Raw genomic sequence first — 60948 nt, 5'->3', positions numbered from 1 at the left:
AAATGTATTTTTCTAGCTGGTATTCTAGCTAGCTGGCTATTTACAGAAAATTAAACTTAGCTGTTATTACAAAAACTATCCTTCAGACAAATGGCTCCAGTTAGCTGTCTTAAATGCATTTGAGGGAAATAGCTCAAGTCCAGTCCTGGAGATTTTACCGTCCTTCAGAGTTCTAACCCTAATCTAGCCCACCTGACTCCAATATACAGATGCTACTGAAGCACTCGATTAACTAGAGCTTCCAGAGTAACCAGATCGGGGTACTGTTCACATTACACAACTCGCTGTCTTGTAATCGCATGCTGAAGTGCTTTGCACAATACATGGCATCGGCCATACGGGATAACACACTACAACATGTTTCACCATCCGACGAGTTTGCCTAACCTCCAAACTACGTTTTGTGACGAAAGACGCGAGAAATGACACGGAGAATGATGCGATACTATGCACATTTACGGCATTTAGCAGCACAAGATGGATTTTCTCTGTAAAGTAATATCGTTACATTTTTGGCATTCTCTCTCTCTCTCTCTCTCTCTCTCTCTCTCTCTCTCTCTCTCTCTCTCTCTCTCTCTCTCTCTCAGCTCCTCCGTCGGCCTCCTATATTTCGCATATATGTGAACGATGTACAACGACTACCCCAGGTCCCCCCCCCCAATTCCGTTGTCATTTCATGTAGCTCTACATCGCAGTCACTACCAGTCGTAAACTGGTCGCAACACTTTTCGCACTACATTATTTGGACTCGCCAAGAGGTCTTAGATATTTTTCAGGACTCTGCGTTCGGTCAGCGAGTCTCTCGGGTCGTGAACAATTCACACATAATAGGATAGGAGAAGGGTCGAGGGACGTTCGTACTGAGAAATCATTCTTCCGAAAACTACAAAGCTACGGCTTCTGCCAAGAACAAATCATAATAAAAAGAAGCTGATTAACACCGACTAATAATTTGATCTGATTATCGGCAAATAAACTCGACGAGTCCTGTTTTCCACCCACATACAGACAGCTAACAAGCTTATTGAATAAAACACATTTTGTTTTCTTAACAGGGCTTTGCATATAGAAAATAAAATGCTATTTTAAAAAATCTAGTTTTGGTTATGCACTTTGTAGTTAAAGAAGTTTTACTAGAAGATGCTGCGGTTAACTTTTGTGCGGAGTCATCACTGGTCTGACGAGCGAGAATCTCGCGTCTACTTTTCATATCGTGAGCTATTTTTTACTGCAGCCTGAAAAAATATAGCTGACCTTAACAAATCCGTGTATAGATATTGTTAATTGGTTTTCATGTTATTGATATTAGTGCTCTATAGTTATTGGTGCTTGACATCCGTTCTTTAAAATTTCACGAAATGTGCACAATAAGGCTTGGACGGTTCAAAATCACCGTTGATTAACATAAAAGCAATTTCACTACAGCAGGACACCGAGTAATGTATAGACTTTGGTCTAATGTGATAAAAATGGGAATGTGCTCAAGCACTGTACCAGGTGGAATAGGAAGCACTTTGGCGATTCTGAATTTATAACAACTGAAATAGGGTCTCTGCAATGGATGCAGACCTATAGAAAACGTTTAGGGTGATACCGGATAAAAATGTAACTCAAAGTATCTGTAGTAACAGTTACATCAGCTGACCGACAAGGGTTAAAACCATTCGGTCACCACGTGGATGCTACACTCCTGGAGTGAGGGAGGAGGATGTGACGCTTTCTCTGTCGGATAATTGCCTGTCTGCATAAGATGAAACAGTAGCAAAGAGTAACCAAAAGATTTCACAGTGCAATATTAAACTAGAAGAACAAAGTCAACAGGGGGGGGATTAAAATCGGATGCTTGCTAGTTCGGGTAGTGTTGTGTTAGCCTAGTTGAACTCTTACGTTAGCTAGCTAGCGCTATCTATATTTACTCGCCGACCCTCACCAGACGGCTTCGGTCCAGAGAAACGTGTAAGGACACTGCTCATCCTGAGAGGTTTGAAGTTTGCTATCACACTCACATTGTGGAATATGACATTAAGCGGTCTTGTAGCAAGTAATAACAGACCACGTAGCATGATGGACCGAACTGTACCTAACCATAGTCAATCGCGTATAGTTGGCTATGCTAGCTAGCTAGCTAAGAAAAAAACGGAAACCATTCTTCCCATTTTAGTGTGTGTGTGAAGCACATCTCTCATGCGTGGTTAGCTAGCTAATTACATTAACTTGCAGATGATAGCTACCAAACAAAAGCAGAACATACAATTTGATGCATAAATTTAGGGACTGAAATTTGACGCGAGCTGAACATTTAGGCTGTGGTCGTTCCCAGGCGATCATTTGTGTGGACGTTTATCTTTCAACCTCATGCGTCCGAGGTGCTTTGTTTTCCTCACCAGAATTAGGAAGCCAACTACGCTAGCTACCCTACCATTCTCAGTAATTTAAAAATGTTCAGATTCAGATTTACATTGGGGCTTTTGTGGGGTATTGTGCTTTTCATATTTTGGGAGGATGTATGACCTGAAATCGTAGATCGGGCTTAACCTGATACGCATGTCGTCGTTTGTCAATTTCCAGCACAGCCAAGGTACCCGGGTAAGCTGGCTGAGTTTCCCAGTATTTACCAAATGTAAGTCACGGGGCTAATAGATGCAGGACGGGTCTGCGTTAATAACATAGCTGTTTGTCTCCGTTCCATTTTTAAATGTTGCGGGAGTCGAAGGCTAAAAGTGTTTGAGAGATCATTCCGTTGGCTTGTCTGTGTTCTGTAGCTATATGAAGGGAACTGTAGGATGATATGTGTAGAAATAGATTAACAGTGGGTCATGGCATAAACATTCATTATTCTGTTAGGGAGCCAAAGGGCTTTCGTTTGGAATCTGGATCTCGATCAAAACAGCTGCATTTAATTGTTGCTGTGCTTTGTTTTAAATTAGCATGGCAGATTACCTGATAAGCGGCGGGACGGGTTATGTTCCGGAGGACGGAATGTCGGCCCAGCAGCTGTTTTCGGTTGGAGATGGGCTCACCTACAAGTAAGTGCCGTTTGCATTTAAAGGATGTCCAGTTTTGGTTGCGCTTCGGCGTGCGTAATGGGGTACAACGTTACGTTTTCAGCACATCAGACCTGCCGTCTGTCCAAGACGGACTCACAGCGGAAGAGCTGTGCTCTAAAGGGGACGGTATGACTTACAAGTGAGTAAAATGGCACTTCATTTGACTGAGTCGCCTTCCTAAATGGGATCAGAGGAATCAAATGATTCTCCCCTTAAGAATGGCGATCCCCTCAATTTAGCTTGAAATTTGAGATCTTTAACGAAGAAGCAATTTTTGTATTGGCTTATTCCTTTTAATCATAATTCACATTTACGGCATTTATCTAATATAAAAGCTACAACTGGACAAGTGTACATTTGCCAGTCTCATTTCCATGAAGTCATGCCATGGACAAAGCTATTTGCAAATGGGTGAAGCCTTTTTGCTTTTCCAAGATTTTCCATTTTCCAGTCTTTGACCATTCTGATAATTGTATATTCTAGCTATTTTATACTGTTCTAGCTTTGCTGAATATATTTTTCTCACAGCTTTCACTGACTTCTAAAATGCTGTTGTCCCAAATGCCTGGTAATGAACAGTCATTTTAGCACTGTGAAATGTGGTTTTGTCACTATTGATGGGAATAGTTATAATACATTATTGGTTGTCACTCTGTTGTACATTAGTTTCATACCTTTTTTCTATCTCACCACCTACAGAACCTTTCACATAGTTATTTTACTGTAATCTTTATGATTTTCCTTTAATAACTATGAAATGTACAAGTATGCTATTACTGAAAGCAAAACTAATATCTCTATGATAGGTCCACAGATCTTGAACATAAACTTAGTAAACTTGCCTTGAAATTGGTTTATTTTGGATGGGCTGTGCATCAGATTATTATATAACACACATCTGAGTTTCTTTTGGTAGTGGCCTTAACCAGGAGAACAAGACTGAAGTTTGAAGGCAGCCCTATGCTTGAGTTCCCCATTGTGTGTTTTTAAAAATAACCCTTTATTTAATCCTTTAAGACCTGCTGATAGAACTAGTGCATTTTACAATGCATCCAAGTTTGAGTTTGTCTGGATTTGTCTGGAGTCTGGATTTGAAGGAACTGTAACTTATCAGGCAGCAGTCTCCAGTTCTTCTAAGTATAACATTATTATTGATGATCTGTGGTGTCTGTGGTCATATAGAAGTACTGCATTGCAGAAAAACACTGAGCAGTCAGTCAGTGAGTGATAGGCCTTTTAACAGTGTTGGCAGTGTAAGAACAGATGAATGAATAACAAAATGCCCAAGCTGATGCGTTTGGCTTGGTTCTTGATGAAGTGCATGCGCAGAAGCAGGGTGGGCCTCACGACTCCTTAAGCTTGGTCATGTGAGAGTAATGAAGAAGAGAATGGGCTAGGTAGCTGCTGTTCCTCAACTTTTCATCTGAGCTCTTCAGTTCTTTTATACATAAACACATGTTCACACACTTGTACAGTGTCACACTTATACTTGACCAGGTGCTTATTGATTTGAGTTCACAAACAAACGACTGTAGTTGTCACCTCACAGCTAAAAGATCATACTGCCTTGTTTTGTCTGTGTTTATCAGCTGGGCATTAGTGGATGATGAGTAACCATGCTTATTGTTTCATACGGGTGCAGTTTATGCAGCTATATAGCAGGGCTCGAAGTCAGCATAAGTTAGCGTCACATTTTAACGGGATGAGAGGGGAAGCAAAGCTATTCTAGTTTTTCATTTTCTAGTTGGTTCCATTTTTAACTTTTCAGATTTCCTGTGATGTATTTTATTGTGATGCTTTTGTTAATCAGTAGTTTTTGTTCTTTTGTGAATAGTTAGCAAATGTTCTGCAAGGTGTGATAGGTTTTTGCCATTGGAGTGTGTATGCATGTAGTTTAGTTTTGTGCTTGGAATTCTGCATGAAGTGCTACATCTGTCTTTGTTTAGGTGTTTTTGCTACATATCTTTTTATTTTATGTCATCTTTTTTATTTTAATTTTTATTAATGTGCTGAAAGATTTTAGATTAAAAAAAAAAAATTATACTCAGTGCTACCTGAACATTTGTCAACTGCAAGATTCACCCTAGCTAATGTAAACATATTTTCTGGGGTTTTTTTTTTCTTTTTTTTTTTTTTTTGGCTGATGAAAAGGATTTGGGAGTGTGAGGGTGCAAAAACAGCAAATGAGTGACTGGCTGAGGATTTTGTCATGCTCCACTCTAATCATACAGGGTCCTTTGGGAGTCTGTGCTTAGTTTCTGCTTACTTTGATAGATGACAGATCCCCGTGGGTTCATTCTCTGGAAATATTCTTTGTTGAAGCATTGCTGTAACACTAAACACAGAGTTGTGATGACTGCCTTTGTGTGGGTCTTGTGCTTATTTATTTACTTACCTATTTATTTATTTAAAAGTTCTGTTGCCCGACTTGTAATTTATTGTAACCAGCTGCTAGTTTCCATATGCTATATCTTCTGTTTAAACCAGTGTGTCAGGGTGAAGGCCAGCACATGCTTCCTTCATGATATGCAGGCAACTGCTACATCTTTTTAAGCTGTTGCTCATGCACATCCTGGCTTTAGGACATTTTGTTAAACAGCAGTGGTTTCACGTGTGTGTGTGTGTGTGTGTGTGTGTGTGTGTGTGTGTGTGTGTGTGTGTGTGTGTGTGTGTGTGTGTGTGTGTGGTCCTTTCTCCTGGACCTGCTGCCACGACTGAGATGGTGTCTGTTTTGGCACTCTGTATTTTCTTCCATTCAGGCCCGAGGACATCACTTTGAGCTGCCGTTCGCTAAAATTAGCAAGAGTGTATGTTGTCGTGGCATGTCTGAGGGATCCAGAGGTGCTCTTAAAAGCAGACAGTGTTAAATGGCCTTTTCTTGACATCCATAGCATGTGTCGCAGTTTGAGTGTGTGGTCAGCATGCGTGGGCAAAGACATGCCCGTCCCTTTTTCTCTGTGGGAATACAGGCTTTCAGTTCAAGCCTCAGGTGGCCAACCACTAGTTAAGGAGGAGAGACTGGTGGGCGGGCAAGGGCCCCGTCACCCGCGCCAGACAGAAGCACGCCTCTGCTCCTTTTCAGTCCTTACTGTCGTCTTGCACTCATCCGCCAAACCACGCTTAGCTGGCTGTCTGTGGACAGAGCACACTCAGTTTTCCCTCCCTTCCTCCTCGCCGTCGGTCCGTATTGTTTACATAACCTGCTCACCATGGTCTGCTGCGTTTTTATACTGCGCATTCCTGCAGATTTCAGCAGGCTGCGGAGGGTTGGTCTTGTGTGTCTGTGCCCAAAGCCACGTCTGACCTAAGCAGATTCAGGGGCCTTATTTATAAAACTTTTAATTCCAGAATGAAAGTTTGTGTGCACATATGACCGGAAAAGGTATACACCCAAAAGAATTCAGATCACAATCATCTTGAAAATGTGTGCAGGTGAATGACCTTCATGTCCTGCCCTGTTACTGCCCATAAACATACAATTCAGATTACCCAAGAAATACTTAATATGGAGTGCCCCGTTCATTATTGTGTGGTAGTAGCGACGGTGTCAGCGCGAAAGGCCTAAAAGGGTATTTTGCAGAATGTGAGGTTTATGTACTTGCTGGAGATTCATTCAAGAAACAGTGTTTGGTAGCCTCAATGTTGACACAGTCAGCAAACCCAAGTTTGAGCGGCAGCATGTAGCTTCAGCAGTCAGTAGTGTTCTACAAATGTACTGAAGCAGACTTGGAAAAAGGTGATGCAAAAAAGTGAACATTTGCAAAGACAAGAGTGTAATTATGACAGGTGAGGGGAAACCCTGCACTCCAACACATGCTTTCTAGTTAGCATAGTAGTCTCCCACTTGATGCATCCAGACAATGTCATCTGCCTTTTAGAAGCCCGCTGACGCACTTCATGCTGAGGGCGCACGTCATTGTTGTCTCCTATGCACTATGTAGGTTATAAACTGTTTGAAGGCATAGTGACTGTCACCTGCAGGGGTTATTGCAATATGTCTGCAGGTTCCTCTAATTCCATTTGGGAGACTAATTGTTGCCATAAATAGAACTTTTGATGATGGCCTGTTCATCCACCATATAAAGAAATCCTAAGTGCTGATATCAGTTTAATTATGACAAGCGGAACTGCTGGTATCTCCCAGTCCTAGCCGCTAATACTTGGAAACAACCAGCTGCCAGGAATGTGAAGGTCATTAAGACCCAAGTGGACAGGTATTGGCTGGTTTCACATGCTGTCTCTTTAAACCCAGGTCCAAGTCCAAACATTATTCCAAGAGAATGGCTATTGGATATCTAAATCGGCTCATTAGTTGTCAAGAAATTATTTTTAAAAATCTGTCACGCTCATGCCTTATGCAGTTGTTTGTAGTCTTTTAAAGCCAAAATATCCATTGTGCCATAGAAAATGCAGCATCCATTCTAGCCTTTTTAATTTTTTTTTAAATAAATATGTGAATTTGAAATTTTCTGTAATTATCCTGTAATTTCTGTAATTCTGTAATATTTCTGTAATTATCCATAACTACTAACAAATTTGAAGGCTATAGATAGTAATCTGCTGCAATAAATATGAGTACATGGAAACAAGCTAATTGGCTGTTCTACACAAATCAAGAAACTCATCGGACAAAAATACTTTTTAGGCTCAAATGTTTTTCGTGAGTAAATGGCCTATATGCAGTAATTATGGAGCTGCATATTTATTATTTAATCTGGGCTGTTATGTGAGAGGACAGTAACTTGTACACTTTGCTGTAATCCCTTACATTTTACCCAAACATGTCTTGTCACTCTATAAATGTTGGGTATGGCTCCATGTGCCAGTCAAAGTTTCCGTAAAAATATGCCCAATGTCCCGCCAAATATTTTACTTTGTAGACACACAGTTCAGACCTGTTTTAAGTGAAGCCCCAGGATATGGCTGTTCACATATGGCCTCATTCCTGTTCTGGTTGTCTTATGCTTTTCTTGAGAGCCACGCTTGATTCAGTTGGCTCAGTCACACAATAAGACCCTGGGTTGCTACTTGCCCATCTGCGTGTGCTTCCCAGGCAAATGCATTTCGTTGGATTTCAGGATGAGGGCAGGATATCACAGCAGTTGCATCATGTGGGTTCTTTTTATGGTGTGTATTATTGTGTCCTTGGTTGACCCATCATATTTTATTATCTTATGTATGATATTCAAGAACTTTGATAGATGGCATGCCAGTGGGTTCATTCTCTGGAAATGTTTTGTGTTGACGCATCGCTGTAACACTAAACACGGGGTTGCGATGACTTGCCTATTTCACATTAATTGTGACATTTGTAATATTGCTGTATTTGCCATATAACCTAGAACTCTGAGAGTGCTTCTGTGATTCAGCTTGGGACTGGTGAGTCGTTCTTGTATGAAATGGATATTCCAGTTCAAGGGTGACCAGTCCTGTCAAATGCTGGTAAATTTTGATGCTGTGCTCACCATTCCTAGCAAGTGAAGAATGAACATAATTGGTGCATGCCATTTTATGCAGTTTGATGTACTATTACTTTAGCTAACTTCTTCCTGTATGGAACCGTGTGTACTGAGAACGTGTACAAATGCCTCAACACAGGCGCGAAACGGAAAGGACACACGCGCCTCCATTTCCTTCCCACTTTTTCAACGCAACTTTTGAATCAGCTGCTGGTTATGAAGATGCACAAGTACAGCATTTTATTAGTGGTCCCACCCTGGGAGAGGAAAGGGTTAAAAAATGCAAGCTTTTTAGGTTTGTAACTTATGTGAATGGGATTTATTTCAATTTTTCTTACTCTGTCTTTGTGTCTTTTCCAGTGACTTCCTGATTTTGCCTGGCTTCATTGACTTCACCTCGGATGAAGTGGTGAGTCGTCGTCCCTCTCCTCCTCTAAACTGCTTGCTTCCTTTTTTTTATGGCTGTTCCTAATTAAACAGCCGTCTGTGTTTTGTCCATGTGCATAATTAGCTCAGTGTGCACTTCCTGTGGTTTCGAAAGCTGTTTGTCTATGGACCTACAGTCATGGCTGTTTTGAGACAGGTTTTTGTTTTTTTTTTGTCAGATGTTTAGATGGTATAGTGTAGAACAATTATAAGCATTTCATACGTTTTTTGTTTTTTTTTTTAAACTATTTATTGATGTACATCCAGTTTAAGCAAAGACTTTAATATTTAGAGTGTTCACCCTTCTTTTTAAAGACTTTTGCAGTTTGCCTTGGCATGCTGGATATCAGTCAAGATTTTGACTGAGCCCATTCTTGCCTAAACAGTTCTTGGAGTTGATCTCAGTTTCTGTGTTTGTATGTCCACCCTCTTTTTGAGGATGGACCACAGGTTCTCAATGGGATTGAGATCTGTACTACCGAACCTTCACGCATGTGCGTGCGTACTCACACTCACTCACACACCAGGGTTTTTCATGGCTCACAATAAAGCAGAGGTTGTGGCATCCTGATCATGGGCACACGCATATGTGTACCATCGCCATCATGGGCGCACACATATGTGTACCATCCCGATCATGGGCACACGCATGTATGTGTACTGTCCCTTCAGCTGTTTCAAGCAAACACTTACAACGCAAGCCTATTTTAGTTCTGCTAATTATATAATTGAAATAAATGACCATTGTTAAAGCATATTTGTTCAAAAAAGTGCCCTGTTCAACATTAAATACAACATAAAAATAATGCATTAATTTACACAGTTAAACAACAAATTGAAATATAAAATATTGTTTTTGTTTGCAGTTCACAGGGTCCCTAGCGCAGCATAATTGAACATAAATATAGCCTAGCATTTACTGTCTTGTTGAGTAAATGAAGCAAAGACATGTTGTAGAGGAAGCAGTTTACTGATTTTATATTTAGTCAATGCCTCCATTAGCCTACCTCAGTACACCATCCTGGTCCATCTTCAAAGCAGTTTGAGGCCTTGCGAATGAGTGCAATGCTGGATATAGAGACAAATCTATACACACACACACACAGAGTACAATTAAATGCTTCTTTGCATATCCCAGCTTCTTTGTGAGCTGGGATCAACCTGGGATCCTGCGCCCCTGGAGCTGAGAGGGTTAAGGGCCTTGCTCAAGGGACCAACAGTGGCTATATGGCAGAGCCAGGATTTGAATCCACAATTTGATGAGGTGGCTGCATCATTCTATGCAGGAAAAAAGCCTGCACACACTAACTTTATTTATTTTTCAATAGAAGCTGTGTTTGTAGTTCTGAGTGTTAGTCCCTCATTTAGCCAGACAGCTAGTGACAGGGGGTACCCTGCATTTGTACTCATACTGTCTATTTATCCCAGTGTTCTGTACTTCCATTTTTGTGATTTAGTCAGCAGCTCAGCCAATATGAAAATGGTGTCCTCTTGTCTTTGAAAAGGTTCAGTTGAAAGTTTCCACCATTTGGTCAGTAACTTTACCTGGCTTCTATCAAGTTTCATTATCCAATTTGAATTTGTGCAAATATTTTCTCTTTGCTGCCTTCCTGTCAGAAGGGTCATTGCACATCTGTCAATCTGCTTCTTTAGCAAACTACTAATCCTGTGGCCATCAACCACAAGTTCAGTTTTTTGTTTTTTTTTAGAATCATGGAGGTTTATTAAAACCAAATTTTGTATAGTTACCAAAGATTGGAACAGCATAAATGCAACCATTTTAAATTGCATTTATGCTGATGATAATGCTGCTGATCTTCACTTTCTGCTATCTGGAAATCTATCTGGAAATAGTAGGGTATAATCAGTTTTATACTATTATCTATTATTCACCAGATGTTCTGGAAAAACATTGTCAGACTGTAACTGTACTGGGCATTTGCCTTTTTTGCAAAAAATAGATTTTATTGAGGGTTTTAAATGCTTTTAATTTGAAAATTTAAATTGATTGCCATGTCCTTTTATTTTAACTGATGCAACATTGGCAAACAGTCTTGCTGGACCGCCGTCATTGTGTTCGTCATCCTGGTGTTATCCATACATCATTTGAGAGAAGTACGTCATTGGAAATCTCTGAAGGAGGCATAGATTGAGTGCTCTCTATGGTGGCTGCTTTTGAGCACAATATATTAGTCCAAATATTAGTCCACTTTGTGCTTAGCAACTGTTTATGACCAATAACTAACAATGGTTGTAATAAGGTTTGATTTGGTGCAGTGTCTGAAATGCAGCTGATCTTTCCTGTTTGTTTTATACCCGTTGGCATTGCAAGTCCTCCTCGGTCATGAGGATTGTCCATTGTCATGAGCATACCACATTACAAGCCAGCATGCTGGAATGTTAACATGAACAACGCGACTAGCTAACATTAGTCATAATAATTCCTGGTTGTGGCATCTGATGCTGGTTGGTGATCATCTATCGGAGTACTCCGTGATGTCATAACTGTCAAAACATGGTGGCGGCCATATATTAATTAGCTAATTAGGCTTATGACGGGCTTACCATTGAAAGTTGAATAGTGTGCACTATGAGAGAGATTTTGAACAAGGGAGAACCCCCCCCCCCCCTGCTTTGAACTCTTGCTGTTCTCCATTGGGGTGGAGATTGCTGTTTTGAGAACTCTGGATGAACATGCTGCAAGCAGGTAGTTACGGGAGGAATGTTGAAAATTGTTTTTTTGAGTTATCAGAGTGATGGGAACATTTCTCATGCCTACAACACTGCCTCTCTGAAGGTCAGCAACCGATGCTTTTTTTTTTTCATTGGAAGCAGACTGTTATTGTGAACTAAAATTGAGAGTGTAAAATTGAGACTCTTCTGCTGAAAAAAACTAAACAGGTGTCTGATCATCTAAGGTTGAAGATTTGCTGAGGAATATTTCCTGAGCATCTCGGCATCTGTCTGCCATCTGCTGCTGTCATGTATGCCAAAACAACATGGTCTATTATTTATTTCATGGCTGTACTTATGTCCATACAGTGTAGTCAGCAAGCTCACCCACTCATTTTCTCTCTTGTGTAAAGATATTCTCAAAGGAGGTGGCGTTATGATTGCTATCAAGTTTTATCAAGTTTTGCCCTTGATCAGCATACTTCCAGCTTGCTTAGAGAGAACGTGGTGTTAACATTCAGTACTGCCCTCTTGTGGTTGCTTAAACACCCTTAAGAAAATATGCCTATAGCAGGTGTTTTGCACTTGGAATACAGATCCTTTGTTGTGGTGGGCGATAGGAAATATTTTATCATTTTCTTTAAATTTAGGTTGGTTAAAGTGTTATTACAGTGTAAATACACTTTTTATGTAAATGCTGACTGAAAATGCTGAGATCCTTTTGACATAAATATAAATTTCATTTCATCCAGAAGCCAATGTATTGGGCCTGGACTAATATTTTTGTTCCTGTGATTTATATACCATAGGGTAATTCATGAAGCCTAAAGCTCATTACACTTACTTTGTAGGATCTGACTTCAGCCCTTACCAAAAAAATCACACTGAAGACACCACTGATCTCCTCTCCTATGGATACTGTTACAGAGTCCTCAATGGCCATCGCTATGGCAGTAAGTTCCACCTTCTTCTTAAAGGACTTCACGTTATTGGATTGAACATCTGTCAATTTACAACAACTCCTGTATTTGTTATCTAGCTTATGGGTGGGATCGGCATCATTCACCATAACTGCACCCCAGAGTTTCAAGCCAATGAGGTTCGCAAAGTGAAGGTAATGTGACTGACTTAACTGTTGTGTTGTCAAGTAAGTAAGCAAAGTAGCTTTGGTACGTGTAACACATTTGCTGGGTTGGGCAATATTTCATATTTTCCAACTTCCTGATATTTATGTAAGGCCAACATTATTTTTTTTTGCTGCTGCTGTTCAGTAACTCGGTGCAAATGTTGTTGATCATCTGTATGAATGTAGTATTGTCCCAAATTGTGCTGCATTTGATCTTGATAAAGCTGGGTGTGAATGGGTCAGCATGTTGATTTGATTGCAGTGTGCATTTGTCTGTTTATTCATCTTTTAAGCTACATGCCTGCCTTTCTGTGAAGTGGTTCTAGCATGTCCTTTGATGTAAGCGGGTGCGTGCATGTGCAGAGGTTCGAGCAGGGCTTCATCACAGACCCCCTTGTGATGAGCCCACAACACACAGTCGGAGACGTGTTTGAGGCCAAGGTGCGGCATGGCTTCTCTGGGATCCCCATCACCGAGACAGGCAAGATGGGCAGCAAGCTGGTGGGCATCGTCACGTCCCGAGACATCGACTTCCTCTCCGAAAAGGACCACGGCAAAACCCTGGAGGAGGTGTGTATCTGTGCCTGTGCACTCATTGTAGCCTCCCAGAGCAATCTCAAAGGGACCCACTGCCACGCATGGCTTCATATAGGCCTGCTCGAACATGTATGCTTGCTGAAAGAGTCTTTGAGGTCTTGGGTATTAGCCAGCGAGCCAAATTAGGTGGTAAACTCTGGGCGAAGTACTCAAACATGTAAGATTGAGAGATGGGGCACTGTATGCTTATTTATGAGAGCAGCATAATGAAAGCCTACTTGTATCCAACCTATAGGTTATGACGAAAAGAAGAGACTTGGTGGTAACTCCTGAAGGTGTCACGCTTAAAGAGGCCAATGATATTCTGCAGCGCAGCAAGAAGGGTGAGGGACTCAAGGTCCTGGTTATGACTTTCAGAAGTAGAATCTCAGGGCACTTACCAAATGTGGACAAATATGGAACTGGAGCTGCTATAGCAGCAACAGGCATGCGCCTAACATGCATGAAGTGCCGCACGTGTGTCTGTTTTCTCTTAGGTAAACTCCCCATAGTCAATGACAGTGACGAGCTGGTGGCAATTATCGCCCGCACTGACCTTAAGAAAAACCGAGATTACCCCCTGGCCTCCAAAGACTCCCGCAAGCAGCTGCTGTGTGGTGCCGCCATCGGCACCCGCGAGGACGACAAGTACCGGCTGGACCTGCTCATGCAGGCCGGCGTGGATATGGTGGTTCTGGTGAGCTACAGAACTGAGCTTGCGTAGAAAACCCTACTTATCTGCGTTCGGTTTCTAACTGATAATTATAATGTTCAGGAGTGACCCCCAGTCTTGGGCCACCTGTTATATAGTCTGATTATTAATTTCAGTAGTAGTAGTAGTAGTAGTAGTAGTAGTCACAATTTATATAGTGCCTTTATCAAACTCGCGGACGCTTTACAGACATATCGGCTTTTGCCCTCCTCACTCACACACTCACATGTCCAGCTTGTGAATACGTCACGTTCTCTTCATACGTCAAATTGTCTGCCTCAAGAAGATAACGCTATGTAACGACTTTGGTTCTGTGAGAGCTATTTATAGAACTGGTGGTTTTGTTTGGTGCTTGGTGCTATTGGGTGCATCTTATTTCTCCTACAGAGGTCAGTTTGGAAAATTTGTCATGCTTTGTTTTCCTAGGATTCCTCACAAGGCAACTCTGTATATCAAATCAACATGATCCACTACATCAAACAGAAATACCCTGATCTGCAGGCAGTGGGAGGGAATGGTGGGTCTCTTTGTTCTAGCTTCTGTTCATATAATTGGTCCTGCTAATGCCATGATTGCTTATTTCAAAATGTTTGTTGGGGTGCGCGCACCTGTGCGTGCTGGCGCGCGTGTGTCTGTGTGCGGGTGTAGTGGTGACGGCAGCCCAAGCAAAGAACCTAATCGATGCTGGAGTGGACGCTCTGAGAGTAGGCATGGGCTGCGGCTCCATCTGCATCACTCAGGAAGGTCGGGATGACGCATTTTCACGCCGCACACGCACGATGCTGCGTTCGTACTCCTCACCGAGCGTTGCACACCACAGTTGCATGCTGCGTCTCCGCTCCTCGCTGAGCGTTACCCACCGCAATCACGCGACACTGCATTCATACCCCTTACTGTTACATACCGCACCCACACGATGCTGTAATTTTGAAGTCCCAGAAACTGTTTTAGCTTTGTCAAGAATGGGTGCTTAAGATGTACTTTCCTAATAAAATTTTACGGGCATGGTCTCCTTGCATGTGATGGATCTGTGACTGACTTCCTCTGTGCTTGCAGTCATGGCATGTGGGCGTCCCCAGGGCACTGCGGTGTATAAGGTGGCGGAGTATGCCCGCAGGTTCGGAGTGCCCGTCATCGCGGATGGAGGCATACAGACCGTAGGCCACATTGTGAAGGCTTTGTCACTGGGAGCGTCCACAGGTTTGCACCGTGCTGTTTAAAGGCCCACTCTCGCACCGTTTGCTTTGCTAGTAGATATACCCACTACTGTATGTGGGCCAAAAATTTAGTGCAAGATTCATTTTACTTTTGTGCTAATTCCAGAATTGTAAAGTTGCATGCCCCACCATTTGATGACCTTTGACCCTTTTGTCTATGTAGTCATGATGGGGTCGTTACTGGCAGCAACCACAGAGGCACCTGGAGAGTACTACTTCTCTGATGGTGTGCGGCTGAAGAAGTACAGGGGCATGGGCTCTCTGGATGCTATGGAGAAGAGCACTAGCAGTCAGAAACGCTACTTTAGGTAGGTGTGTATGTAAAACGTTCCAATAGTGCATACATGATGCATGCCAACCATTCCCATGGTGCATTCATTTTACCAAAGGCCTAGAGAGAACAATTTTTATCTTCTTCTTCCCCCTTTTCTGGCTCTGTGCTGATTGGCTGGTTGACAGTGAGGGTGACAAGGTGAAGGTGGCTCAGGGAGTGTCGGGCTCAGTGCAGGACAAGGGCTCCATCCATAAGTTTTTGCCCTATCTCATTGCTGGAATCCAACATGGCTGCCAGGACATTGGAGCCAAAAGCCTCTCTGTGCTCCGGTGAGTGCTGCCAGCAGTGGATCACTCCAAATTTCACACATGGGGGGGGGGCAGTTGTTCATAACCCACCTGGTGTATTCCTGCCATGATCTGTAAGGGCACCTTTATTGTGTGTATGTGTGTGTGTGTGTGTGTGTGTGTGTGTGTGTGTGTGTGTGTGTGTGTGTGTGTGTGTGTTTAGTTCTATGATGTACTCAGGAGAGCTGAAGTTTGAGAAGAGGACCATGTCAGCCCAAGTGGAGGGAGGAGTGCATGGGCTTCACTCGTAAGTGAACAGGGACGCCACTGCACTATACTGTATGTTTTATATAGATTATAAAGTCAGCAAACCAGTATTAACATTTATGAATGTATTAACTGATAAGTTATAAATGATCAATTATCAGTATTATTCAAGCTGTGTCCTGTGCTGTTTCTTAGTTATGGTTGCTATATAATGGTTCTTTAAACTTGTAGAAAAATATAATCTAAATCTGCATATACCTGCAAAATAATGTCTATGTATAAATGGTGTGTGTTTGCATATTAACTTGATGCACATTTTATAATGTTCTTTCACTGAATATTTTAATTCCAAATCTGTTGTTGAACTGAAAGGTTTATACTCCATTTGCTTTTACAGTGTGCAGTATCGTAGTATTTGATCTCTTTCCTATGTCAGGCTGTGTAGTTTTTTACTACATAGGCTTTTTACTGTGCATGTAGTACGATTCAGCTCTGTGTAATGAAGTATTCTTTAGAAAGGAAGGCTCAAGTGTGATTGCTAAATTCATAAATTGTTATACAAGAGTTGGCATGTTGCTTTCCTCAAAAACAAAAACAAAAAAGCAAACAGAAGAGGTTTCTGGATTGAGAATGAAGCATGTTATTGATCTTGTTGACCATACAGTACAGCTCTGTAGGCCAGATCAACCAAGACATCTGGCAAACTGTATTTTCCTAGGTACGAGAAACGGCTGTACTGAAGGAGGGGTTCCAGCGTGGACATCGGGAGGCCTGATGTTCTGATCTCGGCAGTGACCAAATCCCTTCAACCTAACGGACACCTCCGCTCAAATGCCCTGTTTGCCAGTCTGATTCCATCCTTCCATCCTGCACTGTCGTGATGACAGAGAAAGGAGAGGAAGAAGGGGAGAGCGCTAACACACCCTGTGCCCCTATCCAACAAAAACGAACAGCAAACACAAAGTATGTGACCATTGCACTCGCATGGAGTATCAGGGTTTACCAAAAAGGCCTGTCACAGTAAGACCTCATCCTGTGGCGTGCGTGCATGCATGCTTGTGTGTGTGTGTGTGTGGGCGCAGGTGTGTGTGCGCATGTACGCAGGAGGGGTATGGGAATGCACTAGCGTGTTTGGAGCGAAGTCAGTTTTGTGCCTCAGCTGTGATGTCATCTGTCTCTCTTCCTGCTGCTGCGCACCCGCCAATCAGCAGGCACATCTTGAAGGATTCAATGCCAATATTTCCAACCACACTGCCTGTGCGAAGAGCTCCAAAAACAAACAAATCAATCAATGCTGTAAAACTCTAAAGCCAATCTTTTGTGTCGTTGACCAGTTTGTTACTTTAAAAGAGAACCTTTTTTTTTTTTTTTTTTTTCCTAGGATCAGTATGAATGGTACGTTACATTTTCTTTTGATTAGCTGAATGCCTGCACAGTTAATAGTGTCCCACCATTTGGACCATGTGAAGAATCTGCTGCACCCCTTTCTCTACCAGTAAGAGCTCCTGGCAACTGTGAATATGGTAGTCTTGGTGTCTCAAATATCACCAAACGTTAATCAAGACCATTTCCTGTTGTTGACACCCCTTAGCATTTCACTTGACTAATGTGAACCAAAGGAGGGAACTGATCTTGAGCAGTCAGCTACTGAGCAGTGGCTGTTCAGCGAATGTCCTCTGCAATACGAACTACTCAAATTAATTGGTTGCTTTTGGGTAAATGCATAAAATGTGCATTGGGTGCCAAATTTGCAAGAAGGGTTTTTTGTTTTTTTATTATTATGCATGATTTTTTTTAAAGCCATAACTTGCCTGTCTTAATGGCTTACTTTTTTACTGTTTATGTACTGACAAGTTCATTTTTTTTTTAAATTTTTCTCGGGGGAGGGGGGTGCGCTACCTCAGCATTTAATAAGGGCAAAATAAATAATCAGTGGAGAACATTTTCAGTTAGAGCCCCAGATGAAATCTTTGTATGTTTCTGCTGCGTCTCTCTCCTAAAGCTTTGCCTATTGGTGAAACTAGTGACATGCCTCAAAGCAGGAATGAAGAAGAATACCCAAATCAGAAGACTTGACCCAAAAAGCACCACAAGCTTGTTGTATTATGTAGGGCTGTCTGGAATCTGAATCTTTCTAATTGGAACCTTTTTTGGGATTTAACTATAGAATTGATATATTTGACAACTGTGATGTGTTACCATGGGCTTGCCTATTTAAGTGGACTTTGTTGGTTAATGTTGGAGGTCTCTGACTCTGTTCGTAGAACATTGTAAATCACCATCTGTTTACACAACCATTCGCAAGTAAACAGTGATAAGATGGTGGTAGGATTTACACCATGATGTACAAAGACAAATTCAGTATCCTTCAGTTACTGGAAGAACTTGCCCACTGGTAGCACCCTTCCCTTACGCCTGAAGTCAGATGCGTTTACTGTAGTATTTCCAAATCAGTTTGCTTATGCCGTTCTTGAATAAATAAATTGAAGCAGTTAATTACCATCCTTTTTTTCTTGTATTGTTTAAATTCAAGTGGAAATCTAAATTTTCCATTTAGTCTTTTTATTTTACACCTGAAAGGATTTCTAGTAAAACCAGTTACAGTGTGGTACAGGATTGCTCAAAACGTGCACTACAAGATGTACCAAAAGTTATTTGCCTTTATTTTAAAATTCATGGAAGCAATGGTTTGAAACTCCACAGATAAATAAATTAACTAGTTTATATCAAATGTTTTAATTGAGAGATGGATGGCAGTCACTTAAGTGCTTAGTCAACCGGACATTACAGAAAAGCTGCAAAATGTGAGTTTTACCTAAAGCTACCAGCAGAGGGTGCTGTATTGGCAGTGGCATGTCCCTTAATACTCTGGGGCCAGGTTTGGCCCTCTAAAACTGAAACCATACCACATTTGGTCACAGGTGTTTGCCTCAGGATAATAAACTGAATAAACTGTACAATAGTAGGCCTAAAGCTGGAAAGGCATTTCTAAGCATACGGTTATTCAAATCTTAAATATACTTGACAATTTTTCTGTAGTGCTTTCATTTTAAAATCTATAATTGCATTATTACAGTAGGGTAGTCAGTAGTCTTAATTCACTTACAGTAGTATTCATATTAAATTTATAGTCATATATTGTCCAAACCTGTACAAACACCACTTAATTTACTTGAGAATTCATAAAAGCCTTACAAATTTTCATGTCCAATAATAATCTTGAGAAACGTTCTACAAAAACCTTTCATAGCTTTTGACAGGTGATGGCACTTAGTTATTCATAATGGAATAGCATCATAAAGGTAGCTTATCCCCTTATAGATAAATTCATACATATCAAACATTTGGCATGTTTTCATCTCTCTAGACGGCATTCATTTTTAGGCCATGATGTGGAGCACACAATGTCAGATTTAGCACCTTACTGATGATAATCTACTTGCTCATACAAACTCTTACTCATATTCTTTCACTTTTCTTCATTCAGTTAATTGCCATCATACCGTTAGTGCTCTATATATGGACATGGAAGGGTTTCCTTAGAGGTCAATAGTCTCACTGCAGACACTAAGAGCATCTATCTGTCTGCACACACTGATGAACTCCTCCTGCACGGAGTGATCAAACTCCGTCTGCTGCTCTAGCGTTTCCTGGGAGCTTTGAGTTCTGCATTGTCTTTGCTGGCTGGCTTGAGGGCCAGTTGTGTGACTGCATCCAGAGCTCCCACTGAGGAGAGGAGGAGGTGGAGGCGGGTTGTGTCCCTCTGGGCTAGAGCACAGCACCAGAGAAGAGCCTGCCAGAGATGACCTGTAGAGGGAACAAGAGCTTGAACTGCCTCTCCAGCGCTCTGGAGATGAACAGAAAGAGGAAGACGCAGATGGAGACGGGGAGGCAGGGAAGCCCAGCGAAGATGTATCCTGTGAGGTCTCAGCAGGGAGAGGGGTGTCAGGTAGCATCTCCACGCAAGAGGAAGTCCGGTACAGGCCTGGATCAGAAGGCTGGCTGTCTCTGAGGGTCTGGGCACTGCTGGAACCTGTGTCCCTGCCCTCCAGGGAGTGGTCACTGGAGGTGAAGGGTCTCATAGGGCTGAAAAGGCTCATTGGGAAAAGGGCTTCGCTGAAGAGTGCCTCGTCAATGCTGCGGCGCAGGTTGATGGGCGACGGGGGCCGCAGGTCCGCTGTGGAGTCGCTGGTGCAGGAGGAGCCTACTGAGGGAGCGCTAGTATTTGGAAGGGCATCAGGCAGGTCCAGGTCCCGGTATGCAAGGGCCCGGTTACTATGGTACAAGAGGTCCAGTCCGTTCAGGCTTCCCATATGCTCATCTACCAGCGTGTAAAGTGGCAGGCATTCTGTCTCGCCATGTCCGATTGGGTCACAGATTGCCAGCTTCTCCTGCTGATTCAGGGACCACTGGTAGCTCCCAGGAATGATGGGTGATTTGGCAGCCAAGAGTTCCATCCAGCAGCTGCCGGGTTGTGGGAGGTGGTCAGAACAGTAAATGGGTTGTGATACCACCAAAGCCAATGTGAGGCAGACACAGGCCTCGCACACACGGCAGCTCAGCTGGAAGGCCCACCATGGCCAGGGCTGGAATACCTCAGCTCCTCCAGTGAGACCCACCGCATGTAGCATGGCATAGAGCTGGAGTCCAGCACAGGCCAGAGAAAAGATAGCGGAGAGGAACACTACAGCAGCAGCTCGGTCCCAGTCCTGACTCTCAGCGAAGGGACAGCGGTTGTAGCGCTCGGCTGGAGTTGGTGAGGTGTTGTTCAGATGGTAAATGTGCTTGGAGTCAGCACGCACGTAGCAGTAGAACACAAAGTATGCAATAGATAAGAAAGTTGCTAGAGCCACAAAGACACCTCTGGAGATCAGCGAGAGGAAGAGGCAGAGCGGCGCCCCCTGCTGATCAACCTGAAGCAGCGTGACCGGTCCGAAGGCAGTGGCAAAATGCAGCAGGACCAGGCAAACCAGGCAGCAGGGCCTCTGGAAGGCGGAGTAAGACAGCTGCATGCGGGAGCGCATGGACAGGAGGAGGAAAACCAGTCCGAAGGCTGCAGTCATGCAGGGAAACGGGGCCTCGTATAACAGCAGCATCGCCTCGGTGGAGGCAATGCGGTCCTGGTGGCCATAAGCATCGTAGAGCAGTGCAAAAGCTCTGCTGCAGCCAGCACCTAGCAGGAAGAGGCTGACTAGAGCGAAATAGCCACAGCCTGAAGGGCAGCACAGAGGCAAACACAGAAGGTTAAGGGCAGATGCCAGAGAGATCAGACAGAACACAGTGCCCAGGCCGTAAACATGTGCCTCCCATGCCAAACCCCAGGCTGCCATGGCCCTGTTCCAGTCAGAATAGAGTGAGACAAACATGGGCAGGGAAGGAAACAAGACGGGGGCCTGCGACTGATTACTGAAGGTGAAGCTTATATTGTCACCGTTGCTGTAGTCAGTAGGGTATGTGGGGGCCCAAGGTCCACTGAAGTTGCAGACTCCAGAATGTTCCATGTTGCAGTCTGGGAGAGCAGAGACTTGGGTCATATTTGCCATCCAGTCTTTAGACACTGTGGCAAGCACCACTGGAACAGAAAGAGAGCTTAGAGTTAGTCAAGTAAATAAGAAAGGACATGTTGGATATGTTGCTGCCACTTCTCATATCAGACTAATTTTTTCCAATAGAACTCATGTGATGTGACTGAAAAATGTGGCAGGGATTGAAACGGATTTGTCTGCATTTGGTAAACAGTTCCTCAGTATCAGACGAACTGGTCATAACAGTACCGCTGCAAGAGCCATGACTCATAGATTGAGAATTCACAATAGTCTTTTGGACCTCAAAGGTGCAGAATCACTTGCAAATAAATATTTTAGACATATTTTAGAAGGACCAAACTGAAAATGACCCTTCATTTTCTGTTATTATAAAAAACACACACACACACACACACACACACACACACACATACATACATACATACATACATACATACATACATACATACATACATACATACATACATATATATATATATCTCAGAATAGATTCCTTTACTTTGCTAAGTGTGATAAAATCTTCACTACCTAGGAAACCTGTTTATTAGTAATGTGCTTTGAGTCAGAGTATAATATACCATTGGAGGGCAGTGTTGAATCAGTGGTCCACATCAGAATAGGAGGTTTGCTGAGATTCAAGGTGAGGCACTGAGGGTATGTGTTGCTATCTAATGTCTTTATCATGTCCTAAATGCCTCAAAGGCCTGTTTACAGTGAGAGATGAGGTAGTACAAAGAGCAAAGTCTAGAGAGACCAAGGCTGTGGACAGAGACCACAATCACTTAGACTGATGGACGGAGACATAACATCTGCTCTTTCCATATCAATGTAATTGTGATTGTATGATTTGTGTCACAGAATGGCCTAAGCAGAGGTTGTAGTTTTGGATTTGGTGGCTTGGCTCAGTCGCTGAGCGCTATTACATATATTACGGCTCAGGCCAGCCTGAGCACAGGCTCTCCTGTCTCTGTGTTAAATGCTTTCAGCTGCTTGTTCCAGTGTGCCGAAAATATGCCCTCATAGAGTTACTTTTAGTCCAGAAATAAATCCTTAGATGAACATAATTAAAAGAAGCTTATAGTTGGGACTGTTTACCTCATCTGATGAGCCTGCTGTTGGGTAAGATCTACTCCTGCTCACTTTACTTTGCTATTCAACTCCAAGTTGTAAAAACGCTAGGCACAAGAATCCATTTTGCTGCATTTGTTTTCTTAAATGGATAATACTCTTTTCCACACCAGTATATGTGCTGGGAGCAGGCTGTTGTCCCCCACAAAGGCTGACACCACTGCCTCCTTTACACAGAAGAGCAGATCTATAACAAGTTAGCTACCCTACTGTCCAATCAGATGCTTTTTTGCTGACTTAAAGGACAGGTGCCTTATTGTGTTTTAGGACAAACACTGGTAAGGAATACAGAGTAAAAAACATGAAAAAAACAGTACAGAGACAAACCAATGACAGCACAGCATTTTGATGATTATAAATCAGATTTAAAATGGAGAATGGCTGGAATTGTTCTGCACCAGTAATACCATATCTCATTTAACAATATTTTTATTTAAAAAAATATTCATTAGTTAACTGTTTCCTGCTACACCCAGAGCCAAATTTAATGTTTTCTTTATGATGTTCCCTCTTTTAAAAGGGGAAACTTCCACAGAGAAATGAGTCCCTCCTAGAGGTGGGTTTGTTATTTCTGCACTAGTTTTAGCCTTCCTTACAGATGACCACCACTTTCCCCCAAAATAACTAGTGGGTTTGGTCAGTGGTAAAAAGTGGCATCTGTTTAGAATGTGTGAGGCTTGTATCATGCTAGGAGGAGAGATGATTAACTCTTGCCCTCTCTGTGGTTAATCACTGTGTGTTTGTGTGGACAGAAATGCATGATGCTATTAAATGCCATCTGCAGCCAACCTTGGACATCTACTGCCCAGGAATGGAAGTGCCCAGGCTGGCCAATCTTTAAGCACAAGTAACACTTCTCTGGCTATTTCCAATAGGGCTGACTTTCTAGCACCAAGTGAGGCCGATACATGAGAATATAACCCCCTCAATTTGGAGTATTACTGGCTGGACATGAAAGCACCTTGGCAGGCCAAATTTGAATCGATCCTAGCCCCCATCTGGGGCTTTCAAATGAGATCAAGCCTGATCTTTACCCCGAAAAGAGGCCGAGTAATTATGCTACACATTTCATTTCAAAATGACTGGTTAGCCATTTTAGCAGTACGTTAAATACAGGTTACCACGCAACCCTTTAATCTGCTAGTTTCATAATCTAATATGCAGCATGGCATACTAAATGTAGAATTTCAGACAATTTGATTGATTCTGCAGATTCTTTAACCTCAGCTCTACCACGGAGCCCATGGGAGTCATTTTGCCAACATTTTATTTGGTCTGTAAATTTTAAGAATATTGCAAGTGCTTGCTTCTCTATCCCGTGAGATGTCCTTACTGAAGCTGCCTGAGAGATGTGTTTTGTATTTGATGTGTTGTTTTATGGTAGGCATGCAAGATTAAATCAGTCTCCTTGTGTGGGAGTAGCATTATTTCACTGTGCTGATTTGGAATTAAATGGATGCAACTGGAAATGATTGTCTTACCCAGATAATATGGCTACTACTACAATCTGAAAAACAATAAAGACAATTATCTGAAAATGGTTCTCTATTTGATAACTGATTACATCTATGCCTTCCGTATTACCAAGTCAGCCTAACTTAAACTAGTGGCAATCATAATCCTACAACACGATACAGAGAGCTGTTTTGTTTTGTTGTCTTGGTGCGCAATAATTACTGGCCTTGCCTCGTTCTGCATGACTACTTAACAGGCCTGAAGTAATTAAAACTCAGGGCACCATGTCAGTTATCAATGAGGACTGAGAACAAATGGTAGGCACTAACAGGATGTGGGTGGCACACAGACCTGCCACTGATAAGAGGGATTGTTATGGCTCCTCTCCGTGTTTACCTTTGCCTTCCGATGGCCTCCAGACTCAGAGGTGTGGAAACTATGACGAGCCTCTGTGCTCAGGCCAGACATCAAGCCTAAAGCCTGTCAGTCAGACTTCCCTGCCTCTGTCCCATGTTTATTTGGATATGGCTGTGAATTATATGGAGTGTGGCCTGGTCACCCACCAGTTTGACTAACTGTCACCACACAGATGAGAACAAAATACCTTGGAACTGTTTTCTTTCCCTCCCATGTTATTATTAGGAGACTATACAGTGCGGTTTGGGACAGGATGTGACAGGGGAGTGGACAGGAAGTTAACAGTGGGGGATGTCTCCCTTTATACACAGCGGATTACGTGGCCTTTACTCTCTAATGTTGGCCTTGGTAGGTCTATGCGTCCTATTTGATTACGTTTAGTGTACATTTTTAATGTGGTTGAGGAGAAAACAGCTGTGGTATGGGTTAAAATGTGGATTCTTGGTAGGTGTTAGGTGCAGAGTCTGGAAAAATTCAATTGGGAGTTCTGCACAAATTCAGTTCACTCAGGAGTTCCACAGTGTTTTCTGGATTGAATACAATTTCTCTGTGAAGTTGACTGGATCCAGTTGGATTAGCTGTGCACCTGCCACACACCCTGCCAAGGAGATGAAATGACTCAGTCATAAATCCCAGCATTCTATGTGTCTGGTCATTTGACTGGTTAAAAGGCAATGGTTCCATTATGAAATAAAACATGCTCTCCATACTCCACAGTTGTAGAGCTAAACCCACATTTTTTTTTATATGTTCAGTCTGAGCTGGACTTGGAATGAAGCTTAGGAGCTTGATTTAGAAGTTTAGATGCAATTTATATCGAAAGCATTGCCTACAGGTCTGTCTGCTCCCTGTCAACACAGCATTGGAGCTAAAGCATTACCTAAATGTAATATTGTTCTGTTTTTACACAGTCTCAGTGCTATGCCCACAGCTGACTAGCAATTACTAGCATGGTGATCTGAGGTGACCTGCAGTTCTGTTCTGGTGCTCTGGTTTGACAATCATAAAACTATTACAGGTTGTGTTTCATACCAGGTAACGGGTTCTTTTTTTACTCTCTTATAGCCTCAGTTCTTGACCAAACCTTATACTTTTGATGAACATTCTAACTGGCCTATTTTAGTAGGTTTCATAAAGAGCTTAATTTGGTTTGGAAGCTTTCATTTCAGCTTGGAGTAGCTGTATTTTAATGATAACTAAATGATAAATGGCAGGTGATTACAAAGACAAATGCTCTTATTTTCATTAGCTTGTATAAGAATATTGTTAATGAAGGAACCTAATCCCTCACATACACTAATCAGTGGTTCACAGGGAGACGAAACAGTCGTCCAGCTTCACCGGTGTGATACTGACAGCAGTTCTCTGCTCTCTGAGGCATACACTGCTGTGCCTACCCACCAGGCAAGGGCTTGTCAAGTTTTTATCTGCGCAGCTTCTCTTTCAATTTCCTCCTCTCCATAAGGATGAGTGGACGGCATGGCAGCTTCATACATATTGAGGAGGCATATGCTCTGTTAGCTCAGAGGAGCCACTGAAGGAGACAGCCTACCATCAAATACCAAACATAGTCTTTCCCTCAAGATAACTAGTGTACCAAGATCAATGTGTGGACACACATAATGCTTGCTTAGGTTCCTTAGTAGTGTACCCAAAAGACACTACTGCAACTATTTTTAGGGCTTTTTGTTAGAAAAGATTGTGCCTATTTCTGACACTTTATGCAACACATAACACATACACAGCCACAAAACTTAAGTCCATTCCAAATGTGGCACATTTGACTGTCTATTAATGGAATTGAGGTTAGTCTACTGAATACTCGGTGAGAAAGTGGGTTAGGTACCACTACAGTCACTGGATCTGAGCTCCATCTCAAGAGGTGGCCTTTCAAAACCACGCACATCTGCCTTAGTGCTTCATGCTTTTCTGTCATTGAGCAAATCTTGCATTGCACGTTCCTGCCCTTTCAGCTTGGTGCTTAGAGTAATTCTTTGCTTGTTATTTAAGGAAACTTGGATGTGCAAAAAGAAGCCCTCACCCAATATTTGCCTCTGCTCCTTTTGGAAGCAATTACAGTTAGGTAAGGAATGGCGAAATTGGATTCAGTCAGCCACATCGCAGAGGCAGATTACAGGTAGAAGTGGTGCAGAGTGATTTTTACCTTTGTCAGATGGATCTAGGTAACAAGACATGAGTGTAGAAAAAATATACAAACCAAAAGGCCAGTCAGTGTAACTTGACCGTGGACAATAACAATTAGATAGGAATAAAGTGGTATACAATTTGGAGAGCTCTAGATGGTACAGCATAAAGTTAGATTCATTGGTTAGCATGACACAGTGGATAAATATTAGATTGAAAAACAGTGAGGTATTCCTTTAACTAAAACAGCATGCTAACCGAGCTATCTAGCTTCATTGTACAATGCTGTGTAATGTGGCCTTTAGTATTTAAAATGTGATGTATTTAAAACCTGATAATATAAAATACTCATGTATTGGATATGATGTTGATATTGTTTACCCTCAAAATACCAAAGAATGTCATGATTGGTGCAGCTTTGTGATGCCACAAGGAAATAAATGCGTGTGTAGAGTTGAGTGTTTGTTATATAGCAGTGGTGATGTTCTGACAAAAAGTGTCCTTAACAAAGTTGGGAATAATAACTGAGTTAAATAATAACTAAGTGTTCGGTATTTAGGTATAAGATGTGATTATGATATTTCAAGCCTAATACAGTGCAGCTGCCAGTGCAGCTTTTGCAAATATTTTTCAGTAGCTACATTTTATAATATTTAATTGTTTCTTCAAACAGACGATTCACAGCCTGAACTTTACAATAGACGAGCTATAGCCATTTAGATTTGCTTTGTTGACTGTGTAAATGTTCAGTTTAATAGACTGGCTGACCTGTAGTTCCCAATGTTGTCATGCTCGGGGGGATGTTCTTTATACTGTCTCTCTCCTTTGCTGTAAGGGCTGTGGGTTCCTCGGCAGTCGTATCATCGTTTTCTTCTTCTGTTCCTGCATGGAACACAGAGGATACATGACTCAAGTTGTTGCACCCGGCAATGTCTGTCTGTGTGTAAAGCTAAAACGGATTGGGCCTGGTAGGTGAGATAATGAGATAGAGCAAAAGGGGTGGGGTGGTGGGTGTTTTCTAAACAAGTTCTGTCAAGGTAATCTCTTTAATGCACTTAAACATGTCTACCGAGGGTTCCTGCCACTGTTTAGGTGTTTGTGTTTCTGTGAGTCTTTCTGCATTCTAACAGGAAAACATTATATCTATGATACTACATCCTCCTGACAATACAGGTGTACGTACACCCTGACACAACTGTTTGTTCATTCTCTCCCCCTTAAAAAGGGTCCAAATGGCAACTGCTCCAACTTTGGCTCACACATTCAAAGACTTTAGCCAGTTTTAATCAGTTCTCAACTTCATTATGTTATTTATACATTTTGCCTCCCCCCCCCCCCCCCATGATTTGGTTTTAAAATAAGATGGGATCATTGCTTCTGAATAGGTTTCTTCAGTTCTTGGTTGTAGGGAAAGTGAAAATGGCTCCAAGTTCATTCACAGTGACCACACTGACAAGACAGCTGATACAATCATGACATGATCCCTGCTGCTTACTGACCTCAGTAGAAATTATTCTCTTGAGAGTATTGCTGAATCAGTTAATTTATAGGCACACTGTTGCTTAATGTGTCAGGTAGCATGTAAAATGATTTGGTCATACTGTAAACTATAATGTGAAGATCATGATTTGGTGAGTGTATACAGATAATGGGCTTATTTTTAGCACTATGCACACATTCCTCTGGGCAATATACAACACACACACACACACACACACACACACACACACACACACACACACACCACCAAAAAGCCACCACATTCCCATTCATCTATAAAGTCATGATGCATGCCAGGTTTTCTGTGTGCAAGCATATTTTTGACATGGACTGTGAATAGCGGAACACATCTGCTCAGGTCCATCAAGCTCTCTCCTTTGCTGAGGCTCTACTTCCTGCATTTGCTATCATTTACATAAGTAACCACCTGCACCAAGGCAGATAGCTAATGAGAGGAGAAGCCTGAGAAAATGCGTGCGTGCGAGCGAGCGAGCATGTGCAGATGAATCCCTGTTTTTCCCTTGCTCATTCCATGATGCAGCAACTAACCTGTCAAACACTGCTAGCCTTTGGAAGGCTTTATCTCTGCACTAAAACCTTGAAACGGGATATAGGGCATGTTCCAAAATAACATGCATACAATGGCTATCACCACCATTTCATGTCAGGTCTTACATATTGTATATTGAGTATTATGGATGCAAAACACATTTTCCTGAATATCTCACAATGGCTCAAATTTCGTAACAGGAAGTGAATGGTCGAACAAAAGTGGATGGTAAAAGGCTCATCTGTGCGTATTTCTGGCTGTGCTCGCACTGCAGTGTGAGAGAATGGGTTTGTTACAAAGGATGGTGTGCTTGACCTCCCCTATGTTCATATCTGATTTCAATATATTACTTTCATTTGGACAATTTTGCATATAAAACTCTTTATATGTAAATTATAGCCATCGTTCAAGCAAAAGGTCAATTCCAGGACAGACACAAAAACATGAACTCTCCCCTTTGGGTCTGTGTTAAATATTTGACTAATGTAACTGATTTTAATTATACCCATTACCTAGTGTAATGCAGAAAGCAGTGATCTTAAGGAAAAAATTGTATGTGGTAAACTATTAAATCTGAGTGTATGACTTGTGATGTATCTCCAGGATGTCAATGACCAGTGCAAATTCTGCATCATAATGTGTGTACTTTAATTGATCGGGGCATCACCCTACCTCGTTCTCATGGTATTTTAGGATGCAACATTGCCCTCAGCTCAGCAGCAACTCAGGCACATGTAAAGCCTCCAGCAGCGCTGCTGTTAGGGTGGTTATAACATCACACACTCATGCCTGCACAGCACACTCTACCTTGCCACTGTCACCGCCGACTCACTGGTTTTATCTGGTGTTGGGTGTCTGCCACCCTAGCGGTATATCCAGTCAGTAATAGACCTAGAGACTAACCAATGAATAAAAGGAGTAGAGGGTGGGTGGACAGTTGTGCATGATAACATGCAAAATAAGTTACAGTTCGTAATTGTACAAAGATATAAAATGTACTTATAAGATGGATGGATATGCTAATTAGTCAGTGACTGTAGACTCAAGGTAGGTGGTCCTAATAAATTGGCTGGTGATTGTATTATGCCTGAATCACACTAGTGTGATGTAAGGCACCTAGATTTCCTTTAACGTGTAACACACCAGTGCAGGGTTTGCCAGTTAGGTAACTTGAGGTCACTTCCAAATCAGAATTACGAGCTTCTTATGGCACGGAGGACTCTGAAATCCGTCATACGAGGCGTTGTCTTCCTGTGTGTGGTGGAGCTCCATAAGCTGCAGAGGGCCATTTAGATAATGAGCGATGGGATTCGCGAGGTCATTTGTCATTCCCACTCCATTCATTTCTCCCCTCCCCCGACCTCTCTCTCTCTCTCTCCATCAACCCCTTTCCCTGCCTTCCGTCTGTGAATACGCTGCCGTGTATTCGCTGCCATCCCTCTTTCCCTTCTTTCCGTGGCTGGAGCACTGTAATCCTAATCTGAGCATTAGAGTATTGCAGTTACACGGGTTACAGTGTGTGTGTGTGTGTGTGTGTGTGTGTGTGTGTGTACATGCAGAAGAGCGTGGAAGAAAAGTCAAAGAAAGGAAGAATAATGTGCATATCTTATCTCTGTCGTCAGCCTCAGTCTCTGAATAATGCGCTACTGAGCACATGTTGTCATGACAACGTTGTGGTATTCACTCTGTATCCCTAACTCCCACATTGTTAAATGCTTCTTACATCCAGCATATCAGCTTGCTAGAAAACAATTCTGATAACTTCAAAGCAGGCAGGTGATATTTGATCATTGACAGTGAAGGAATGTAAAAAGTTTGTAAAATCCAGTTAGCCTTACAGTCAGACGATTATCTGCAGAGAAAGGATGTGGTCATCAGTAATGTTATTGTGAGTTTCCTCAATTATTTTTTTGGCTCCGTATTCTTTAAAATACAAGTGCACTGGATCCAGAACTCAGGAGGGGCATTTGAACAGAGCCATTTCCCTGGCATCTTTCTGACAGCATAACCTTCTGTCTCCTCTGCCCAGCCCTCATCACGTCTGCTTCTTTTACACCTCCCCCTTCCTGACCCTCGCTCTCCTGCGCCTCCAACCCCCATTTTACCCCTGCCTGCTCCTCCCTTCTCCTCCTCCATCAGTAATTGACCTTTCCCAACACAGCGTCAGTGAGGAGTGCCACTGTTCAATGTGCTGCTGTTTGCACCTTCAAAGAACAAGGTGACTCAAGCAGCAGTCGGTAATTTGCAGACACACACACACACTTACTTATTTGGGGGTTCTAGATGCATCCGCTGAATGCGCTGTATCACTGCTTTTGTGTTGTAAATGCACATCTCTTGCATTATGATTTGAGACTTTGCATGCTCCTCATTTTCAGTGTTTGCATAGTCCATTAAGTCAATCAATGTTTCAGTGTTGTTTGTTTGTGTTTGTGTGCGTGCGTACGCATACAGACACACTAATGAGAACAGAAAAAGAAAAAAAAACAGCTCTTCTCTTTCTCACTCAGCCTACAGTAATTTCTGACACTTATACACACACACATACACCCACACATACACACACAGTCTTTCCTGGACATGGTCCAATTCTTGAAGGAGAATTAAATAGCATTAGGCAGAGAGAGAGGGTTGGCCTGATGAAAAAGAAATGAAATGAAGAAAATCACCGAACAGACTGTGAATTCAAATGAATTCACCAAAAGGAGACCAAAACCATGGGCCGAAGCAGATTGCAGCTAAAGACAGAAGAAAACTAACTAAACAACAAGCAGGGGATATTACTGAGAGTGACTGAGAATAAAGGCACGAGAGAGAATGAGCGAGGGAAAGGGAGAGAAAGAATGAGAAATAAAGAGAGTGAGTGGAGAAGAGGGTCTAAATGGCAAGAGGATCATGTTCAGCATCTGTGAACAGGCTGCAGGGGGAACCAGATCATCCTCCAGGATTCATTGCTGTATGACTGAACCTCCATGTGAACACTGATAACAATCCTTTGCTGAGATCCACAGGAGAAAGCAGGGACAAACAGGTGATTGGACGATTCAGTCTCTGTAAAACCTCCTAGCTGGTTGCTTCCTTAATACATTGCCTGTCAGGCAAACCAAAGACCTATTGTGATCATTCACACTTCTATGTATAGTACACATACTCATAGAGAAGGACGACCACTGCCTTCACTACTGTCACCTGAAATAGGTGAAAAACAGGTGCTGGTATGATTGTCATTCCATGCACAGGTCACCGCTACTGTTGCTGACATGACTTCTAGAATGTGCTGTACCTTCCAGCATGAACACTTGTTAATGTTAATAGTGTCGTCTCAGATACATTCACACCATCACGAGGTGACGTGAGACCTGATTGTTGCAGTTGCTTGGAAATTGATGATATGAAACTGACACTGTGAGCCTGTATCCTGTAAGGCTGTCTGAGATATAAGGGGTATGTGTGTCTTACTCTTTTGACATTGGCATGTATAGTTGTGTGTCTTTGATTGGTAGGAGGGGTGTTCTTGCATTAATTATGTATTCAAACATGGTATGTAGAGTAAAAGGGGAGGGGCAAAACAGCTCATAAATGACATGTGCTTTGCATGGGCCTATGAAGATGAGGAATACTTTTTACATTTACTTAAAAATCTATTTATGGGTCCCACATGATTTCAGGTAGAACTAATTATGAAATTCTAACCAGTACAGACCCTCAGCTTCAGATGAGAATGATAATCTACATGGTGCCATCTCAATGCATGGTGATGTTGAGTGCACTTTACTACAGACAGAACATAGTCATGAACATTGAGTGGAACTGCACAGAGGAATGATTGTAATTCAACAGATTTTCAAACATAGAATAATAATCTAGAAAATTGAAAAGAAAATTGTCCTTTAAAGTAACAGTAAGATCACTAATAAGCCATAACAAAAACACTGTCATATTTCAGAGCCAACAGAAATCAATATATTCTTCCATCAGTAGCCCACAGACAATTTCATGGGTCATTACTGTATTGACTCTGTGGTCAATCACTGGGGCTGTATCTCGATAAGAACCCAAGCAGAGCTGGATTATACTGGCTTACCTCCTAATGATGAGATTGTGGTTAAGGGAATGTGAGTTAAATTTGGAACACCTGGTAATCCTTCTCCCTCCATCATGCTTGTAGTCAGTAGTAGGCGAGGAGATGTGCTGGTAGCCCTGTTGGTGTCTCCAGGCCCAAGGGCATGATATGAGGCAGTGACTGTGGTTGGAGACTCAGTTTTGGTGCCGACAGAACCCTCCGGACCAGCGCCAAGGTCAGACTGCGACTGTATTCTGCCTTCGTTGGTCACTAAAGTGGGAATAGCCGGCTGTTGTGGCATGGTCACTGGCTGCGTTGCGTTTGCTGGCGTAGTCATGAGTCTGGGCACTGGCGACAGTGACACTGGGGAGCCAGTGGGTGTGTCATTTGTGGTGCTCTTGGCCTCTGCGTTTTGCACTTTGATAGACAGTGTGCTGCTCCTCTGGATTAGCTGTGTAGAGGCAGTTGGTATTTTTTGCATGGAGCTCAGAGGCAGTGCTGTGGATGAAAATCTCTCTGTGGGTCTTCCTTTGTTGGCAGGCCAGAACTCGAGGTCGTAGTTCGGGTCGTGCTCCTGCAAAGGTTTAGGTCTCTCTGTCTGTGGCTCTCCCCTGAGCACCTCATCTGTGGGTGGTATTTTTCCCCTTTGTGGATGCATAGTGCCTAAATGAGCATTGGTGGTTGGAGTGTCTTCAGGCTGGGTTGGGCTGAACTGGTGGGTGGGGCTAGTAATTGCCTCCACAGACACTATGTGATGTTGTGTGGTGATATCTGAGCTGCTCGGTGGGCTCTCTGTTGTCGATTGTGCCATGGATGCGGTAATCTTGGCCTCCCTGGCTCCTGCTGACGAGCTCCAGGGCAGTGTCAGAGGTGGAAGGGGCAATTTCATTGCTGGTATCCAGCTCCAGTAGGATTTACCTGGTGTGTCTGACAGTCCCTTTGATTTTGCTGTGGGCTTGGGCATGAAACTGCTGAATGGCCCAGCGTTAGCAGAGCTGAAGAACAAGGGAGCGGAGCAAAGCAGCAGTGTCGTGTGCAGAAGAAGCATGCTGCCTGCCTTTTACTGGCTGAGTCTGCAGGTCACATTGTGTCCTCCATTCTGAAACCCACCAGGCACATCGGGTCTCAAAGTGATCTAAAAGACAGATACACAAAATACACTGACATATCAACTTTTTTCCACAATCGTTTCCTAATACCAACTTGTAGCAATTTATACAGCCATTTGTAAAAGGTAACAGAACTTTAAAGTAATCAAAACAAATTTAAACCAGTGTTAACTAATTAATAAATCTGTGTAACTTGGTGTACCTGTAAGTTAAAACCAGTTAAGGGAATGAAAATGGATTATGTGTAGTGAATCTAAAATTTATCCTATTGCCTTGTTTTGAAGAATACAGTTGATCTTTCTGTGTGTGTGTGTGTATGTGTGTGTGTGTGTGGTGGTGTGTTTTTTTTGGGGGGGGTGGTGGTGGTTGCATTTAATGTTAAACTTTGCAGTGAGATCTCTGCCACATACCGTCTTTTGCTTGCTATTGTGACATGGTTCCATGCTCTATTGAAGCTCTAGATATAGGGCGCTCTTTAAGAGTATGAATGGGGGAGTGTCTGTGTGCATTTGTTGGTTGGGTGGGGGATGTATATAATTCGGGAGCTTTCTTGGAGTGATGGGGTAATTTAGGGCTCCAAAGCAATACACTGTTGCCTCAGTGAAGTGAGTGGAGCACCCATGGAATTTCTCTCAGAACCTAGACAGAAACCTGGGTGCTATGACCAGCCTTCCAACTCTCCCAACCCACATCCTTTTTCTCTCTCTCTCTCTCTCTTTTCTCTGTTTCCACCCCCTTTCCTTTTCTCTCCCCCTCTCCATCCCTCTCACCACCATGTCTTAAAAACACATGACTGATTTGTTCTTTAAACTGGGATAAACTGAACCCTCCCACTAGGAACAACGTTGGATTGTGCTCAATTTGCAAACAGAGGTGCAGCCATTTTAAACCTCACTTCTCCTCTAGGCCCCTTTGTTCTTTTCTTTTGTCTCGCTCTCCAACTCCCTTGGTGGCCTCACTGATTCGTCAGTATGGTTAGCCTTGACTCCTGTGCCTGTATCGACATGGATGTATAATCTGCCTCCTCCTCATCACAAAAATAACCTTTTACAAGGGCCTGTCTAAATGTACAAATTTCTGATCACTGATCACTGTGTTCATCTGACAACACTGAACCTCAACACCAGTTCAAAGCTAAATGTCAGATGGACAAATTTGAGAATCTTTATACAAACATTTCCAAATGTATTCCCTATATTGCTCTCTTTGACTTTGTTTCTATCTTTCCCTCTGTTTATGTTGATGAGGATAAGTTGATATATATACACATGCTCTTAACAACCGTTAGTGCTCAGTTTCTATTCGTAAGCTGGATATGTTTGGGTGGAAGAACTCTTTTGACCCAGCAGTGACATCACATCAGCACATGTAAAAAGTCAAGCAACACTGCTGTGGCTAATGCACTCATACCTGCTAGAGAGACAGAGAGACTGATATGGTAGTGGTAATGGTCTGCCATTAAAAAAATATCCAGCCAGCCATCATCCTATATATTCCTAATCCAGCAGTCTGACACTGTACATTAACATAAAGGAGGGGGCCAAAGACTACTGAGCATCAAAGCCACTATCCAGGATGAAACAACCAAGATCCTGGAATACACCAGGAAGATGGCCCCAAGTAATGAAGTGCTTAGTGAATACCTCAGACAGCAGAAACTGAGGAGGATGGGAATGAGGAGAAATAGAAACCATCATGGGAGGATAAACCCCTGCATGGTATGTACCACCAGTAAATAGTGGAAGTGACTGACCAATGGCTGGAAAAGTCTGGATTGAAAGACAGCACAGGAACAAGCTCTGAACACTAGATCAATAGCAGCTGGGATTTACCACACCAGGTAAGAGCCCACATGCTGGCTGTGCAAAGATGCCACTGAGACAATCCAGCACATAACAGTGAGATGCAAGATGCTAGCAGGCAGAGCACACATGGAATGCCATAACCAACTGACTAGCATAGTATACGGAAACATCTGTGCCGGGTATGGGCTGGAAGTTTCAAGGTCAAAGTGGGACACACCCCGAAGTTGGTAGAGAATGACCAAGATAAGATCCCGTGGGACTTGCAGATACAGACAGTCAAAATGGAATGGCTAACCAACCAGACATAGTAGTTATGGATAAACAGCAGAAGAGGGCCATAATGATAGATGTAGCAATCCCAAGCTATAGCAACATCAGGAACAAGGAACACAAAAAGCTCGGGAAATACCAAGCGCTGAGAGATCAGCTGGAAAAGATGTGGAAGGTGAAGGCAACAGTGGCTCCAATAGTAATCGGAGCACTTGGGGCTGTGATCCTCAAACTGGGAGAGTGGCTCTAGCAGATCCCTGGAACAACATCTGAGATCTCCCTCCTGAAGAGTGCAGTCCTAGGAAAATCTAAGATAATATGCAAGACACCCAAGCACCCAGATCTCTAGTAGAGGACCTGAGCTTGAAGAAAAAAGAGACCACCCGGAGACGAGTGAGTGAGGAATATTTTAAAAAAATAATAACACAACTAACGCTGTTAAGCATTTAGTCAAACAACAAAGTATAAGCAAATGTTTTTGAGGTAATTCAGTAATAGATGGTAAAAGATGGGGATAGACATTTCTGCTCTTAAAGCATGTTGAACTCATACAGCATACTGTATGTGTGTTATGTCTGCAGGGGGCCCATGAATCGAGTCAGCACCTGACTATCCCCATAATTCAGTGTTCATCATTACTCTAAATCCAACATCACGTAGCCCCTGACCTTCCTATAGTTCAGTGTTCATCATTCCTCAAAATCCAACATGAAGTATCAAGCACTTTTGCAAAACTTACATTATGTGGTGGGCAAGAAAGGTAGCAATAAATATTTATAAATTTTTGGAATAATTGGAATTTTTGGAATTGGAATAATTTGGAATATAAAATGAGTTAAAGTAAAATTGACTTGTTTCTCTTTCACACTCTATTTCTACCTCTCCTTCTCCCTCCATCTCTTTCTGTCTTTCTTTCTCAGTGCCATTTAGTTTGATTGCTCACTGTAATGAAATGCGCTCTCTCAAGTGAAAAAGATTACTAGATTCAAAAAGAGTCTACTTGACAGGACACGGAGAGAAAGAAAGTAAGAGACAATCAGTGCTTTGAGTGTTAAAGAAACAGATCAAGAGAAGTGAATTTCTTCTATACTGTAATCCTTCACTTTGTGTCTTGAGACTCCTTTTTACAGAATTCACATTTCTCTTGTGTCTTACTTTCATACAATTGTCATCTGTTTATAATATGCACTACTTTTCTTAGACTAATGTTTTTCTTTCTTACAATAAATAATGTTAATCTCTGTCACAGCGGCTTTAGTGCTTGATGTGTCCTACTCTTGCAAGGGCGAGTCATAAGGTCACAGTTAGACTGCTAGCATGCATATTTAGGCCTTTGCCATCTGGACTGAATTACATTTTGAATGCAATGAGTTAGCCAAACAGTGAGGATCAATCAGTGATTATTGACTTGGCCCCCAGTGATTGATGAGCTTTGGGGTGATCAGTGATGGAAGGGATAAAAAAGGGAAAACCTTTGACAAAGACCAATTAGAAGAGATGGAGACGTGACGGAGTCTGACAGAGGGTTCTGGAGAGGGGGTCTCCACTATAGGTTTAAAATGACTTTCTAGCACTGAGGCGTATCTCATGCTGATTGATTGACTTGTCACAACACCACTTTATGTCTAACAGGACCCTGTAAGTGAATGGAGGTGTGTGAAATCAATGACATACTAATAGGCTGATTTATGTCCAGTGAGTGCCTCTACTTGTGCAGGCCCTAACTCATAAATGCAGGCATAGTAGAATATTTAGCCCTCCCACGGAAAAATAACCATAAAAATGAGTTTCCTTTCTGGCAAAATGTTTGGCTCCAGCCAGTGTTTATACTCCTGCAAGAAGTAGTTCAAAAATCAAAGCCTGTGACATCTCTGTGTGTTTTTAAGCCGTGGTACCAAGGTATGTTGCAAGTAGTGTTGAAACCTCATTTCTCAAGTTGACTTGATAAACAGTAACCCTTGAAACATCAATGCCAGCAAGATTCCAAAAAGTATAAGCATACTTTCATGATTCTGTGATGCTCCTTGTTACTCTAGGTCTCTCTGTTTCTCCAACATATCAACCCTTTGTACCACAATAGTGCACTGAATTCTACTGATACCAATGCTCAGCCTCCCTTCAGCTCTGATCATGGCTCTACTTTCTCTCCATTCCATTCTATCCATTTCCATATTTGTGTAATTCAAGGAAGCAAACTGTACTACAAGCTGCTTTCAGTCACTGACTGACAGGCAAATGTTGTTTATTTCATGTTAGCCTCTGAAGTGTCACATCACACAGACAGACCAGTGCCTACATGGACCCCACGCAGGCTCACCGCCAGATCTGATACCAATCATGCCTGTCAGAACATCCTCGACTGACTGACGTCAATACCTGGACTGCGACGGCCCAGCGCAACCTGTTGATTGGTGACAGCTGATTGGGTGACTGGGTTTGTGTACAACGTCCCTGCAGTCTTTAGCTAAGCTGTATCAGCCAGTCACGCTGTGTTTGCTATTCTGGAGCGCTTGTGCACACACACACACGCTCTCTCTCTGTCTGTCTGTCTGTCTCTCTCTTGCTCTCTCTCTTACACACACACACACACACACACACACACACACACACAGAAAAACACGGTAAAACACTGCAGCAAGCGAGTAAATTATTCCTGCCTGTGAAAATGTGCTTAATGAACTGTCACATTAATGGTTTTATTGGCCATTCACTCGAAGCGTCTAGATCACCTGATTATTTCAAATGCTCTGTTGCAGAGCCAGACTTTCTACACTGGCCACCTTCACCATGGTTACCAGTAGAGCAGAATATTTCTGGCTAAAGCATATGATGCCTTAATACACATACGCACACATCTTTATCTGGGTTCTATCATTAAGGTGCATGAGCTGCAGTATGCGTGAATCTCATAGAGATGTCCTTGGACAGCAGTTAACAGCCACAAACACGTACTTGCACAGCATGGGCTGTACCTGCCCCTATCTGCAGATTTAACCCTGCCTGATCATACTGAGAAGAGGAGCATATAGGTTGGCTGCACTGTGAGTTTCTCTCTCTCTCTCTCTGTGCCTTTTTCTAAATCCCCCTGTGTGTCGTGCCTTGCCTGATGACTAGATCTTCTGTACAAGTGTCAGAGATCAAAAACAACATGTGTCACTCACCCTTTCCCAGCCTAGAAGGAGAGGATTTAGGGAGTCCACTATAAACACAGTCCAGTGCGCAGCTGCAGGAGAGAACTGCCTCCCTGTGCCTGTGGGAGAGAAACTGAGCTTCAGTCCTGCGCTTTTTACGTCCCACCCTCCCTCTCCCACTGGCTGTGCCTCCCTCCCTCCCTCCCTCCCTCTCTCTCTCTCTCTCTCTCTCTCTCTCCCACACACACTGGCTCTGCCTCTCTCTCTCTTTCTGTGTCTATATGTTGCATACACACATATCGCCTGTATGTCGCTCCTTTGCTCTTTCAGCATTGTCCTCTCTTCCTTCTCTTTTTTTCTTGTGTGTACACACACGCTCTTTGTGACTCTTTCCCTCTGTCTGTCTTTCTCTCTCTCCCTCATTTAGCCCTTGCATCAGTAATCTAGTGTTGGTTTCACACTCACAATAGCGTTGGTCACACCTCAGTGAGTAGATTGTTCATACTTAGAAGCTGCATGGAGGGCATTGGAAACAGAGCTAGGAGAATAAGTCTGAGACATGTACTTTTACTCACACTTTTACTTTAGATTAGCATGTCATGTTCTTCACATGACTTTTGCTAGACTTCATATGGCCAACAAGACTTTCAGATCCCTATCAAAGATTTCAAGAACACATTGTATTATTGTATTATCACTCATATGGTACATCCTGGAGCAATATAGCATCTATAATCCCAGGAAATTCACCACATTTAGACACAATCCAGGAAGTCACTTCCAAAGAAATGTAATTTCCTGATCGGCTACACTATGTCCAGATATCAAACCCATTCGATTGGGTGAGGTCTTTGAATTTCAAAGTCAATTTGACTTCAAACACACACACACACACACACACACACACACACACGCATACACACACACACGCATACACACACACACACACACACACACACACACACACACACACACACATTTACATTTACATTTTATATTTACATTTTAGACATCAATGCTGATATTTAGAAGAAGTGTAAAATAAGCATAAGCTCTATATCAGACAATAAGTGCAATAACAAATAATACCAAAAATAAGTGCTAACGTGACAGAAATTCAGTTACATTTCATAGATGCAGGATCAATGGTCATTTAAATATACCACAAATAGATAAGTCTTCAGTCTAAGTATGAAGACTGCAAGGGACTCTTCTGTCCAGACAGCCAGTGGAAGTTCATTCCATCATCTGGGAACCAGGACAGAGAATAGTCTCAAAGCTTGTTTTCCATGAGACTTAAGACATGGTGTTTCAAGCCAAGCCATACTTGAGGTTTGAAGTACTCCAGGTATGGCTTGGGCTTCGACCATTGTCTTCATGTAAGGAGGGGCTGGTCCATTTTTGGCTTTGTAGCTGGGCATCAGGGAGCTACTGGAAGCCAGTGATGGGAACCCAACAGTGAAGTGATGAGTGAACTTTGGAAGATTGAAGACTAGTCATGCTGCTGCATTCCGGATCAGTTGTAGAGGTCTGATGGCCCACAGAGGAAGACCAGCAAGTAGTTAGTTGCAAATGTTTAGCTTTGAGATGACAAGAGACTGCACAAGCACCTGGGTAGCTTCCTGTGAGAGAAAGGGCTGAATCCTTTGTATGTTACAAAGGAGAAACCTGCCAGACCAGCTTGAAACATGAGTTATGAACGACAACTGGTTGTCCAAAGTTCTGCCCAGGCTATGGGCAGCATCAAATGCCAATACCAGGATGTTCCCTAAAAAAAAACTGTGATGTCATGGCATGGATCAAGAGTTGCAGGGATGCATAGATGATCTGATTTCCTGGGGTTGAGCTTCAAGTGATAGGCTGTCACCCATAAATGCAATGACAGTCAGCATGCTGAGATACACCTGGAAACCTGAGTATCAGAAGGTGTGAAGGAAATCATTATTGGGGTGTCATCAGCATAGCAGTGGTAGGAGAAGCCATGAGAAGATATTTTATCACCAAGACAGTGAGTATACAAAAAGAAGAGAAGAGGGCCTAGCACTAAGCCATGGGGGACACCATTGGAGAATCTACATGGATTGCATGTGAATTAAGAGGATGTTACCTGTTAGGAACTCCGGATAGGACGGGAACCATTTCCATGTGGAGCCAGTTATGCTGAAGAGAGAACGCCAAGGCTGAAGAGAGGAGATTTGGTTTACTGTGTCAAAGGCTTCCAAAAGGTCCAGAAGAATCAAGACAGTTGAGAAGTTGTAAGCATTTAGTTTCTCTGTCACTGCTATGAATGTTTCTGTTGAATGTGCCAGTATGTCACCAGACTGATGAGGATCATGGATCTGGTTCTGGGTAAAGAAAATAAATGATTGATTGTAGATTGCTCATTCAAGAACTTTTGAGAGGAAACAGAGAAGTGATACCAGTCTGTAATTGCTTATGTTGGAGCTGTTAAGTGTGCATTCATTAGGATTTGTACCACACTCGCGGTCTTGAACTTAGTAGGTATATGTCCAGAGGATAATGAGTTGTTGATGATGGCAAAGATGAATGGAAGCGATCTCTTGAAATTGTCTGGAACAGAGTGGAAGTCATAGGATCCACTGGGCATGTGATCAGATTGGAAGTCAGAAGTTGAAGAATTTTGTCTGAGGAGAGAGGAGAAAAGAGGCCAGAGAGTTGGACGTAGGGGTAAGACCAGTGGGAATATTGGGAACAGAAGAAAAGGACTATTGGTTTGCTGCAACCTTCTCTTAAATGTAGAAGATGAATTCCTCAGGAGTAAGAGATGAGGGAGCAGGGGGAGGGCTAAGGAGAGAAGAAAAATAATACTGAAGAATTTGTGTAGTTCAGATGCTGATGATTCAAATTTTCCTTTGTAGTAGAATAACTATTGCAGATTTTACTTCTATTGAAAACTTAGAAAGGAGAGACTGGTATGATCTGAGGTTTGAATCTAGATGAGTTTTCCTCCACCAACTCTCTGCAGTTCTTAGTTCTCTCCTGTGGCAACACTGTTTCTGTTAGCCAAGGGGCATGCAGGGCACATCTTGCAGGTCTGGAGGAGAGAGGGCACAGAAGATTAATTGACAAGCAGAATGTAGACAAAAAGTATTAGCAATTGTATGCAGGGAGAGAGAAGAAAGAGAGTCAGGTTGAAGAAGAATGGATAATATAGTGGAAGCAAAGGAGGAGGGAGTGATGGAAGATAGATTGTGTCAGCAGGAGAAAAACACATGGTGAAGAGTAGGGAGGGAGAGAGAGAAGGATAGAAAGTGATGGTCTGAGAGTTGGAGGGGTACCTGCAATGTCTGGTGCTTTGGTGATCTAGGTGAAAATCAGGTCCAGAACATTGCCTGCTCTTTAAGTCATAGGAGCCTGATTGAGGATAAGGTCAAATGACAACAGTAGCAGGATGCCAGAGGAGTGTCGCTTGTATGATGGAAGGTTGAAGTAACAGAGGAGAAAGAGTGTGCATCCTTCAATGGCAAATTGACTCAAGAGGTTGTCAAGCTCATCAATTAAGTCATCGAGGGAATGTGGAGGGTGATGTATTCAGTCAGAATTATAAGTCACCTTGCATAACAGCATCTGCTAAATACCAAAATGTAAGTCTAGAAAAGAAGTCTTGAACTTAACTGAATCTAAGGCAAATGAAAAAATAAAATGTCTACTTTAACTAACCAGAGGATAGTCTAAGAAAGTGTGCACACACAACAACATGTTGTTATTTCTTCATCTTCTTTCTGGAATAGTACATTTCAAACCCGTCCTACTGGGTTTATAAATAAAATTGTTTTATTTTTACACTAAAAGTTAATTAGGTTTATGTAGACAAAAAACTTGCGGATTGTTTAAAACAACTTCAGTCTTTAATTTATTTCACAATGCTTTATCTGGTTCCCAGTGCAGAGCTTCCATTAGTATATGGCATGTAGGAAGAAGGTCAACACTGCCTCGGACCAGCATAACTCATCACACTCAGTTGAGAATGCTAAGCCTCCATCCATGTAGGCAGCCAGGGGGATGAAATGGCTGTTACTGCAAAGTGCACTGTCCACTTTGCCATCCTTCCAAGGCATCAAGACCTAATGCAGGTTAACAAAGGTTGCACTCCCAGCTCTAGAGGGCACCTCAGCTTGGAAAACAAAACCTTGTTTCCAGTGTTGCTGGCCTTGTTAAAGGTAATGCCACACAGTTATCTGCTGCCAGATTGGTGTATGCAGTGGTACACAGGGCAAGTTGCCGCTGTTGGGCTCCTGAGCAAGGCCTTTAACCCTCAGTTGCTCACGTTATTCTCAGTCATAATTGTAAGGCGCTTTGGATAAAAGCATCAGCTAAATGCTGTAAATGTAATTGTAATGTATGCAGCGTATTCCTGATGCTGAATCACAACAGACATCAGCTTCTGCAGAGTTCATTAATTTGCAACACAAAGTGGTGTCTCTGAGACCTCCTGCTCTAAAGAAAATTGTTGATCATTAAGCTTGGCTTGACAAATGGAGGCTCAGCACAATACTTGCTGTTTCTGATGAATATTTGAATGCATTTTCACTTTGGTGTATTGCTCTCTGCTCCTACAACTATCAATAGAGAAGCATCAGAAAATAATTCCATCTGTCTAGGCAGACTCAAACTGAGACTTGCACCGGAATATAGGAATAAGGCTTCATTGATTATCACTTACTTTTATGTAAACCTCTGTGGGGTATAATGACTCCTCTTTATTTATGTAAGCATCACTGTCTAAAATACCTGGCTGTTCCTTAAGCTTTATTTCCTACCCCCTGCATGGAGCTGTCTGGCCAAAAACAAAAAACCCCAAAACAAAACAAAAAAACCCCCACAAACAACAACAATAACAACAGCAACAAAAACAGGCAGAGGTTTAATGTGATTTTGGTATGGCCGCTGTTGGATAGATACAACTAGACAATTTGATATTAAATATTTCTCATTAGGAACAATTTAATCAAGCGATGAGTACATGCTAGTATGTTAAAGCTATAAGGGGCCTACACTCAGTCCTAAAAACATGCAAGGAACCAGCCAGATCAATCAAAAACAGTGCATGAATAACACTCAATATATACACTTACCAGCCACTTAATCAGAAACACCCATCATGTTGCACAGTTTGTGTTAGCCAGCCTCTTTCCTTTCATCAGTGGTCAGTTTCTGAGCATATCAATTATTCACTTGTAAAATGCTCTAATAAGATAAGAGTTTCAGAGGCCAGTCACTAACATAAGTGTAGTTGTGCAGTTCAGTGTTCCTGTACTTGGTAAAGTTACATGCTGGCAACACCAAAGTTGTGGGTTCAGTTCCTAGGGAGTGTAGATACAATAAGGCTAATAAATGTAAGATTACAGTGCCTGCCAAATGCTTAAAATGTACATGAATGAATTGTTAGTGACTCAACAGCTCTGTATTCTCAGTACTGTATAGAGTAATTTATCTGCACCTGCATTCAAAGCTTCCCCAACGGACTAAAGCAGAAATTGAAATGATCAAATATAATACCATAGTACAGATGGTATTGTGTATATTGTAAATCACTTTGGATAAAGGTGTCAGCTAAAATGCTGTAAATGTTAAATCAAGATAATACATATACATGGATACATGCATTAAGAATCAATACTAATATTGCATTTGATTTTCTTTTTTGATCTCACAGGACATCAGTCAGCAATTGGGAAGAAATTCCTGTTCTTTTGATCATTACCCACCTCTCTCTCTCTCTCTCTCTCTCTCTCTCTCTCTCTCTCTCTCTCTCTCTCTCTCTCTCTCTCTCTTTCTCCCTTTCTTTATTTCCCTATGTATCTTTCTCTCTCTCTGTATATTTGAAATATGAGGAAAAGCCTCCAGATTTCTAGAACAGCATCCAGCTCAGATATATATCTTCAGCCTGACCCTGTATGGTCCCTACTTGCTTTGAAGCAGAAGCTAAATATTAGTATGTGTGGGTGCTTGCACTCTGCTCATGTGTGTGTGCTCTACCAATGTCAGTAGACATTTGTAATATACCCATGAGCATATCTGTGGGCGACCAGTGTACAAGCAAGTAAAAAACCTCACTGTTACTGTGTGTGATCTCACACGTGACTTTGTGTATCTATGTGCGATGTTTTCATGTGGGTGAGTTACGTGTGTGTGTGGTGGTTCTTTTTCAGGATCAGATGCACATAGTCTTGGTGATTTGATGAATTCTGAAAATATGGATGTACGCTGACAGAATACAGTACAGAATTCAGATGATATATTTGATTTAGATTCAGATTATTTAATTCAATATTTGCACATGGTGAAGCATATTTCCATTTAACTGCCCTGTGGAAAGTGTACACTTCATACTAAACAGATTTTATGAGTTTAGGACACTATATTATCTCTTAGGCCTGGCAGTAAGAAAAGCTGGGAAGGTAACCATCTCTACAGCCTCTGTGTTTACCTGTAGTCACTCCACAACATACAGTAGTGAATATATGCATTGACCAGATGACAAAGTCTTAAAGGTAGGATGTGGCTATTGAGGTTTGAAATTCTGTAGACACAGTGGTTTATGTATTTATATATTTTTCTCACAGACAAGTCAATCAGAACTACATAAAGCAAGAATATGACCCTGACATTTCTCCAGTCTGAAAAAAAGAAATAGAGTAGTTGTTGATTATTGGTGGACAGTTGCCAAACATATTTTGACTAATGTGTAAAATGAGTTGGACAACCTTATGGTTTAGATATGAAAGGAACTCAGAGAGGAGCTCTTAAGAACTTAAGGTACACCTAATTGCACTAATGGACAGCAAGAAGCAACTAAAATCATCATAGCAGGCTTTTTGCTCACTTCCAGGAGAGAAAGTGAAGCTTCAGCAAATTGTTTGCAATAAACTATTTGATAAGTGCCCGATATGACAACAACGGCATGACTTTTACTCATTAAACGTAATTTGGGAAAAGCTGAATTTATATCGCAGAGATGGCCTGAGAGATTCCTCTTTTAGTGAACTGTAAGTTGAAATCATTTTAAACTCGAAAGTGGAACACTGTCCCATGCAATTAATGTTAGTGTTAAGTGAGCCCAAAGGAGAGCAGCTTCAAAGAGAATCTCAGGATGGTCCTTTATGTAATACTGGAGCGCTTGTCTGTAAGAATAATTCAATCGTTTCATATGCGAGTGATATAAAGATTGTCTTTTACAAACTTTACAGTAACACTCCCATTATAAAAAAGTTATGAATAGTTTAAAATTAATTTATACATTCTATCATAATCATATCATACCCTTAAAATCATTAGACATTTGACATTTTGATACATAAATAAAAAAGTAACAGTGACTTGTTGCTTTCAAGATAGTGAGCTCACATTTATCTTTACTGTTAAAGCTCAGATCTTGCTGGTTACTTATCTTGCTTTGTCTTTTCCACCAGTCAGCAGTATAACTGTAATATTTAGGTATTTTTTTGAATTACCAGAGGGTTTCTAACTTATTTGTTAATAAACAGGGTATTAATGTGCCCTACATCATCATATGAAATTAATAATTGCACATCTTATAGGTCAACAGGTTATGGTTGCATGTTTAATTTATGTGTCATTACTGCTTATTAGTTATTGCTAAGGTGTTTATAACCGAATACCATACCTATTAACCATTATTAAACAAATTATAAACAATTTGTGAACCTTTTATGAGGCAAGTCTTATTTCAAAGTGGTACTGAAGTACTGAATTTCTTTTTATGACTAAAACTGCAATCTTAATTAAAATAGAATCTGAAACAGTTTTATTTAATCTACAGTAATATATATATATATATATATATATATATATATATATATATATATATATATATATATATATATATATAATGTTACTTTTATCCCAGAAAAAAATGAAAGCTTAGACTTTTATGTAAATGATCTGAGTTTCAAGAAATAATGTTTCAGTTACTGTACTTCTAGATTAAGGTGTCAGTCATAGATAGCCCTTAGAGAGTAGGCCTTTCCATCTTAAAGCAGTTTGTTACATTTAGTAGAAGGTCTCTCTGGAAATGAATATTTGATTTATGTGTATGAGGGTTCTGGACTACACATGATTTTATTTTCATTTTATTTTAAGGTCATTCATTCATGTAATTATTCAGTCAGCCAATTATTTTTATGGCAACATTACAATGCATAAAACTATGCAGGTCAAGAGCTTCAGTTACTGTTCACATCAAAGATTCGAATAGGGAAATAATCTGATCCGAGTGACTTTGACCTTGGCATGGAGGTTGCTGTCAGACTGGTTAGAATAAGAATTTCAGAAACTGATGATCTCCTCAGACTCTAGAGCTTTTACATTACGGTAAAAAAACTAAAAACATCCACTGAGTAGCAGCTCCATGAAGGCAGAAGCGTATTGTTAATGAGAGAGGACAGAGAAGAATGTCCAGACTGGTTTGAGCTGACAGGCTACAGTCACTTCAATAATCACCCTTTACAAGCGTGGTGAGCAGAAAAGCATCTCAAAATGTACAATCATGGCAAACCTTGAGGTAGATGGTCTACAACAGCAGAAGACAGTGGGTTCCAGTCCTAGCAGTCAGGAATCTGAGGTTATAGTGGACAAAGGCTCACTGAAGCTGCCCTTTTAAAATATGAAAAATGTTGCCTGTCTGATGAATGTCAATCTGCAGATAGTAAGGTCCGAGTTTGGTGTTAATAACATGAATTCTTGGACATAACCTTGCCTTCTATCCAGAGTTTAGGCTGCTGCAGCTGCTGGTGTAATGATATGGCACTTATGTGATGTAATCATATCAGCAAGGAATGTTTCAAACAGTTTCTCAAATACTCAGGCCCTTCCAAAAAAAACCAAACAAACAAACAAACAAAAATCATGGTGGAGTTTGATGGATGTAAGTCATCCTCTTGCAGCAGTAAAGTAACCTCCTTAAATTTTTATCCAGGCATATTTTCCTGTAGGCTTTTACTAGTAGGAAGAAACTATGATATTGGGAGTCAGGAAGTGTTATCAAGTTATCCTTAGAAGAACCTCACTGACCCTAAAATTCTTGAGCACATCAAGACAAAGATGGGATTTCTTCTTCCCATTCCAGTTTTTTGGTGACATATACTGATTCAAAGAACACTAAGGTAGATGCCCTGTCTCCATAAAATGGATATTCAACTGAGAGATGAAACTGTTTTGTAACGCCCTTATGCTGCCCCCATATTTTGAGCAGTCCAAGTCTTCCTCCAAGAGACCTGCTGTATGTCATATGCACTGGAGCAACACCAGCCTGACCTCTTGTCCTGAGTGCACACCTCCACAGGTTCTGGTCATCCAGGAGTGTTCCTGGTGCTAACCAAGAAGTGCTGGTTGCCAGTATGTAAAGAGAGACCCTCTATGGAATGTACCAAATCCAAAACCCCACACCAAGCTCCTGCAGGTAAACCTTTTCTCTGCCCATACCCTCCAGATGCTGGTCACACCTTGCTATTGACATTCTTACAAATTTATCTGAGTTGAAAGGCTATTTCCACTTTATTGGTGGTGGTTTTCTAAAGGGTGTTGACTCGCTGTCTACCTACTGTGTTTCAGTTCCATTCCTGAACTTTTGAAAGGTTTGTTCTCTTGCCTTTTATTTTTGTCTCTGATCTATTGGACATAGTTCGCCTGAACACTCACCTGTTTTATGACTTTGAGGTTGTATATGTTCTTATTAAATATACTTGATATACTTGATTTAAATATATTGTTTGCAACTGCACCCTGTCTCTTAGTCAATTCCCTGACACAATCCTCTGATTGTGTGTATGAAAAAGAGGAAACACTGAACATAACTACACTGATTGCCTGTTTTATTAGAAGCTCTTAATGGGGTAGCACAACATTAATAAATAATCATATTTTTGGAGTGACTGAAAGGCCCCAAATCTGGTTTTAGTATTGTGAAGTGCAGGTTTATGAAATAGAACAACAATCAAATACAAAAAAACCCAAATGAACTTTTATTTTTTGAGTTCCAATTCTTTGGTTTAATTTGTCTTTTTGCTATTGTGTACCATAGATTTGGAACTCATTACCTATTAATATTCATCGGCCGGTTACCATTTCTAGTTTTATAGGGATACTAAAGACATATTTATTTATTCTTTACTTAGCACTGACATTTTGATATTACATTTTATTTATTTCCCTGTTTTCATTTTTATTTTATTTCTTTTTTGTTGTTTTATTTATTTTCCCATTATTTTACATCATATTATTTTATTTTTTACCGTTTGAGATGCGTTTAGTTCTGAAGCACTCTGAAACACTTTGATATGCATTTTCATGTACAGAAAGTGTTACCTAAATAAAGGTATTATTAGTGTTATTAAATGTACTTTTCATATACATTATAGCAAACACAGAAGCATACACTATACAGAGGTGATACATTTAAATACTGTAAGCTTTTGATGTGTAAGAACTGAAGAAATGTGCAGGATAAATATATGAACGCTGGAGAGGAAGTGAGAGAGAAAGAGAGTGAGTGAGAGAAAATAAAAAATGAGAGAGAGAGTGAGAGAGTTGCGAATCACCACACCCTTCACACTTCAGGAAGTTTGACCTGGTCCCTCACAGTCTGGCTCCAGTGTTGGACAATGGTTGCTCAAAGAAGAACAATAGCAGCAGGATGGACCAGTTCTATAGAGAGACCTGGTATGGGGTGTCTGACGGAACCTGGGGGACACAGGATGGGCCAGTTCTTTAGAGAGACATGGTGTAGGGTGTGGTGTGTGAAGGAACCCAGGGGACACAGGGGTCCTTCATTTATGTTCCTCTTAAAGTCACCCAGGTGAGCAAGTCCCTGGACCCAGGAAAGCACTGTGACATTTCCACACCAAATCTGGAAACGTCAGTTTGAGTAGCACCTTTTCAGAAGCCCCTCCCAGCCACAGAACTCCAGTTAATTAGAATGGGCCACCTTGTTCCCTTCATGGTCCAACCAAAGAGTGACAATATATCAATGAATTAGAAGACAACAGCAAGGTAATTAAAAGCAGAGTAAGCCTTTACTGACATCCTGTGGCACTCATAGGAAGTTACACTTGATGTTCAAAAGGGCTTTAGTTGGATCACATGGTGCATATCATACTTGGCACTCATTCCTTTTCTTCCATGTATGCTCCTTTTCTACTGAGACTGAGACTATTCTTTCATCACTGAATTATCCTTGTATTGAAGTCAGATCAGGCATTGACACTAACCTTGATGCAGGATTCTCCTCTCTGCATGTGTTTTGGATTTGCTTTCATATATCTTGTCTTTCATATATCTTGTCCTTTAAAAAGATATAATGTTATATGGAGTTTACTGTTTGGAGTGGAATGGCTGGACTGAGCAGGGTTTGGATCTGGTATTAGCTGGATGCACTTCCAGTAAGCTTACATTTCCACCAGGTTCTACTTTTGCCTGCCAAAGTAGAAGGCTGAGCCATGTGTAAAGAATGTAAGTTTGTGTGTGTGTGTGTGTGTGTGTGTGTGTGTGTGTGTGTGTGTGTGTGTGTGTGTGTGTGTGTGTTTGAAAGAAAGGCACATGAAGGATTGGAAAGGTAAAACATATTAACTTTTGCTATCTGAAATCTAAGTATTTGTATGAAGACATGCTCCACTCACAGAGATGAACGTTGAACTACTTTATTTGAAACAAACAAGTTGTTGGAACAGGGGGCTTATATACATATTTATATGTATGTGTCAGTGTATATGTACATATGTGTTGACCTATGTGCTTGTATTATTGTATGAGTGTGCATGTTGAATATTTGCCTCTAGTCGGCAGTGGCACCACCACACACACATTCTATTATAAACATGGCAAAAATAATGTCAACAGAGGAGATGGGATGGGAAAAAAGAAAAATAAATCACGTACTAATGAAAAATGTACTTTACACATTACATTTAATTTGCCAGGGGGTGTGTCTTTTTAAAAAACAATTAGTAACTCTTTAAAACCACATAAGAGCATCTCTTTCTCTTCTATAAGTACTCCACACTGTTAATTATTTATTTAGCAGTAGCAGTGTTAACATCTTCTCTCAGGCCTCTGTCAAAACCTCTGTACCACTGGCCAGAATTTCTTTTTCATCTTCCAGGAGCCATCATGAATCACAAAACTGAGAAAACATTTCTGGTTTCGAAACAGCCTTCTCTGGAAAAAACGAAGACGTGCCACATGACTGTGTGATCTGCTCCCATTCACAGAACAAAAACTAAAGACGAGGACCTACATGGGTAATAAACATACGACGTGCGGCATTTCATACGTTTCCAGAAGTGACTGACGTAAGTAACCCATTTCTTATTTTAGTGTAAATACATGACCATTTTAATCCATCATTACTGGCATGTTGCGGTTTGGTATACTTTTAAAAGGCACATTATAGCAAGTAGGTAGCTTTTTGTCTCAGTGATCTAGTTACGCGCCAAACGTTCGCCTGTGCCTAACCAGTGAACTAAAGGAAGTGAATGTTAATTTAAAAATGGTATTATTATGCCCTCTGCTGACAGGTCGCAGTTACAAAAACAGGACCCAGGACTCACTTTTCTTTTTGTAAGGGCAAGCCGTAAGAACTCAAAAGCAAAACATTAAATGGACGGACACTTTCATTTAAAAAATCACGGCGGAATCAGTATCAGCGGAAAGTAAGGTTTTCGTATTAACAATGGAGCGTCGGCTGCACATATGCCTAAGCCTCGCACACACAAAAACATCCTTTTAACAAAAACGGATTAAGTGAAACCAAATTTCACCAATCTGAAGTCCAATAAAAATATTCTAACTTCTAACACAATACAAATAAACTTACTCATCCTTAAATGTTTCCTGTTCTTCGCGTCACGATAATGAGGATCCCACAAAGCTCAGCAGCGCAGTAACGTGCTTCACTATAGTTATTAAGTAATATGCTCTTTTACGTCTGGAGGGAAGCAGTAGGCTACCATAATTATTTTTTGAACGTAGCTCGGAACCGGTGATTAAGGGAGTCTGTCTTCTGTTGTATAAAATAATCTGTTTTATATACGGTTTTATATCATACTTAAGTCCTTTATAATGAGTGCAATGAGTTGTGTACTGTGATATACTGTGTTATATTGCAAACATGATACACAGAACAATAGTTATTTTCCCCGAAAAATCTTGTTTATTGTTTCACTGTTAAAAATACAAATAGTAGATTTCGGAAATAGTCATACCATTTCGAGAATAAAGTCGTAAATTTACAAGAACAAAGTCGCAATACTTCGATATTTGTAGGGGAGGCTGTCAGTTTTGAGAAACACAGACCCATGAATTGGCACACGGCTTGCTTTTGTTGTTTTCATTTACCGTTATTTTTGCCTTGAAATTTAGTATTAAATATTGTGTATATGTGATATTCGTACCTAGCCTTTGCCTATAAATAGACACCATATATGTGAAGTTATTGAAATGCTTATTTTGTCAGGTCTCCAATGCATATAGGCACGTCATTTATTTTTCTTTTATTTAGGACACTAAGAAAGTGACCTCGGCTCTGAGGACCCACTGGCCTGCAGTTTCGAGCATTCCTGCTTCTTCTCATTAGCTAATTATCAGTCTCTTGGGCTAGGGTGTGTTTTGGAGCAGGAAATGGTTAACCCTACAGGGCAGTGGGTTCCAAAAACTTGAATTTGTCCTCTGCACCATAAATCTGCGGCATGCAGAACATCAGGTTTGAGCGTCCTCTGGGCATCCCATGACTTGGCCATGGTCTTATTTGTTTGGAGTTCTATATTCTCACAACTTCCTGGTACTAATGCCACTTTAATGTCGTAATTGTACGACTTTATTATCGAAATATTATTACTTTATTCTCGAAATATTACGATTTTATTCGGGAAATATGACTTTATTCTTGAAATATTACTATTTTATTTTCGAATTGCCAATACTGTAAGACTTTGTATCTCGAAATATTATGACTTTATTCTCGAAATCTACAATTTTAATTTTTAATAGTGGCCGTAAAACGCCGTCGTAATGTAACGGTCTAATCATCAAATCTGCACTGAACCGCATCCCATTGCAACCTCACAAACATACTTTACAGATCATTCGCTTTTCGCGGTGGATCATGAGTTGATAGTAAAAATCGATAGTCATCTATTGCTTAAAAAATCATACAAACACAAATAAGGGCACCCGAGTATCCGATTCCTCATATAAAAGTCTGCCAATGAGATCAGCAGTTCAGCGCTTGCTGACTAAATGCCATATCCTACACAGGACATCAGAGTCATCAGAGCGTTGCCTGTGCTGCTAACTCACAAATGATCTGAATACGACTTATGAACCAGGCATTTGGGTCTTTTGTCAATCCAGTGATAACAGGAGATTTTTAAACACTATTAAAGTAACCTAACTGTTACGAAGCATATCACCTGGGGTCCTTCTGTTCCACAAACCTTTTAGCAGGAACGTTAAGTGCACAGTGCGGAACGACTCTTCGACAAAGGAATATTCAAATGGGTTATAATATTCGAGTATGTGTTTAATGTTAAACATTTGGCTGGCTGCACATAATAGTAAATTTGTGATTTGATTTATTCAGGTGAGAATACTAGTGGATTTGTGTAACGGCAGGTTGTCGTTAACGAAGTTCAGATATACCGCTTATACATAAGTCTCTAATGGCACGTTGTAGTTTATATTAGATAATTAAAATCTATAACTACTACCAATAACAATTAATGTGAGTACGGATAAAAATTAAACAGTCTTCATACCACAGTGGAATTCACTGGTGAATTAACATCCACAGTGAACACCCACGGTGAACACCATGAGTTAACACACCAAATGAACACCATGAGTTAACACACCAAATGAACACCATGAGCTTTTTCCGCTTATTTCTGCGTTTATGCAAATTCATTTCATTAACATACGCGAACATCATATGAGTTATTTCCCACTGATATTTCTGTTTGTCGAAAAATAATGAGAGAAATGAGAACTAATTGTATTATTTAATAAGAGAAAATGCTGTCTTTCTCAGCCAGAAAGTATGAAACTGTTTTGTCTTCATCAATCTTTTTAATTTATAAACGAGCAGGGACTACAAAGCCACACTAGTGTTCTGTTAAATTATTGTATTAAAATGCGTTTAAAAAGTTGAACTTCATTTGTATTGTGAAGACATAAACATCAGAGGAAGTAGAGACCCTTCAAAAAAATCCCCGATTAAACACGTATTCAGTTCAAAACAGCCGCGAATGGCAAATAAGAGAATAGTTCATATATAAGCTCTCAGATATTTCAAAACCTAAAATATCAGAAGTTACTTGAGAATGTAATTTCTAAAGCAAATGCCATTAATAAAGTCACAATTTAGACGTGCCTGCGCGTTTATGTAAAATAAATGCATATGAAAGATTTGTAAGGTATATAAATGCATTTTAAAGTAATGGTATATAAGGAAGAAGAGAAGGGGCTAACACTCCCCCTACCCCTACCAAAAAAGAATGTGACAGTTACACACATATGTAGTATTAGGGTTTTCTAAAAAGCCCCGTCACAGCAAGACCTCAGCCTGTGGTGTGTGTGTGTGTTTCCTATACCTTAAGCATTTCTGAAACTTAACATATTGCTGCTAGGTCAGACTCTCAGAAATAGTTGTTGAGGCAAAATTTTTCCATGTAACTCTGGAGCTTTCCAGAGGTATCTGTGAGGTAAGTGATCATAACCTTCAGATCCAGCTGGAGCTGCCTCAGGTAGTGGGCTGGGTGAACCTTGAGCCTCACATGCAGGTTGCCAAAATGTGTCGGAATGGAGGTCAAGCCCTGAACAGGTGTGTCATAATCACGGTCAAAGTCAATATCTGGGAACATCTGAAAATACTCTGTAGATGAAGTGAAGAAATTAAGAATAAATAAATAACAACATGTGAATGGAATTAAAGGCTGCTGGCACAACTAAACAAATATGAACTTATTTTCCTCTCTTCATAAATCTGGTCAAATCTGGTCACACTCTGAATGTGTATATATTCTAACTTCCACATTCGTATCCTTATTCATTTAGTGTAAGAGCCCCATTGCTCTTCAAAAATAATGTTTCATAATATTTCAAGTTAAATCTTGAATCTTGAACATCATGACATAATTCTAAATTATTTTTAGTAATTTTAGCAACTGAATAAGTGAATAAGTGAAATGGTACTGCTAAATTGGATAGCAGCAGATAATTTCACTTCTTGCAGTGTGTGAATACACACACAGTGTGTGACATATGAGGAGGAAGGGGAGATAGTAATGCTAAGAGCATATATATATATATATATATATATATATATATATATATATATATATATATATATATATATATATATATATATATACTTATTATATATATATTTATTATATATATATAAGTATATGAACATACTTATTCATATATATATATATATATATATACACCTGTCTCAGCTCAGCAACCAAGTTTGCAGAATTCAGCTTCTTCTTTTCAAAAGCATCCTCATTCTGTGCCCTCCAATAGTTTATTTTATGGAGTAATTAATTCTATCAGTTAACCTTCAGAGCACACCACCATGTCTGGGCTCAGCATGGTTAACGCGTTACACTGTGGAACCTTGTGGTTTTTCTTATATCCACTAGCAATTTCCATTCTCATGCTTCAACCCACCTATCAATGTTTGTAGCTTGTGCTTGGTTTCCAACATTCTGCCCCTCACGCGCAAACCTAACTGCTTTATTTGTATCATTGCTAGACGAAGCGTTAACATCTCCAACTGCTTATTATTGAATAAACATGCCTCCTGACTCGCCAGCTGCCCCAAGGCCTTACCTACCAGCCATCCCGGTGCCTGACCCGCTGTCAGCCTTAGTCTTTTATCCTTTCAGCTTCATGGCTCCTTTCCCTCTACACTTCTATGCCTGGCTGCCCATACAGTTCTGTGTTCTACTGTTCCTGTCTAGCCCATAGTTTTCTTCTCACATTGTATTTGTTTCATCCCCTTTTACGTTTACATTTGTGGCAATTAACAGATGCTCTTATCCAGAGCGAATGACAAAAGTGCTTTATTTGTCTACTGATACTTTATCCTTAGCTACCGCAAATAGGTTAAAGTCCAGAAACACCCTTACATGAGACTGCCAGAACCAAGTGAAGTGTCAGTGCTGAAACCCAGAAGGAGAGTTACACTATAATGTTATATAATGCGGCAGTGATGTTCATGTCATTGTACTCCTCTCAGTCTCTGCGTCTGCCTCCATGTCTGTGCCTATGCCTGTGAACGGTCTGTTCCTGTGTCTACTGTCCTCTAGTCCCTGGTCCATTTTTCTGCCCAGTCCGGGTCCACCCAGTCATCCAGAATCTTGTTCGATCCCCTTTCCAGTCTCTTGCCCAGTTCTCAGTTATGCTGTCCCGGTCCCTGCCCCTTCTGTTGTTAATACCCTGTGCAGTGTCCAGTTCAGCCTATTGTTCTCTTCCTTGTCCGATCTCCGGTCCAGTCTTCTGTCCAATCCCTAGTCCATCTTCATCCTCCAGCCCTTCCCCTTGTCTTGGCCCTTGCTCCTGCTCCTGTTTCACGTTCTTGTTTCTGGTTTTTTTTTTTCAAGTTTGGTTGTTTATTTTTTCCACTTTGGGAGCCACAAATGGCGGGGGTGGGGGGGTGGTCCTTCTGTCACAGTTAACCCTCTGGCATTGCAGTTCTCATGGCACTTAGCACCATGTGCTTCTGTTTTCATTGCTTTGTTTTGTTCACATGGCGATGTCACCATGTGCTTTTGTTTTTGTTTTTTTCTCCTTCCTGTGTCTTGTTTGATTTATCTCCACCCTTATTAGTTGCAGCTGTGCTGTGATACCTGTCTTTGTACTTACATCTGTGTCTAAAGCACGGTGCTCGGTATTTACCGCTTCGTTTTGTAACACTGTATTTTGTAGCATTCCCTCTGTCTCGCGATCTTCTCCATATTTACTTATTTATTTATTTTTGCATCCCTTCATGTCTTTAGTGTTTTTGTTTCATTCTCAACATGAACGGTTACTGTGGATTGTGTTAATAATAATGAGTATGGATTTGGCCACAATAAACATTGCTTATCTTTGCACATATTTTGTAAAATCATTCGTAATTTTAGTGAAAAGTCCTGAAAGTCATATGTTAATGATAGACTTTGATGGAATATTTTTAATGTTTTAAGTATGAAAGTCTCTCATTCTTTGTATACTAACATGCATCTGAAGTCCTTAATTTCAGTACAAGGATATTTCTGCAACGAACAACATCTTTCTGTCACCTGAGAAATGAATGTGTTTACACCTTTGATTTTTAAAATTCTGCTCACAGTGGTTTTGACTGCTCCTCTCTTAACCTCCCACTTGTGTGTAATTTTTTATTACCCTGCCCTTGTGTAATCTGCCCCAGGTGTATCCAATTAGTGTATTTATACCCTTCTGTTGGCCACAATCTTGCGTGGGTGGGTGCGTGCGTGTTCGTTTGTTCGTTTGTTCGTTTGTTTGCTTGTTTGCTGGTATATCACTTGTTCTCTGGACTGTGGTCTGCTTTTAGTTTTATTATGTTTGGCTTTTGTTCCCTTCATATTTCCCCTCTGTTGTTAATTTCTAGTTGTGGTATTTTATTTTCTAGTTTCTTTTTGACTTATTCTTTTGTCCTGGCTATCCTGTTTAATTTCCTTTCTGCCCTAGGATTTCAGTAAATCCCCCTCATTTTTGTATCCTGGTCCTTCCTCATCAGTCCTATTACCAATGAAGTGTACATTTACCTGAATCCTGTAGCAGAGGGACAGGCCATTCTTCTCTCTTTTAGGACTGGAGGAGCTTGCTGAAGGTACCTGTATGGAGATTGAACATTGATTATGACATTTAGGATGTTGCAAGATTGTGGAGGTGTGTCCAGACAAAGCAGCTCTGTGCTCTCCAAACAGATACTATTTATGCTGCTTACTCATCCTTACTTTCCTAACACTGTGTAGCTGTCAGTGTGAATTGCGTGTGAATATATAGTTGAGAAGAACTACTTAACATTGGACAAAGCTGTGAACTACAAGGTTTCTGCAACTTCAACAATTTCAAGAGCATCCTGAAAGAGCTAGACAGAACACTGGCTCCTTCCATGGATCACCATGCTGGCCAGAAGACATAGGTGGCTATGCAAGACAAAACAAAAGCATGGAGGCTGCACCAGGCTATGAAGTGCTCCGCACTGATCTTCCTTACCAAGAGTTTTTCTCACAAATGTCTGGTCAATTAATAACAAGATGGATGAAGTAAGACTGGCTCAATACACAGATGTTCTGAGGGACTGTTGCACACTGATTTACACAGAGACATGACTCAATGCACTGAGTCCCAACTCAGCTGTGGAGGTAATGAGCCATTCGCTACACCATACAAACCAAAGAGGACCCTGGTAAGAGCAAGGGTGGTGGGCTCTGTATCCACATCAATGCCTGGTGCACTAACCACACCGCAGAGAGATATTGTTCACCAGACTTGGAATATCTACTGCTTAAATACAGGCCTTTTTTATTACCATGGTTATGTATGTTACTCTGCAAATTTACATTTACAGCATTTGGCAGACGCTCTTATCCAGAGTGACTTTTAAAAGTGCTTTGTCATTTACTCATAGAATGTCCTAGCCAGTAGAGTAGGTTAGAGTTCAAGATACCATTGAACTAGAATACTTTTGAAATACAGGGATCAATACTGATGTCTTTGAGATGCAAAACACGTATAAGGTCTACCTCAGACAATGAGAAGTGCAATAACAAACAATACCCTACAATAAGTACTAGAGTTTCAGTCATAGGTACAGAATCAATAGTCATTTAAATATTCCACAAATAGATGGGTCTTCAGTCTGCAAACTGCAAGGGAATCTGCTGTTTGGACAGCCAGATGAAGTTCATTCCAACACCTGAGAGCCAGGACGGAGAATAATCTTGATGCTTGACTTCTATGAGACTTGAAGCATGGTGTTTCAAGCCGAGCCATACTTGCGGTTCGAAATACTGGTACGAGCTTTGACCATTGACATGATGAAAGGAGGGGCTGGTCCATTTTTTGATTTGTAGGTGAGCATCAAGGTATTAAATCAGCTACTGGAAGCCAGTTATGGGAATGCAGCAGCGGAGTGACGTGTGAACTTCGGAAAATTAAAGACCAGTCATGCTGTGGCATTCTGGACAAGTTGTAGAGGTCTGATGGCTCTTAGAGGAAGATCTGCAAGTAGTGAGTTGCAGTAGTCTATCTTTGAGATTATAAGAGACTGCACAAGTATCTGGGCAGCTTCCTCCAAGAGAAAGGGATAAAATCCTTTATACGTTACAAAAGAGAAAGCTGAAAGACTGGGTCAGGTTGAAAGCTAGCGCTAGAACAGTTGCACTCTGCCATCAATAAACAAAAAGATGCCCACCTAACGGTGCGTTCATGAGATTTTAGCAAGGTTGATTTATGATCTGTGCTACATAAATTTCATCAGCAAGTCTTGTGCCCTACTAGATGCACACACACTCTGACTCAAACATCAAGGACTCATGTGAGACAGTCTGATCATCTGTCTCTGATCCTGATACAGTTAAAGACCTCTCATCCATAAGACGAAACCTGCAATAGACAGTCAAAATATGGCCTAGTGGAGCCACTTCACAGCTCCAGGACTGCTTTGACTATACAAACCGAGATTAGGTAGACCTAGAGTAATACACAGTCATGGTGCTCTTTGCATCAATAGCTGTGCAGATAATGTCACTGTGGACAAAAAAATAAAGATTCCAAACCAGAAACCAAGAATGTCCAAAGAGGCACAAAACTTTTAAAAGCAGGCAATGATGTTTTTAAAACTATGGACCCCACAGCATATAGTGCTGCCAGGTAAAACCTGAAAAAAATGTTTAAAACATTTACAGACAATGTGTTGAAGATCTATGAGATCTTCAGAGAGAATGGCCCCAACCTGTTTTCCACTATTACACTGAGTACTGGCACACCACAAAGATGTGTACTGAGTCTCATTCTCTACTTTCTCTTCACACAGGATTGTGCTCCTGCATTCACCACTAACTCCATCATCAAGTTTGCAGATGACACAATGGTGACTGGCTTGATCTCCAGTGGTGATGAATCAGCCTATGGAGTGGATGTGCAGAACTTGGTGAGCTGGTGCTCAGAGACCAACCTGTCACTCAATACCACAAAGACCAAGGAGATGATCATTAACTTCGGGAGTCATGGGAAGATGACTATGCTCCAGTCTCCATGAGTGATGACAGAGTGGAGAGAGTGCCCAGCTTCAGATTCCAGGGCATTCACATCTCAGAGGATCTCACATGGTCCACTAATACAACTGCGCTGTCAAGAACTGTTTCTCCTCTCTTCTCAGACAAAATGCTGATGTCCAGCAGTCCAACTATATGGATGCTGGATCCCATTCCTCCATTTTGTTAGACAATTTTGAGAAATCTGCTTCCATTTATCTCTACCATCATTAACAACTTCTTATCTTCTGGGCATGTACCTACTAAGTTCAAGATCGCCAGGGTGGTACCAATCCTAAAGAAGGCCACACTTGACAGCTCCAACATAAGCAATTACAAACGAGCATCACTTCTCTCTTTCCTCTCAAAAGTTCTTGAATGAGCAGTCTACAATCAATTATCTCATGTCCTCACACAGAACCAGCCTGATGATTCCCTATCAGTCTGGCTACAAACT

At 41.3% G+C, this 60948-nt stretch overlaps 2 protein-coding genes across 12 annotated transcripts; one reads left to right on the top strand and one right to left on the bottom strand.

Moving 5' to 3' along the window:
- Nucleotides 1–1686: 1686 nt before the first annotated feature.
- impdh1b (IMP (inosine 5'-monophosphate) dehydrogenase 1b) lies at nucleotides 1687–18566 on the top strand. Of its 11 annotated transcripts, XM_027014255.3 has the most exons (16): nucleotides 1692–1981; nucleotides 2928–3026; nucleotides 3109–3186; nucleotides 8867–8915; nucleotides 12457–12558; nucleotides 12645–12719; nucleotides 13095–13301; nucleotides 13564–13651; nucleotides 13805–14004; nucleotides 14446–14536; nucleotides 14668–14763; nucleotides 15076–15219; nucleotides 15400–15544; nucleotides 15696–15839; nucleotides 16021–16104; nucleotides 16783–18566. In XM_027014255.3, exons 2-16 carry the CDS (start codon nucleotides 2929–2931, stop codon nucleotides 16802–16804), a joined length of 1623 nt encoding a protein of 540 aa, XP_026870056.2. In that variant the 5' UTR covers nucleotides 1692–1981; nucleotide 2928; the 3' UTR covers nucleotides 16805–18566. The 11 variants fall into 11 exon arrangements, with proteins under 11 accessions (XP_081568683.1, XP_081568677.1, XP_081568676.1 ...); XM_081712551.1 differs by having other exon boundaries at nucleotides 1690–1956; nucleotides 13564–14004; XM_081712550.1 differs by having other exon boundaries at nucleotides 1691–1981; nucleotides 13564–14004.
- Nucleotides 18567–18706: 140 nt separating this feature from the next.
- Nucleotides 18707–39323, bottom strand: prrt4b (proline rich transmembrane protein 4b). Its single transcript, XM_027014254.3, has 4 exons — nucleotides 39214–39323; nucleotides 32890–34003; nucleotides 27524–27637; nucleotides 18707–21636 (listed from the first exon to the last, which is right to left on the bottom strand). The coding sequence occupies exons 2-4, from the start codon at nucleotides 33914–33916 to the stop codon at nucleotides 19604–19606; spliced, it is 3174 nt and encodes a 1057-aa protein (XP_026870055.3). The 5' UTR covers nucleotides 33917–34003; nucleotides 39214–39323; the 3' UTR covers nucleotides 18707–19603.
- Nucleotides 39324–60948: the final 21625 nt, after the last annotated feature.

This window comes from Electrophorus electricus, chromosome 4 (assembly GCF_041902795.1).
Source record: "Electrophorus electricus isolate QZ-2024a chromosome 4, ASM4190279v1, whole genome shotgun sequence".
In the NCBI taxonomy this organism is placed as follows: domain Eukaryota; kingdom Metazoa; phylum Chordata; class Actinopteri; order Gymnotiformes; family Gymnotidae; genus Electrophorus; species Electrophorus electricus.
This window is presented reverse-complemented; position numbering and strand designations above follow the sequence as displayed.

Bases quoted from the DNA above. Each gene is read 5' to 3' on its own strand.
- impdh1b (XM_081712551.1), top strand. From the start codon at position 2,929: ATGGCAGATTACCTGATAAGCGGCGGGACGGGTTATGTTCCGGAGGAC. The intron at 12,559-12,644 runs GTAAGTTCCACC...TTTGTTATCTAG, and splicing joins CAATGGCCATCGCTATGGCA to CTTATGGGTGGGATCGGCAT. The intron at 16,105-16,782 runs GTAAGTGAACAG...GTATTTTCCTAG, and splicing joins GGAGTGCATGGGCTTCACTC to GTACGAGAAACGGCTGTACT.
- prrt4b (XM_027014254.3), bottom strand. From the start codon at position 33,916: ATGCTTCTTCTGCACACGACACTGCTGCTTTGCTCCGCTCCCTTGTTC. The intron at 27,638-32,889 runs GTAAGCCAGTAT...TGTTCCATGCAG, and splicing joins CACAATCTCATCATTAGGAG to GAACAGAAGAAGAAAACGAT. The intron at 21,637-27,523 runs GTCAGCCAGTCT...TTTCTGTTCCAG, and splicing joins GACAACATTGGGAACTACAG to TGGTGCTTGCCACAGTGTCT.